Source organism: Schistocerca gregaria, chromosome 2, assembly GCF_023897955.1.
Source record: "Schistocerca gregaria isolate iqSchGreg1 chromosome 2, iqSchGreg1.2, whole genome shotgun sequence".
Taxonomy (NCBI): Eukaryota; Metazoa; Arthropoda; class Insecta; order Orthoptera; family Acrididae; genus Schistocerca; species Schistocerca gregaria.
Genome location: NC_064921.1, coordinates 181,862,833 through 181,934,921, shown reverse-complemented (window position 1 = coordinate 181,934,921; position 72,089 = coordinate 181,862,833). Strand labels below are relative to the sequence as shown.

The 72,089-nt window shown below is 42.6% G+C and overlaps 1 protein-coding gene across 1 annotated transcript; it reads left to right on the top strand.

Annotated features, from left to right (window-relative positions):
• The first annotated feature begins 64,289 nt into the window (after positions 1-64,289).
• Positions 64,290-68,131, top strand: LOC126335510 (uncharacterized). Its single transcript, XM_049998865.1, has 2 exons — positions 64,290-66,295; positions 66,952-68,131. The coding sequence occupies exon 1, from the start codon at positions 64,293-64,295 to the stop codon at positions 65,457-65,459; it is 1,167 nt and encodes a 388-aa protein (XP_049854822.1). The 5' UTR covers positions 64,290-64,292; the 3' UTR covers positions 65,460-66,295; positions 66,952-68,131.
• Positions 68,132-72,089: the final 3,958 nt, after the last annotated feature.

The window sequence follows — 72,089 nt, the reverse complement described above, 5'->3', positions numbered from 1 at the left end:
CTGCACATCTCCGCCACCCCATCTCAATCTATCCTCTATTCACCCATTTCTCTGTTCATTTCCACCTTCCGCTTTTCTCCCTCCACCACGACCTCCCCACTCTCTCACCATTTATCCCCTTCTCTTCTCTGTCTGCTCAGCTTTGACAATCTGTACCTGTGGCCCCTCCAAAGGATGCCAATACGATGAGCACAAAATGAGTCCTCTCCTTCCCAATTTGACCATCTACTCCTCTCCACCGTCAGTGTTCATCTCATGCACATTCTATTTCTTTATCTATCCAGAACCATACCTCACAGTGTTCCATTCTGTATACCCATCCTCTCCTTCACTCCTTCCCACTCTCCATCTCCTCTTCCTGCCTATGCTGTGCCACGTCCATCAGTATCCTTAGCCCGTGAAAAAGAGATAAATAAACCAGGCCAATAGCCCATGAAAAAGAGATAAATAAACCAGGCCAATATTACTCCCACAACGCACCTTCGTGCAAAGCAGTCTGCCTGTCAGAGTTTTCAGAACTCTGTGTTATGTCTGATATAAGCGTGCTCTGCAAAGCAGACCTATATGGAATGCTGCTATTGTAATGCATCATGCATGTTGTGTAAGGCATGATACAAATCAGGTCATGGAAATCAGCTTAATGCCCATTACTCCTAGGCTGGCTTGCAAAACACGTGAATAAGGCAGGTCGATGCTACCTCAATACATCTCAACTACAATGCATGGCAGCCTACAGGCTATAGGCTGAAAAGAATGTTTTCTGCCCATATCTGTGTTCCCGTTGCAGCTAGTAGGTTGCAAATCCCACAGTCACGATCCTTCTGCGAGAACCAGTAGGCATACCAAATTTATTGAAATTGATCCAGGCTTTGGGAGGATATGTCAAACATACATACATACTTACATTTACTTTGCCTTGTAAATAAAATGTAATTTAAGATTCGAGAAAACGTATGTGTCAGAGGTAATTTCATAAAGGAAAATAGTTGCAGCCAACCTTTCTACAAAATTATTTAATGAGATAAAAACCCCTTTCAGCTGTTTCCGAACTGATGATGGTTACTGAAAAATTATCTCTTATCGCATAGTTTGTGAATAATTATTCTTCGTTAGAAATCAGTATAAATCTGTACATATTAAGAAAAGTTAGACATAGTTAGATACAGTGGGAATTAGTGAATTTCGGTGGCAAAGGAACTAGACTTTTGGTCAGGTGAATACAGGGTTATAAATACAAAGTCAAATAGGGGTAATGCAAGAGTAGGTTTAATAATGAATAAAAAAATAGGAGTGCGGGTAGAGCTACTACAAACAGCATAGTGGACGCATTATTGTGGCCAAGATAGACATAAAGCCCATGCCTACTACAGTAGTACAAGTTTATATGCCAACTAGATCTGCAGATGATGAAGAAATTGATGAAATGTATGATGGGATAAAAGAAATAATTCAGGTAGTGAAGGGAGACGAAAATTTAATAGTCATGTGTGACTGGAATTCGTCAGTAGGAAAAGGGAGAGAAGGAAACATAGTAGGTGATTATGGACTGGGGCTAAGAAATGAAAGAGGAAGCCGTCTGGTAGAATTTTGCACAGAGCGTAACTTAATCACAGCTAACGCTTGGTTCAAGAATCATAAAAGAAGGTTGTATCATGGAAGAATCCTGGAGATACTAAAAGGTATCACATAGATTATATAATGGTAAGACAGAGATTTAGGAATCAGGTTTTAAATTGTAGGACATTTCCAGGGGCAGATGTCGACTCTGACCACAATCTATTGGTTATGACCTGTAGATTGAAACTGAAGAAACTGCAAAAAGGTGGGAATTTAAGGACAGGGGATCTGGATAAGCTGAAAGAACCAGAGGTTGTACAGAGTTTCAAGGGGAGCATAAGGGAACAATTGACAGGAATGGGGGAAAGAAACACAGTAGAAGAAGAATGGGTAGCTCTGAGGGATGAAGTAGTGAAGGCAGCAGAGGATAAAGTAGGTAAAAATACGAGGGCTGCTAGAAATCCTTGGGTAACAGAAGAAATATTGAATTTAATTGATGAGAGGAGAAAATATAAAAATACAGTAAATGAAGCAGGCAAAAAGGAATACAAACGTCTCAAAAATGAGATGGACAGGAAGTGAAAAATGGCTAGAGGACAAATGTAAGGATGTAGAAGTTTATCTCACTAGGGGTAAGATAGATACTGCTACAGGAAAATTAAAGAGAACCACGAGTATGAATATCAGGAGCTCAGATGGCAACCCAGTTCTAAGCAAAGAAGGGAACTAAGAAGGGTACAAGGAGTATATAGAAGGTTTATACAAGGGCGATGTACTTGAGGACATTATTATGGAAATGGAAGAGGATGTAGATGAAGACGAAATGGGAGATAAGATACTGCGTGAAGAGTTTGACAGAGCACTGAAAGACCTGAGTCGAAACAACGCCCCCGGAGTAGACAACATTCCATCAGAACTACTGACAGCCTTGGGAGAGCCAGTCATGACAAAACTCTACCAGCTGGTGAGCAAGATGTATGAGACAGGCGAAATACCCTCAGACTTCAAGAAGAATATAATAATTACAATTCCAAAGAAAGCAGGTGCTGACAGATGTGAAAATTACCGAATATTAGTTTAATAAGTCACAGCTGCAAAATACTAACGCGAATTCTTTACAGACGAATGGAAAAACTGGTAGATGCGGACCTCGGGGAGGATCAGTTTGGATTCCGTAGAAATGTTGTAACACGTGTGGAAATACTGATCTTACGACTTACCTACGTTTCTAGCATTTGTAGACTTAGAGAAAGCTTTTGACAATGTTGACTGGAATACTCTCTTTCAAATTCTGAAGGTGGCAGGGGTAAAATACAGGGAGCGAAAGGTTATTTACAATTTGTACAGAAATCAGATGGCAGTCATAAGAGTCGAGGGGCATGAAAGGGAAGCAGTGGTTGGGAAAGGAGTGAGACAGAGTTGTAGCCTCTCCCCGATGTTATTCAATCTGTATATTGAGCAAGAAGTAAAGGAAACAAAAGAAAAATTCGGAGTAAGTATTAAAATTCATGGAGAAGAAGTAAATACTTTGAGGTTCGCCGATGACATGGTAATTCTGTCAGAGACGGCAACGGACTTGGAAGAGCAGTTGAACGGAATGGACAGTGTCTTCAAAGGAGGATATAAGATGAACATCAACAAAAGCAAAACGAGGATAATGGAATGTAGTCAAATTAAATCGGGTGATGCTGAGGGAATTAGATTAGGAAATGACACACTTAAAGTAGTAAAGGAGTTTTGCTATTTAGGAAGTAAAATAACTGATGATGGTCGAAGTAGTGAGGATATAAAATGTGGGCTGGCAATGGCAAGGAAAGCGTTTCTGAAGAAGAGAAATTTGTTAACATCGAATATAGATTTATGTATCAGAAAGTCGTTTCTGAAAGTATTTGTTTGGAGTGTAGCCATGTATGGAAGTGAAACATGGACGATAACTAGTTTGGACAAGAAGAGAATAGAAGCTTTCGAAATGTGGTGCTATAGAAGAATGCTGAAGATATGGTGGATAGATCACGTAACTAATGAGGAGGTATTGAATAGGATTGGGGAGAAGAGAAGTTTGTGGCACAACTTGACTAGAAGTAGGGATCGGTTGACAGGACTTGTTTTGAGGCATCAAGGGATCACAAATGTAGCGTTGGAGGGCAGCGTGGAGGGTAAAAATCGTAGAGGGACACCAAGAGATGAATACACTAAGCAGATTGAGATGGATGTAGGTTGCAGTAGGTACTGGGAGATGAAGAAGCTTGCACAGGATAGAGTAGCATGGAGAGCTGCATCAAACCAGTCTCAGGACTGAAGACAACAACAACAACAACAACAACATTAAGAAAAGAACGATAAGTAACGCGCAGTTGGTGGGAAAAGTAAATATGCAAGGGCTTTTATAAAAGGAGGTGTATTCTTAGAGCTTTTTCTGACGCTTCTTTGCATTAATATGCACAAACAAAACATAAAATAAGGGGAAATGAAGTTTGTAATACAACATGCAGATATTTTTATTTTTGTCGTGTAAAATTTAAGTAGTAAGTTTAATCGTACATACTGAATAATTCTGGATCGAAATGTTTTCGTTAGCACAATAGTCCAGTTTCATTCATTTATAGGTTCAGAAAGCATAAGAGCAAGTGTTTGGAAATCCGAGCTGAACCCTGTGTTCCCAAATTTTGAAAGATTGAGAACTTAGAATTTGAAGAGTCGCAGACAATCAGTGTCAAGAGCACAGGAAGTACTTACTCAAAACGAAAGGAGACTGCGACATGCAGTGGAATTATTCAGAATTCTTGGAAGAGTCAACGATCCAAATTTCAGTAACAAGTTTAACCTCACATGTGTTCTGATGAAATCGAATTCTTCTGGTAAAAGTATATAATTAAACAAAATCGGTTTTAAGATCTTAACTTTGTTTCTTCGTAAGCAGCTAGTATTGTCCATATGAAGCATTCTGTATATTGTTAAGTGATGTGTTCTACAGCTAAACTTTGTAGAGTCAATTGGAAACACTGTAATTATGACCAGTGACCCCCTATCCTCCGCAAACACATAGAAAACAGCAATACACACACACACACACACACAGAGAGAGAGAGAGAGAGAGAGAGAGAGAGAGAGAGAGAGAGAGAGAGAGAGAGAGAGATGAAGTGTTGATTTACTTGGCTCTTTTTGCATAAAAGCAAAGACAAAATGATTCATGGAAAATGGTGTCTTGCACTGTAGAAAGTGCACTAGAACATGTCATTATCATGCGCTAAACTGCTTAGGTGTGTACATCATGATCTATACAGCCTTTTATTTAGAATGTCAATGGTGAAGACCCAAATGCGTACCAAGAAGGTGAGAGCAGTTTCCACCATTAATGGATGTTGAAATAAAATAAGCAATAGGACAACACAATAGCAGCTAAATATATCAAGATGCTCATTCAACATCTGAAATAAATAATCAGTTGTCATACTTAAGAAAATGAGCCACAAAATTGAAAGAAAATTCGACAACGAGTCGCTTCTTTCACTCAAAAATGTTTTGAGTAACTACTTTATGTTTCTAATCAAATGGGTAAGGTTTGAAGCTGGAAGCACCTTGCGTTATATCTGGGATACTTTTCTAAGGTGGATCCGGGTTAGTGTTCAAATGACGACCCACAATGTGTCGTGTCCAGGACAGTTTTTGACAGTGTATCAACCTGGGCTACATTCAGGGGAATGTTTGACGGTGGATCGACCAGCGACAGGTCAGAGGAAGGACCTGAGGACCACATGCGACAAACCAATACACATGCATTCAGAAAAATTGAGCACTTGCGCTAGTTGTGTACAGTTCTACTGCATTTCCAAGAAGGTGCAGATCACATGACCAGAAGTGACATCACGATCTTATATAGGGAGCTTCGAAAGAAGGTCACTCTGTAACATTTGGATTTCGGTTATGACATGTTCAACTGCTTGCCAGCACTGGCGATGATGTGGTGCAGAGGAAAAGCGAAATTCTGCATGACCCGCTGAAGTGCCTGAATATCGATGCAGCCGATGACCTCCTGAATACATGTTTTCTACTCAGCAGTGGTTTGGGTGTTATTTCTGAACACCTTGTCTTTAATATAGCCACATAGAAAGGTGTCGCATGTTTTCAGATCCGGAGAATGTAGCGGCCAACCGAGGTTCATTCCAGTGGCCTCTCTGTACCCCAGAGCCAGACGGCGGTCGCCAAAGTGCTCCTCCAGGACATCAGACACTCTCCTGCTTCAGTGAGGACGATCTCAGTCGTTGCATGAACTACACCTTGTCGAAATCGGGCTCAGTTTGAATAGTGAGGATGATATCATCTTCCAAATCCTTCACGTACCGTTCGCTAGTCTCCGTGTCATCAAGGAATATCGCACCGATTATTCTGTGAATGGGCACTGCGCGCCACATTGTCAACCGTTGAGGGTGAAGAGACTTTTTGATCGTGAAATGCAGTCTCATTCCCCAAATGCGCCATTTGTGGACAATGTGGACATCGTCTCTAAACAAAACCGTACAGCTCATATTAATAGCCATCATGCCCCGCTGCCAAGCGTGCAGTTTCAACTTCCTAAAACAAACCGTTCATACACTTTGAGGATTTTATTTCATATACACTAATGACCGTTAAAATCGCTACACCAAGAATAAATGCAGATGATAAACGGGTATTCATTGGACAAATACATTATACTAGAACTGACATGTTATTACATTGTCACGCAATTTGGGTGCATAGATCCTGAGAAATCAGAACCCAGATCAACCACCTCCGGCCGTAATAAAGTTCTTGATACGCCTAGGCATTTAGTCAAACAGAGCTTGGATGGCGTGTACAGGTACAGCTGACAATGCAGCTTCAACACGATACAACAGTTCATCACGAGTAGTGACTGGCGTATTGTAATGAGCCAGTTGCTCGGCCACCATCAGCCACACGTTTTCAATTGGTGACAGATCTGGAGAATGTGCTGACCAGGGCAGCAGTTGAGCATTTTCTGTATCCAGAAAGTCCGTGACCTGCAACATGCGGTCGTGTTTTATCCTGCTGAAATGTAGGGTTTCGCAGGGATTGAATAAATGGTAGAGCCACGGGTAATAACACATCTGAAATGTAACGTCCACTGTTCAAAGTGCCGTCAATGCGAACAAGAGGTGACCGAGACGTGTAACCAATGGCACCCCATACCATCACGTGGGGTGATACGCCAGTATGTCGATGACGAATACAAGCTTCCAATGTGCGTTCACCGCGATGTCGCCAAACACGGATGCGACCATCATGGTGCTATAAACAGAACCTAGATTCAGCCGAAAAAAGACGTTTTGCCATTCGTGCACCCAGGTTCTTCGCTGCGTACACAATCGCAGGCGCTCCTGTCTCTCGGGCAGCGTCAAGGGTAACCGAAGCCATGGTCTCCGAGCTGATAGTCTATGCTGCTACGAACGTCGTCGAACTGTTCGTGCAGATGGTTGTTGTCTTGCAAACGTCCCCATCTGTTGACTCAGGGATCGAGACGTGGCTGCACGATCCGTTACAGCCATGCGGATAAGATGCTTGTCATCTCGACTGCTAGTGAAAAGAGTCCGTTGGGATCCAGCACGGCGTAACGTATTACCCTGCTGAACCCACCGATTCCATATTCTGCTAACAGTCACTCGATCTCGACCAACTCGAGCAGCAATGTCGCGATACGATAAACCGTAATCGCGATAGTCTAAAATCCGACCTTTATCAAAGTCGGAAACGTGATGGTACGCATTTCTCCTCCTATCACGAGCCATCACAATAACGTTTCACCAGGCAACGCCGGTCAACTGTTGTTTGTGTATGAGAAATCGGTTGGAAACTTTCCTCTTGTCAGCACGTTGTAGGTGTCGCAAACCTTGTGTGAATGCTCTGAAAAGCTAATCATTTGCACATCCCAGCATCTTCTTCCTGTCGGTTAAATTTCGCCTCTGTAGCACGTCATCTTCGTGGTGTAGTAATTTTTATGGCCAGTAGTGTAGTTCAATAACTGTCTCCCTGTATGAAACCCCATATTTCCAGTACGATTAGGGGTCGAAACCCTGGCAGGAATCACGCAAGCCATATGTTGAACGTGCTGCGTTGTTTTCCAAGTGCTTGTTTATGCTTTTTCTTAAAGGAAAGTATTTTGTGGATAATATCTGTCAGTACATAAATGCAAAAGTTACTGCAAAGGATGCAGTTAATATTAAATATCCATCAAATATTTTGAAAGCAACATCTGAAAACAGTGTAACTAAGAACTTCTGGAATGTTCACCTGTGTCAAATCTGCCTCCAGGAAGAACAGAGTGACTGCAATGCAGACACATTGCTGCGTATAGTCAGTCAAACGTGGATTTCACCTTTCCTCCAGTTCTGTGTGTCAGAGACCTATCTACAGTAAGAGCATCGTCGACGAAAACAACGTGTTGTAAGAAACACTTCGTTATTGTTCATTTTTATATATCGTTACTACACTTCGCGGAAAATAAAGCATTATCATTAAAATTCATTCATTTCTTGGTTTTTCATACAGTATAACACTTAGACCTGTTCTTAATATGACAGCTATGTTTACACTGTGGCAACACCTCCTGATCTCGCTGAATTATCGTGATTTTTTAGTGTCGAAACGTAGAAATGACAGATAATACCACCGTTCTGTCAAGGTATGCAGTCTTCCACGTGGTTAAAGGATACATCATTTTGCCCCATAGCAGGGAACTATTATTTTGACCTAAGCCACACAGTTCCATATGATCCGGTAAGAAGTGCTTTATGATATTTACACACCACTAAGCGAGTAGCGACTAGAGCCTGTACTGGGGAGTACTGCAGGGAGTAAGAGAAAATATGATGACATCTCCACACAGAACTGTCCATGACATACAAATTTCAGTGTGCTGCCTACAGCCATGTGTCATATCACTTTACTAAAGGAGTATTACACAATAGATGGTATTCACAGTAGAATGTGCTTGGTTTCTTAATGTATGCGCGATATGTTGGGCAGGACAATGACGTCACATATCAGGACTTTAAATAGGGAATTCTATGCATTCTAGAGACAATGTACCATTTCCCATATTTTAGAGTAGGAAGCATATTAGGAGAAACTGGTGTGGAGGCACTGTATGACATTAAAATGGAAAAACAGTCTTGACTATTGCAATGGCCTTCTATAGATGACTATTAGCTTGTGGATTCTGATAAAACGTGAGATATTTTTAACAGAATGGATATACGCATATAACTAACGTCTGGCAGAAACGTTCACATCTTCCTCCGCTAAAAAAAAAGCATGGTTTCTAAGCTCTGATTGATAATTATGAAATGGACTGTTCGAGTTTGATCTCGCCTAAACGTATTACACGCTAGTGATTCAGAAATACATTTCACAAATCAGTGTGGGATGTGTCTGCATGTATGTGTTGCAGAAGACTCTAGCTTTAAAGAACATTTGTTAATGTGGATGGCAGTACCCTATGCAGCATCAGTATACTTAAATATCAGTGACAGACGTTTTGGAACAATGTTTCACACTTCTGATTCCATCACTCTGCCGGATGACTAAGTATTTTCTTTATAAGAAAATTACATTCCAAATTCTGTATGCCTATATATAGCATGGAAGACTGTAGTTGTAAAGAAACGTTTGTTAATGGTGAGATGGGCAGCATCACTTTACTTCAATTGCACTGACAGACATACTTTCCTTGTAAGTAAATTACATTTCTAAATCAGAAGTGAGTAAGTAATGCTACAGAAGACTGTGGAAGTGAGTGGGTGATTGACAATTTGCCTAAAGAAAATTGAGTAGCGCAGTTGCAAAAGATGCAAACTGCATGAAAGCGAAAGTGAGATAATCGCGAGAAACTCGTCCCATCCAAACTATTAAAGTTAAAGAATTAATTTATTTTTTTAAAAGTAAGTAAAGATAATTAATTGCTCAGTACTAATGGCTGAAATCAGCGATTAAGTTTTATATGTTAAAATCCTTATGTGAAATATTGACTTAGCGGTTTTTGCAGCCGATTTATGCAAGCGTATCGATCCAATTAAGAAACAAACATTCGGTTGCAAAACCCGCTGTTCGGTAATATGTTAGGAACGACAGAACGGAGGAATTTAATTATTCCGGATATAAACAGAATAAGTCTGATTTCAAAGAAAAGTCTGAGAATTCTGCAAAATTGGCATATAAAAATACGAAGGTGACATTATTTTACCAGGAAAACATGACGTATTTAACGTCAAAAACAGAACAGAAAAGAATGTCGAGCATAGGTTTTTTGAAAAGAGCCACCATCGTGTTTTCGGCATCGCAAGAGATTGTTGAAAATAAAATAAGCTCAAAATTGCATCTTAGTAAAATATCTATAAAATTTTAGAAAATTATAAAATTGGTGGAAAGTTGCATCTAAGTTAAAACAGCGACAAAAATTCTGACAAATGAAGTTGGCTGAAAACTGCTTTTAAGTGGGAATCGACCTCAATACTGTCCACAAACTCAAAATTGCTCCATCGTATTCTACGTTCTGAGGGTTGGTAGTGACAGGAGTGAATCTAGGAGTGCCTTCCTGCTCGTCTAACACCTCGGTGTAGAATTTGAGTTTGTCGTTGGTCACCTACTCCTCACCAAAGTGGAACTCCAAAAGCTGATTGGCCTTTGAAAGTTCCACTCCTGCTGCGATAGGTGCTAGGGCATTTCCTTTGCTGAAAGGGTTTCCCAATTTCAGGATGCTCTTTCCTTCTCCATCTTCAACTGTGAGGCTAGTCACGGCGGAGGTTCGAGTCCTCCCTCGGGCATGGGTGTGTGTGTTTGTCCTTAGGATAATTTAAGTTAAGTAGTGTGTAAGCTTGGGGACAGATGACCTTAGCAGTTAAGTCCCATAAGATTTCACACACATTTGAACATTTTTTTCTGCACCTTCAAATTTATAGAACGTCCCTCCATGAAGTAGACAAATCTTCTTGTTTTCGCTTTTTGAATCTGAAAATGTAAGTTAACCAGTCACTTTTACTAAGCCTTCCGCGTATGTCATAATACTTAGTGTGAACACAGTTCTCATTGCTTAACATTAATACCACCTTTCATGTACATTTCCGTTTTGGAAACGCCGCTTCTTTTTCCGGGAGGGACCGCCGCCCGCGGTCCCGTTCTAATCATTTCCAACCACTAGAACAGGTTCGATTTCTTCCAGAATTCCTACTATTTCAATTACTCTCACTTAGTTTATGCCATCTTCTGCTTCTAAACCGGCCAAAAAATCACTGATTTTCTTCATAATAACTCACGTAGCAAATACGACATCGCACATCACTCTCATCAGCTGAACTGTGCTTTCCGGCGAATTTAGTGACAATGCAACAGCAGCGATCGCTTCACTGTTGCGAACGCATTCGCTACAGCGCAGCCAACGTAACTCTAAATAAGAAAAATATTTCTTTTACTCCTAAACAATGAAATTTAGCTTTTAATGTCTACGTTGGTAAGCCTAAAGTCCGTTGGCGTGCTTTCTATCCGGACTGGGCACGGTTACCGCCATGCCTGTTGAGCTTGGCGTGTTTTGAAAACGTTGGACATTTAGCGGGCTTTGCACCTGAAGACAATGTGCAGTTAGCACCTTTTGCATTCGAACACGATTTTCTACAGCCAGCTTTAACGGTTTATAGCAGGTTTTGCACCCTGAAACATATTCCAAAGTGCAGGTGCTGAAAAAATCTATACAGCAGTGTGCTCAACTAAACATCGACAAAAATGCATTCATCGGCTTTTGCATCTGGGCTATCAAATGGCATAAAGTAGTATGCCGATGTGTACACAAATATATATATGATGTGGAAGGTTATAATTTCAATGGAACATTGGTTAATGGTGTGAGAGAGTAACACACACACACACACACACACACACACATATATATATATATATATATATATATATATATATATATATATATATATATATATATATATATATTACAGGCTGAGTCACCTAACGTTACCGCTGGATATATTTCGTAAACCACATCAAATACTGACGAACTGATTCCACAGACCGAACGTGAGGAGAGGGGCTAGTGTAATTGTTTAATACAAACCATACAAAAATGCACGGAAGTATGTTTTTTAACACAAACCAACGTATTTTAAATGGAACCACGTCAGTTTTGTTAGCACATCTGAACATATAAACAAATACGTGATCAGTGCCGTTTGTTGCTTTGTCAAATGTTAATTACATCCGGAGATATTGTAACCTAAAGTTGACGCTTCAAACCTCCGACGTTCAGTTGTAACAAACACGGGCCACGGTCGGCGAGCGGCATCTGCAGGGACATGTTTACGATGACGACCGTGTTTACGAGTGTGGCTGTAGTGCACTGTTGCGGTTTGGTCTAGCTGTCGCAGTGTACGCATGTAGCGCTTGCTGCTATTGTTATTCTGCATTCGTCTCCGCACGCAGACCAAGTGTAGTACACCGTGTTACCAGGGGTCTGTGATAGTGTAGTGTTGTAGGAACTGTGACCATGGTATATTCGAACTCTGAAAAGGCGAAGATGATGCTCATCTATGGCCAGTATCGACGAACTGCATCTGAAGCCTGCAGGGTGTATGCCGAACGGTACCCGGACAGAGAGCATCCAACGTTCCGCACATTACAAAACATCTACCGCCATTTGTATGCAACAGGTATCGTCGTAGCACGCAAACGGGTCCGTAACAGGCCCGTCACAGGAGAAGCGGGTGCAGTTGGTGTGTTAGCTGTTGTTGCCATCAACCCACCCATGAGTACACGGGACATTGCGAGAGCCGGTGGACTAAGTAGTGTCATGCGCATACTGCATCGTCACCGCTTTCACCCGTTTCATGTGTCGCTACATCAGCAATTACATGGTGATGACTTTAATCATCGAGTGCAATTCTGTCAATGGGCATTAACAGAGAATGCGTTACAGTTCTACCTGTTTACCGATGAAGCGGGTTTCACAAACCACGGGGCAGTGAATCTGCGTAACATGCATTACTGGTCCGTGGACAATCCTCGCTGGCTCAGGCAGGTGGACAGTAAATGTATGGTGAGGAATCATTGGTGACCACCTCATTGGTCCTCACTTAATTTCAGGGGCCCAAACAGCTGCAACATACATCGCGTTTCTACTGAATGATCTGCCAACGTTGCTCGAAAATGTCCCACTGAAAACGCGTCGACGTATGTGACATCAGCATGATGGTGCACCTGCACATTCCGCAATTAACACTAGGCTGACCCTTGATAGGATGTTCGACGGGCGTTTCATAGGAAGTGGAGAACGCATAAATTGGCCAGCCCGTTCTCCTGATCTTACACCTCTGGACTTCTTTCTGTGGGGTACGTTAAAGGAGAATGTGTACCGTGATGAGCCTACAACCCCAGAGGATATGAAACAACGTAATGTGGCAGCCTGCGGCGACATTACACCAGATGTACTGCGTCATGTACGACATTCATTACGCCAGAGATTGCACTGAAAACGCGTCGACGTATGTGGCATCAGCATGATGGTGCACCTGCACATTCCGCAATTAACACTAGGCTGACCCTTGATAGGATGTTCGACGGGCGTTTCATAGGAAGTGGAGGACGCATAAATTGGCCAGCCCGTTCTCCTGGTCTTACACCTCTGGACTTCTTTCTGTGGGGTACGTTAAAGGGGAATGTGTACCGTGATGAGCCTACAACCCCAGAGGATATGAAACAACGTAATGTGGCAGCCTGCGGCGACATTACACCAGATGTACTGCGTCATGTACGACATTCATTACGCCAGAGATTGCAATTGTGTGCAGCAGATGATGGCCACCACATTGAACATCTATTAGACTGACATGTCGGGACACACTCTATTCCACTCCGTAATTGAAAACGAAAACCACGTGTGTACGTGTACCTCACCCCTCATGGTAATGTACATGTGCGTCAGTGAAAAAGACCAATAAAAAGGTGTTAGCATGTGGACGTAATGTGCTGTTCCAGTCTCTTCTGCACCTAAGGTCCATCACCGTTCCCTTTGGACCCCTACGTAATTCGGTGCTCTCCGAAACACACGATCGAACAGCGGAGGAGTGGTACTCAAGCGTCAACTTTAGGTTACAATATCTCCGGATGTAATTAACATTTTACAATGCAACAAACGGCAATGATTACGTATTTGTTTATATGTTCTGATGTGCTAGCAAAACTAACGCGGTTCCATTTAAAAAAACGTAGGTTTGTGTAAAAAACATACTTCCCTGCATTTTTTATGGTTTGTTTTAACCAATTACACTAGCCCCTCTCCTCACGTTCGGTCTGTGGAATCGATTCGTCAGTATTTGGTGTGGTTTACGAAATATATCCAACTGTAATGTTAGGTGACTCACCCTGTATACCAATTTATTATTATTATTATTATTATTTCGTTTGGCATCAAGGATACATTACTTGAATTGAACAGCAATGATGTTACTGGTAACACAATATGCATGTACTACAAATAAAATAGATTACATTCATTTATTAGATTAGATCGATAAATCAATAATATTTATATGGATAAAAACACTAGGATGAGTTACATGTAAAAGAGAAAAAGTGGTTTTTATAAACAGTAATATTGACAAACAGAGCTTCTAGTTGTAATAAAAACTATAGGTTAATATCTAAAGTATCCAGCCAGGAGATTGCTTCCTCAGAGACCTCATGTATGCTGGTCAGAGTTTCAGCATATTTCCGTAGGGGACACTCTGTGACTATGTGGTGTATTGTTTGTCGTTGGTGTCCGCAGTCACACTTGGCGCTTTCAGCGATTCCCCACTTATGCTTCAAGTCCTGGCATCTTCCGTGCTTGGTGTGTATGCGATTTAGGGTGGTCCACGACCTCCTAGGTAAGTGGAATCCAGGAGGGACTCGTGTAGAATCAGGAATGAGACCTGCAGAATCGGGATTGGCTGCTAACCATTCTTCCCGCCATGCTGTTTCTGGTTGGAATCCTTCAGAAGTAAGCCTTTTTCCAAGTCTCCAGGAGGGTTTTCTGGACTTAGGACGTTGCCTTTGAGTGGCATCACAGACCTGGTGTAGCGGTAACCCTGGATTCTTGGAGAATTTCTCCCATTCCCTTTTCAACGCTGCTTGACGTCGTAACTTCGGTGGTGCAATATTAGACAGAACAGGTAGCCATACTGTGGGTGTGGATTTTATTGTCCCGGATACGCTTCTCGTGGCTACATTCAGCTGCGTGTCTACCATGGCTGTGTGAGAGCTGTTCGGCCATACTGGGCTGCAATATTCCCCGACAGAGTATACAAGTGAGAGGGCAGTTGTTTTGAGTACTGATGCCTTAGCTTCCCAGCTTGTTCCGGAGAGTTTGTGTAATATATTGTTTCTGGTTCTCATTTTTAAAGCTGTTTCAGTTAGGTGTTTTCTATATGTTAGCGAACGATCCAAGGTCACGCCGAGATATTTTGGTAATGGGTTATATAACAGCAACTGATTTCTAAAGGAAATTTGCGGTTTACAGCGAGCATGCCTATTACTCATATGGAAGGTGGAGGATTCAGTTTTATTTCTGTTTACTTTGAGTCGCAATCCATTAAAAAATTGATCTAGAATTCGTAGATCCTCAGTGATAGTCATTTCCGAAGTTGTAAAATCGTAAGCCTGCGTCACCAAGGCTATGTCATCAGCATAGATAAATGTTCTTGCTTTCGTGTCTGGCAAGTCAGCGACATATAAATTTAAAAATAGGGGGGCCAATACTGATCCTTGTGGTAGTCCGTCATTTAAATTGTATACCTTGCTTACTTGACCTTTTAGGTGAACTTGGAATTTTCTGTTGGACAGCATGTTATTGAGTAGTTGTGCAATTCTTTTACCTGGAATTATTCTTAAGAACTTAAGAAGCATGCCTTTCCGCCACACTGTATCGTATGCTGATGTTAGGTCAATAAACACGGCCATTGTTTTCTTCAGGTCTTCGAAGTCCTTCTCAATGTATGTTGCCAACGCTAGCACTTGATCGCTACAACTGCGGCCTCGTCTGAAGCCAGCTTGTTCTACAGGAATATGTTTCAGGATAGTTGGTGCAATTCTATTATAGAGTACTCTCTCCAGCAGTTTATAGCTGACACTTAAAAGTGCAATGGGTCTATAGTCTTCAGGATTGTTACCAGATTTTGACGGTTTCAGGATGGCAATTATTTTAGTTTTCTTAAAAAGATTTGGCAGTCTTCCTGTTGCGAGAATTTCATTAAACAGTGCAGTTAGCCACAGCACTGCACCTTGGCCAGCATGTTTAAGGAACTCCGGGTATATACCATCACAACCAGCCGCTTTACCAGATTTCAGAGTATTTAGGACTGAAACAACTTCGGTTGCAGATATTTTCTGTGCAAATTCGGAAATCTGTGCTTGAGACATTTTATACTTTAGCTCATGTTTTATTTCTTTGGCTTTCTGTTTGTTGTTGTTGCTTGGTGTTCTTGTCTTGGCTGCTACTTTGTTAGGATTTATTTTGTCTGATAAGATATTAACTTTTGTGGCACTGCCAAGCTTCCTTAATAAATTCCAAGCTTTCTTACTCGAGTGTTGGAAAGACATGTTTTCAATTAGTTCCATCCATTTCTTTTGCCTAGCTGAATCGAGGGCCGAAATCAATTCATCTGCTACCTTCGTGTCTCGAGTCGTTTTAAATTCGTCATACAATTCTTGACATCTAGGGCTCCACCCAGGAATGTAGTTCTCTCTGTAGCCTCTTGGAATATGTTTTCTGGCAATGGTATGAAATAGTCTAACAAAGCGGTCGTAGTGCCTAACTTTAGGTGGAATAAACTGAATAATATGATCAACCTCTTCAGAGAATTTTTCCCATTTGGCTTTTTGGAAGTTCCATCGTGACTTTGGTATAGACTTCACAACTGGGATTTTGAGTCCAATTTTTACCAGTACAGGTCGGTGTTGGCTTCTAGCGAAATCACTGAGCACCTTCCTGCTGCTCTGCAAGGGTAATCCTTTGTTGTTAGTGGTAACGAAACAGAGATCGGGAGTGTAGTCCTGAGCCCATCTAGTTGAGCGGAATGTCCCTTTGTCCTTCCCGTCAAATAGTAAGAAAAGGCGTTCCATTTCAGCCCATTCTGATACTTTCTCACCATCTTCATTAGTGGTTCTGTAGCCCCATTGTGTGTTATGGCTGTTGAAGTCTCCAATTACTCTTCCTGGATGTGGAATATTTTGAGCACCTTCATTTTCCCATGGTTGTGCTGGGGGCTTATAGATGTTCACAATCTCTGTGTTGGCGACTTTCAGCCTGATGGTATGGATGTTATTTTCCGTTTTTGTTTAGATATTTGTCAACATCATTCTTGATATATGTTGCAGATCCGTAACTTGCATGGTATGTCGCAGCAGCTAACGTGTAGCCAGGGAGCTTACACCTGGAATGAAGTTGGGTTTCGTCTGAGCAGTGGGTTTCCTGTAGTAGAACAACGTCCACCTTGTTTTCAATGAATATTTGAGTGAGATACTCACATTTGGCTCTGCTTGTTCCCTCTATGTTTAGTTGTAAGAGCCGGAGGGTATTCCCTAAGTCCTTTGTCAGGTAGTTCTTGGCAGAACTATTTTGCTTCATTGCTATGTATCCTCTAACAGCTGGGATATCCTAAGGTAATTTGCAACCACCAGAGGTCCAGCGGCCTATATCTGTAGACTATTTAGCCGTAACTTAGTTACGTTGCCCGGGGTACACCACTTGGAGGCTAGTCTACTTTGTACCCCTGTATACCAATGAGTATCATGCATACCTCCTAATTTTCGTCTTTCATAATTGAGATACTTGTGTATGATGGGTTACTCAGGAGCTGGACAGTATAGGGAGAGGATGTGTCTGCTTGTTAATGACAATATTACGTGACACCAGCAGGGACCTCAGATACGCTATATTTCAGTACGTTTAGTTTTCCACGTTATGTACCGGGTGATCAAAAAGTCAGAATAAATTTGAAATCTGAATAAATCACGGAATAATGTAGATATAGAGGTACGAATTGACACACATGCTTGGAATGACATGAGGTTTTATTAGAACCAAAAAAAAACAAAAGTTCAAAAAATGTCCGACAGATGGCGCTTCATCTTATCAGAATAGCAATAATTAGTATAACAAAGTAAGACAAAGCAAAGATGATGTTCTTTACATGAAATGCTCAATATGTCCACCATCATTCCTCAGCAATAGCTGTAGTGGAGGAATAATGTTGTGAAGAGCACTGTAAAGCATGTCCGGAGTTATGATGAGGCATTGGCGTCGGATGTTTTCTTTCAGCATCCCTAGAGATTTCGGTTGATCACGATACACTTGCGATTTCAGGTAACCCCCAAGCCAATAATCACACGGACTGAGGTATGGGGACCTGGGAGGTCAAGCATGGCGAAAGTGGCGCCTGAGCAAACGATCATCACTAAACGACGAGCGCATTGATCTTTCACGCAACTAGCAACATTTTGGATTTTTTTTTTTGATCTAATATAACCTATGTCATTCCAAGCACGTGTGTCAATTTTTACGTCTCTATCTACATTATTCCGTGGTTTATTAAGTTTTCAAATTTATACTGAATTTTTGATCAACCGGTACTTTTTCCGATTACGGAAGACTGTTCCCGACTCCGCTTTGACGTCATGACGCTCTCAGGCAATTACTGTGCCTAATTTCGGAATTTTGCGTGTAAATATATATGTTTAAAAATAGTATAAAACCAACTATAGTTTTTATAGCGTAGTGAAATAGCGTACTGTCATTTCTTTTTAAATATTTATCGAAATGACTTATGACTATTTTTATTCAAGTAATTAATTTACACGCAGAATGAGATTTTCACTCTGTAGCGGATTGTGCGCTGATATGAAGCTTCCTGGCAGATTAAAACTGTGTGCCCGACCGAAACTCGAACTCGGGACCTTTGCCTTTCGCGGGCAAGTGCTCTACCATCTGAGCCACCTAAGCATGACTCACGCCCGGTCCTCACAGCTTTACTCCCGCCAGATTCACACGCAATTCATTTGTCATATCATTGTAATTGATGTTTTAACTTGTTCAGCTGCTCTTATTTTTTCTACCCAATTATTCTTTTCCCACTTGGAATCTTTATGTATGTGAATTTAATTATTTTCATTTATCTATCACAATGTTTGAACACTTGAAAATGCCTATGTGTAGGATAAAAAACAAAAAATTAAATAAACTATTTATACTGGCTGTAAAATGGTGTCATGAACGTATTTTTCGTTGCAACGTGTACACCTTTTTAGATCGCAGTCGTCATACAAAAATTTAAAACTTAAATTCTTATTGCTCTTTGGACAAAATGATGTTGATGATGATGTGAACGAAAGCAGGGGTTATAAGTAAAATGAAATTCAAGCAAAATAAGAGAGAGAAATAATGAAAGCAGTACCATGGACGAAAATGTAGTACGACAATACGGAAGCAATTAAATCGAAGTTAATACGTAACAATAACCAAAATCGCATGAACAAGGATTCCATGTTTAAAAAGACTGATAGTAATGAAAATGGAAGCAAATTACGTATTTCATACAATGACTAACATGACATGACAAAGGAATAGCAAGAAATTACATTTCAGCCACATAACTGAATAAAAAGAATGATCACAGTCATTTTAATAAAGGATTAAAAATAATTAAAAAATTTGAAGCAGTCGTCAAAATTCGAACTCACGTCCTTTTATATGTGAGGCAATACCTTACCAATACACTACGCTACCTCTCTATGAAATGTTACCATTTTTTGCTCGCCAAGTACTCGATAACGGGGGCCCACCAGTGTCAATGGTTGCACGGTATGATACGTTGGACCTTAATCTACATCACCGTATACATTGTTTTAAAAAGTCGGTCCCGACGTTGCGGACCTTCCCTTGAGAGTTTTACGTATTTTCCACCATTTTGCGCATTGTACCACTTATAGAGTTACTTGTCAACATTGCGTCGCATCGCGCCACGTCACGACTTGAAGTTATGACGTATCACAGTGTGGCGTCGCATCGCGTCGACGTCACGATGCTCTCAGTGTGGTCCCGAATTGTGTATAATTTTTAAGCCTCAGCTCCATTACTAGTGTGTCACGTAATAGTGTTAGAAACGGAAATGTAGTCGCAGTATCAGCGTCAGTGGCAACGGAAATCATCTCGCCTGCTTTAGGGGAGATGACTCCTCCGACTTCGACGTCTGGGTGTGTAGTTGCGAACACTGATGATGATGGACACAGTGCCCAGCAACTGCCGAGAAAGTTGCAGTTAGTGTCTAGTATTGCTGCTATACACTTATGAGCCGAAACATTATGAACACCTGCTTAATAGCTTGTTTGTCCGTCTTTGGTATAAAAAACATCACTGACCCTTTTCAGCGAACCGACAGTTTGTTCGTAATTTTATGGGGATATGTGGCATTAGATGTCGACGCACAGGTCACGTAATTCGTGCCGCTGATTTGCGTACGCGATGATGGCGCCCGATGGCGAGCCAGATGAGTTCCAGGGATTTAAATGAGGCAAATTTTGTCACTACAATGCTTCGCAAACAATTGTGGCATAGTCGTGGCTCCGAGACAGCCAAATATACAGGGCGGTCCATTGATCGTGACCGGGCCAAATATCTCACGGAATAAGCGTCAAACGAAAAAACTACAAAGAACGAAATTTGTCTAGCTTGAAGAGGAAAACCAGATGACGCTATGGTTGGTCCGCTCGATGGCGCTGACACAGATCAAACGGATATCCACTGTGATCTTTTTTAAATAGGAACCCCCATTTTTTATTACATATTCGTGTAGTACTTAAAGAAGTATGAATGTTTTAGTAGGACCACTTTTTTCGCTTTGTGACAGATGGTGCTGTAATAGTCACAAACATATGGCTCACAATTTTAGACAAATAGTTGGTAACAGGTAGGTTTTAGAATTAAAATACAGAACGTAGGTACGTTTGAACATTTTATTTCAGTTGTTCCAATGTGATACATCTACCTTTGTGAACTTATCATTTCTGTTACAGCGTGACTAGCTGTAAATACCACATTAATGCACTAAATGCTCAAAATGATGTACGTCAACCTCAATGCATTTGGCAATACGTGTAATGACATTCCTCTGAACAGCGAGTAGTTGGCCTTCCATAATGTTCCGAAATGCATTGACAATGCACTGACATATGTTGTCAGGCATTGTCGGTGGAGCGCGATAGCAAATATACTTCAACTTCCCCCACAGAAAGAAATGCGGGGACGTGACATCAGTTAAACGTGCGAGGCATGGGATGGTGCTTCGACGACCAATCGACCTGTCATGAAATATGCTATTCAATACCGCTTCAACCGCACATGAGCTATGTGACGGACATCCATCATATTGGAAGTACATCGCCACTCTAGCATGCAGCGAAACATCTTGTAGTAACATCGGTAGGACATTACGTAGGAAATCAGGGTACGTTGCACCATTTAGATTGCCATCGATAAAATGGGGTCATTATCCTTCCTCCCATAATGCCACAACATACATTAACCCGCCAAGGTCGCTGATGTTCCACTTTTCGCAGCCATCGTGAATTTGCCGTTGCCCAATAGTGCATATTATGCCAGTTTACGCTACCGCTGTTGGCGAATGACGCTTCGTCGCTAAATAGGACATGTGCAACAAATCTGTCATCGTCCCGTAATTTCTCTTGTGCCCAGTGGCAGAACTGTACGCGACATTCAAAGTCGTCCCCATGCAATTCCTGGTGCACAGAAATATGGGACGGGTGCAATCGATGTTGATGTAGCATTCTCAACACCGACGTTTTCGAGATTCCCGATTCTCGCGCAATTTGTCTGGTACTGATGTGCGGATTAGCCGCTAAAGCAGCCAAAAAAAACCTACTTGGGCACCATCATATGTTGCAGGTCGTGGTTGACGTTTCACATGTGGCTGAACACTTCCTGTTTCCTTAAATAACGTAACTATCCGGCTAACGGTCCGGACAATTGGATGATGCCGCCCTGGATACCGAGCAGCATACATAGCACACGCCCGTTGGGCATTTTTATCACAATAGCCATACAGCAATACGATATCGTACTTTTCCGCAATTGGTAAACGGTCCATTTTAACACGGGTAATAAGCACTGGGGGAATGTTACCTGATACCACTTACTCATACGTTTGTGACTATTACAGCGCCATCTATCAGAAAGCGAAAAAAGTGGTATAACTAAACCATTCATACTTCTCTGATATCCGTTTGACCTATGGCAGCGGCATCTAGCGGGCCAACCATAGCGTCATCTGGTTTCCCCCTTCAAGCTTGACGAGTTTCGTTCTAAGTTGTTTTTTCGTTTGATGCTTATTTCGTGAGATATTTGGCCCGGTCACTATCAATAGACCACCCTGTGTATACATTGCTGGAAGATGACGTCGCCGTTGGGGAACACATCAAGTATGAAGGACTGAAAATGGTTCGCATGTGTCAGCGTGTCTTCGATTACTAACACGTGTCCAATGGAAACGCGGGAGAATGTTTCCCATAGCATAATACCGCTCCTACCAGGCTTGTCGGTGGCGCTCTGCACGTTTCGAGCCGCCGTGCATCTCGATGTCGGCGTTTGTGTAGACGTCCAGCGACCGACTGTAGCAAAAGTGTGATTCACCCGAAGAGCCAATACGTTTCCATTGATCTACGGTCGAACCCCGATGGTCCCGTGCCCACTGTAATTGTAATTGACGCTGTGGTTCGGTCAACGTGTGAACACGTAGCGATCGTCTGCTGCGGAGCTCCATGTTCAACAATGTATGATTAACAATTTGCCCCGAAATACTTGTCCGTGCTCCACCATTGCGCTCTTTAGGTATAGATGCCACTGATCACCATCTATTGTACTTTACAGAGCAGACAAGCCTCCGAAGACCGCGTTCGGTGAAGAGTCGTTGACGGCCAACCATTTAGTGCCAAGTGGTAGTTTGACTCAACTTCTTCCTCTTTACGTAGATGGTCACAATGTGTGAAGAGTCGTGGACGTCCAACTATTTAGCGCCTGGTGGTAGGTTCACTTCCCTTCTACCTCTTTCTGTAGATGCTCACTACAGTAGCACGTCAACATTCGACCACCACCACCATTTTCGTGACACTCGTTCACAGGGACTACGTAATAACAATCTTCCGTTTGTCGAAGTCGCTTACCTGAGTAGATTTCCCCATGTGCAGGATATATCTTCGCTAGGGTGAACCCCATCCGTGCCTACTCCGCTTACATACTTTTGTTACCGCATCAAGTGCCGGCAACGCCACCGGGTGCCACCTAACGTCGCAGTGGGCAGTGGTCACAATGTTTTGATTTACCAACGTATCAGTTGTGGCCGAGAGATCTACCGCTCGCAGTAATAACGACAAACAGATCCCAAGACGTTGGTGGAAATATCAAAGACCTGTACAGAAGTAGAGTATGATGCTCTCTTCCCCATAATTCGCCTGATAATGACTATACGGTGTGGCAGCTTTAGTACGATTGTGACCAAAAGGTCGCGAACGAGAGAGATCCATATGTCTTTCTAATACTAGGCCATCTCCCCACTCGTAGTAGAGAAACTTGTACAACGTATGTGTAATCACCTCTGAGGAGAAAGGCGAGACCGGGATTTTAATAACCATTTCTTAACCTCCTCAAAAGAAAATACTGGACGGCTCTACCAGAAAACATCTGAAGCAAAGGTCAATGTGAGTCCTCGAAATGAAACTGGTGGCCCAAGAAAGGTGTTTTGTGTTACGAAATATGTCCGAAGGAAGACATGTTGCCAACAAGTGAGACGCCTAGCGCTCGCAAAAACCGATCAAGGAAATTGCATCGCCGGCCGGAGTGGCCGAGCGGTTCTAGGCGCTTCAGTCTGGAGCCGCGCGACCGCTACGGTAGCAGGTTCGAATCCTGCCTCGGGTATGGATATGTGTGATGTCCTTAGGTTAGTTAGGTTTAAGTAGTTCTAAGTTCTAGGGGACTGATGACCTCAGATGTTAAGTCGCGTAGTGCTCAGAGCCATTTTGAAATTGGATCACGTTTTGCTCTGATCTTGTGCCCTCGGAATTTTCCTTTCTCACTTCTTGTCTAGCAACCATCAAGAAATATTTTTGAGGCTGAAAATGCAGTTTGAACTTGCATTGATGACACCTTTATCTGTGAACCAGTAGCTTTCTACAGCGGTGTAATCCAAAAATTGCCTTAGCAACATAATTTTCATTTAATGTGAGATGCTGCATTATTAATGATTTTTTCCTTGTCTTTTTGTTTTATTCAACAAACCAACGACAAACGCTCTAAAATATGGAATGTTTTAATACAGTGTTGCGCAAAACTTAAGGACGAATGTAACATTCGCTTGATGTGTCACTGCTAAGTAACGTAGGTCGATGAAATTTGGCCCATGCGTAGAAAGAAATGCTAGAATATAATACGGAAGGTAGCTGAAAGAAATACGCAATGAGGAGAACAAAAATTACACTTTTATTCACAGACAGCAATTACACTGAAGTCACCGCGATTCGTGATGGCCTCCAGAATATTAATAACGGCGGGATATGGCTGTTAATGCAGAATGTGATCATCACGGACGGCGGTGCAAATGCTGGAACGTGCTCCTATGCTGGCCACAAAGCTGTTATACAGTTAAACGGTGATATGGTGTTCCATTCCTTCATCAGGGCCGTTGACAGCTGCTGCAAGTTCGATGGTATATGTGGACGTACTGCCACCTCCACAGTGTATCCCGCCCGTTCTCGATGGTAATTACCCCAATGGAATGGGCAGGTCGTTGAATTCGTCGAATATACTCTCGTTCCAAGATCTCCTCCACCTGCACCATTCGATGCGATTGCGTATTTTCATCCATGGAAATCAAGTCAGACGCACATGGGAAAGGAGTAGTCACAGTAACGTTGACCTTTGACTGTGCCATGTTTATACATATGGTCAGTACATCCATACAGCATTATACTTACTCACACCATACTATCCGGACTAACACAACGATTATGTTAGGCAATGTTCCTGGGTGCATTACGTATTCCGACGTGTCATCAAGAGGATACGTCCGCAGTGTCGTACATGATAGTTCTTTGTGTTCCAGGCGGTGTGGTGTGGCGTATTGTGGAGAGGCATAATGTTGCACTGACGTAATAACCTCGAAATCACACCAGTCAACGTTGTTATAACGGTGCACTCCTCCCCATCGTGCAATTCATTTTTATGTATTACAATGCGCAACCGCATCGAACCGAGCAGATGGAACAAGAGCTTATTCGGTGACTGCGCTGGCCTGACCATGCTCCTGGCTTAATTACCATAGATCACGTGGGGGATGCGCTGCAGAGACGTATTGAGTCACAGTCACGTGTACTAACGGCCATGCAGCTGTTGTCAACTGCGATGGTGGAAGAATGGAGTGCCGTGCCACAACAACTCCTCACCAGTCTTGTGGTGAGCAGAGGATCATTTTGCAGAGTATAGATTGCAATCTTTGGTGGTCACACACTCTTATAATAAACACGTCTAGTACACACGACCATCCTGAACTGCAGTGACTTCACTATAGTTACAGCTTTTAGATAAAAGTGTCATTTATGTTCGTCTCATTGTAAATTTCTTTCAGTTACCTTTTGAATTACACAGTTGAAGCCTCTAGGGTGGCAGAATAAATGAAGGTCAGATTCGCACCTTACATGAGAGCTTTATACATCCCAGCAGGAAGGTGAATATGGCAACTAACTTAATGAGCAAATTTGCAATCAGTATGCAATGCAAAAATAGATGACACTCAATTGACGGTAATTAACACACCATTCCTACAATGCTTGTTTGAGCAAAAGGGAGAAACAAACAGCGAGAGGCGTTTTAGTTGGAATTCACAGGGGTGACGCAGAGGCAAGGCTGGGCTACAGGGGGTGCGACGGAAACCACTTAAACGGCTATCCCAGGCGGAAAGTTAATGACCGACCAGGTGACTCAGATGGTGAGAGAGAGTATAATGGCCCATCTGAGGGAGGACAGGAAAGAAAGCTTTTAGAAAACTGCTTTTTGGAATTCCAAAAGGATACGAAACAAGACGAGTGAGGCATTTTCGATCACGTGTTCAGCGAGTGGTATGCACATGAGAGAGTCAATGTCGAAAAAAGCTGTGATGTGAAGAATGAAAGAACCCAGGTGGAGAGACAGCTTGGCTATGAGTAAGACAAGACAGAAACTTTCGAGCACTCTTCTCTTAACTGGCATCAAGTGCAGAATGGAGCACAAAACGCTATGTACGACGCAGAGGCGTAATTTGTGTGAACACTGCGTTCACAGCGGCTGATATCCAGCTAGAAATTAGCATCATTTAGCTCCAACTGTGGAGAAACGAACCAGCCTATTAGTTGATTGTTCTTGCAAGAACTGAGAGGGCATTGTAATATGCACGCTGTTCAAACCATGCACGTGTATATCGCCACATTCTAAGACTAAGGATGAGTACATTTTCCCTCGCCTAACGAGATACATAGGGAAAGTTTCTGCTGGAAAATTCAGCAAAGGTGTAATTAGTTTTATAGGTATTTCAGCGGAAGAGAGCGGTCTAGAAGACGACAGCTCATCGCAGCTTAAAGTAAATACCGCGTGCAGAGGCGTAAACTTGTTGACTCACCAGCCTGCGTCCACTGTGAACTCGAGCGACCTTGGGTAATCTTTTGCTCACAAATAACTAACGATCCATCCTAAAAATAGTACAGAACTTTGAACCAGAATCGGACGATTTTCGTAGTACTGGCCAACATAATAAATTAAGTCTAGGATCAATTTTGCGAGGATACTTCTAATTAAACTTTAATATTTGTAAGGTGTCAGGCAAATCCAACACCTTCCATGAAAACCCTTACATAATAAGCAAATCTACTAGTATGTCACATAGCTCCAAATAAATCGTGACATTAAATTAACCAAAGTAATACGAGTAACGAGTGAGCAAATGGAATACCACAGACTAACACAAGAATGCCTAAATGCCTGTCGTACCTTCCCACCGTGAGGCAGATGCAGTTCCGAGGGGAGAAACGAGGACAGAAGCCGAGAGGAGAACCGTGTTAAGCTAGAAGGCCCTACGATAACGGACGGAGGGACGGACACCCACGCCGCCAGACTACCTGTACGATTACACAACCCGCACGTTTTAGCTTGAGGCTTTTTCGCGTCTCAGGCACGCCAAGGACCACCCCCAGCCCATGTTAAAAGCTAGAGCCCTCCAGAAAAGCAGTATAGATCTTACGATAACACAAAAGGGCCACTACCACCCGCAAGTTTTAGCGTGAGCCTTTTCGCATGTCTGTTACATTAGGATCACTCCCCAGCCCATGGTAAAAGATAGAGCCCTCCAGAAGAGCAGTATAGATCTTACGATAACGCTAAAAGGACCACACTAGCTGCAGGTTTTAGCGTGAGACTTTTTAGCGTCTCTGTTACGTTGCAAACTTTAAAAACATTGCCCCACCACGAAAAGTATAACGTTTCTCATTGGATAGACAGAATTTTTGTAGGCGGAGCGTAAGGTTAACATTGAGACCTGATGAAAACATAGCCAGATAGTTTTTTTAAACTAACTTCAGTAAATTGTAGTAAGGAGAAGTTATGAGAGAGTTGATTCCGAGACGGCGAGCTGGATGGCTGCTGCGCCGGACGCTGCCGCCCTGACGCTGCTTAAACACCGACAAGGTAATGAACGCACGCGATGCCGCATTTTTGAGCGCATAAGGCTTCACTCAGAACTGCAGAAGTCTCATCTGTTACACCCCCTTTTTGCGTAATGCTAGTGTCGATCGTTAATTAAAACTCATGGTGTTCACATTTGCCACTTGAAGTAAAAATCTAAAACGCGATAATTTTTCTCTTATATAGTTATTGAGAAGCCACATCAGCCACTGTAATTTACGACAAGTTAAATAAGTAATTAAAGATAATTGAGGGTCACTGTAGACCATTTTGATAGTTTTCTCTCTTGTGAAACTTAATTTAAACCTAGATTATAGATGTGTTATGGCATAGGTCATCCTTCGGTCGATTGTAGAACTTGGAAACCCATTCAGGGAATATTCGTTCACATTTTTGTTGAACGCAGTTGGTTTTTACCATCCTTTATTAAAACATTTCCTTTTATCAATAGTGCAATTTATAAACGATGTTTTGTGATTAGAATAAATTTCCAATGGTAAACTTAACTGCTTTTTCGACGTTATTTTACCAGCTAACTAAAAATAGGAAAGCCTTGAACCCTTTCCACTAAATTTAGTTAGTATTAAGATTCTTTTACAGGGGGTGCAGTGGAGCTGACGCTGAGATCATTTAGTATTTGGTTATATCATCGCTAGTCTCACTGAACTCTTCTGAATTCTACATGTCATGTGTGGTCTGGCGTCTCCTTACCAGCAACAGGTTCCAGGTTCAAACTAGTTCCCTAAAAAACACGCTCAGAGCGTCGTTGCGCGAAAGTGGTAGGGAGACACGATATAGTACAATCAGACACCACCATGAATGTTTAGATATTGTCATGTTTAAGATAACTTAACTATCTGAGAGTTAATACTTAATATTGTTGTGTTTAGGATTATTTCACTTTTGATGCTGAAGAGATCCGTTATACTGACAACTGTTTTTTTTTCTTTTGTCACATTGAAACCTGTGTAAGAGCGTGTATTTTTGTGCTAATGTTGCTACATTAAACATGGCTTCAATCCTCGAATAAGTAAACAACAAAAATATTGCACCTTAGAGGCTATTTTTACATGTGGGCCAAATTTTATCGAACTAAGTTACTTGAAGATGCCGCATCATATGGAAGTTACTTTCGTCATTAATTTTTGCACGCAAGTGTATAATATAATTACAACTTAAAGTGACGAACTTATGACCAAAGCCTAATTTAATAACACAAGTAGTGTCCACAAAACACGACTGTCCAAAATTCACGCATCAGTAATAAATTATGCACTTTTAACCATGATATGATCTGTGGTAACGTGAAATCCTACCCAAGAAGCATTTAGGGGCTACCTCCAAAATATGTAAAACTGGCAGTCAGAGTAGACCCACAAAGAAATGCAATTAACAAATTATTCATTGCTACACATTAGAAAAAAGCAAACACGATTCATTCTTAAGATCTTCAGCCCTTTTTGACTGGATGATATCTCCCTGCGAGTTGGTACGAGGAGCGATCTAAGATGGTGGGGCATGTGATTAGCATGTCGCCAATCTCTCCAGCTGTTGTTGACAGTGGACGAATCCTGATGTTGCCGCTGCCTTTCTATTCAAGCAGCTCCTTATTTGGCCACACAAGAGCTGGTTCGACCTCCTACTAGACCTCACCAGCTCAGAAAAAGTTTGAGGGGTTCCAGAATCTGAGCCCCAGCCCTTGTGCACCCAAAGCTGTAACGCGAACTATTATCCTGTGGAAGCACCCCAGCACAAATCATCCAAGCTGTTTATTGACAAATGGCTGAAATGGCTCTGAGCACTATCGGACTTAACATCTGAAGTCATCTATCCCCTAGAACTTAGAACTACTTAAACCTAACTAACCTAAGGACATCACATACATCCATGCCCGAGGCAGGATTGGAACCTGCGACCGTAGCGGTCGCGCGGTTCCAGACTGAAACGCCTAGAACCACTCGGCTGTGTATTGACAGAAAACTAAATATTATGACGATAAAAGAACAAAAATATAAGTCTTAATGAAGGGTACAATGTCGCTATTTGCTAAACTTTTCACCTTTAGATCTAGGGGAACTAAATCAAGGTCCCAAGAAGAAATGAAATGGGTGAATTAAGATATACTTACCGATTATAGTTCTGAAAGCATGTAGCTCGGTGACATGAGAAGTAAAAATATGACAAACTGACTTTGTCTCCAATGAGACCGGAACAACCAGCTCTTGGATCTCTCCCTTCACAAACCGGCCAGGTAACCACTTAGCTAGTGACCCAATACTGTACGCAGTAAGCACTCATTGCTATAACGATTGACAATGCAGATAATTGGCAACATAACGTGTGCGATTAGCTGTAGATTCTGTGTAGGACCATCTTCTTGGAATCAGATCATAAATTTGATAACCCAGTGTGACACATTAAGGTATGTTCAATTAGCTCATTTCTTATGGCAAGAAATTATCAAGTTCTGTACCACTCCAGGAAATAAATCTATTGACACGTACATGTCGAACGTGTTCCACAATGTTGCCAAGTCTCCACTGAACATGCGACTTGGATACGTTTGCATGACAGATCTGTTTCTTTGGGAATTTTGTGAGCCAAACTAAGTAAAGTCGATGTCAATCAGGTTTATTTGCGTTCTTGTAACTATGATTTACGACTAAAACGTAGTTACAATTAATATCTAGATGTGTCGACTGCATCTCTAACACAACACATCAAGAGCAGCGTGAATTACACTCCTGGAAATTGAAATAAGAACACCGTGAATTCATTGTCCAAAGAAGGGGAAACTTTATTGACACATTCCTGGGGTCAGATACATCACATGATCACACTGACAGAACCACAGGCACATAGACAACAGAGCATGCACAATGTCGGCACTAGTACAGTGTATATCCACCTTTCGCAGCAATGCAGGCTGCTATTCTCCCATGGAGACGATCGTAGAGATGCTGGATGTAGTCCTGTGAAACGGCTTGCCATTCAATTTCCACCTGGCGCCTCAGTTAGACCAGCGTTCGTGCTGGAAGTGCAGACCGCGTGAGACGACGCTTCATCCAGTCCCAAACATGCTCAATGGGGGACAGATCCGGAGATCTTGCTGGCCAGGGTAGTTGACTTACACCTTCTAGAGCACGTTGGGTGGCACGGGATACATGCGGACGTGCATTGTCCTGTTGGAACAGCAAGTTCCCTTGCCGGTCTAGGAATGGTAGAACGATGGGTTCGATGACGGTTTGGATGTACCGTGCACTATTCAGTGTCCCCTCGACGATCACCAGAGGTGTACGGCCAGTCTAGGAGATCGCTCCCCACACCATGATGCCGGGTGTTGGCCCTGTGTGCCTTGGTCGTATGCAGTCCTGATTGTGGCTCTCACCTGCACGGCGCCAAACACGCATACGACCATCATTGGCACCAAGGCAGAAGCGACTCTCATCGCTGAAGACGACACGTCTCCATTCGTCCCTCCATTCACGCCTGTCGCGACACCACTGGAGGCGGGCTGCACGATGTTGGGGCGTGAGCGGAAGACGGTCTAACGGTGTGCGGGACCGTAGCCCAGCTTCATGGAGACGGTTGCGAATGGTCCTCGCCGATACCCCAGGAGCTACAGTGTCCCTAATTTGCTGGGAAGTGACGGTGCGGTCCCCTACGGCACTGCGTAGGATCCTACGGTCTTGGCGTACATCCGTGCGTCGCTGCGGTCCGGTCCCAGGTCGACGGGCACGTGCACCTTCCGCCGACCACTGGCGACAACATCGATGTACTGTGGAGACCTCACGCCCCACGTGTTGAGCAATTCGGCGGTACGTCCACCCGGCCTCCCGCATGCCCACTATACGCCCTTGCTCAAAGTCCGTCAACTGCACATACGGTTCACGTTCACGCTATCGCGGCATGCTACCAGTGTTAAAGACTGCGATGGAGCTCCGTATGCCACGGCAAACTGGCTGACACTGACGGCGGCGGTGCACAAATGCTGCGCAGCTAGCGCCATTCGACGGCCAACACCGCGGTTCCTGGTGTGTCCACTGTGCCGTGTGTGTGATCATTGCTTGTACAGCCCTCTCGCAGTGTCCGGAGCAAGTATGGTGGGTCTGACACACCGGTGTCAATGTGTTCTTTTTTCCATTTCCAGGAGTGTATTTGGTCAGGAGCCATCCCATGAGACTCGATAGCTCGCGGTATGCTCTTTGCTTCCAAAGACGCTCGGTCGGCGAGCCTCCACTGGCAGGAGGCGTGCAGGCACTAGGCGGGGCCTCTTAGCGGCCGGCCACACGGAGCAGACCACCTGCTGATAGCATCGAGTGGGGAAAGCGAGTGGCTGCGGGTGTGACAAGTCGCCCTGCTGCTCTGAGGTCTGAGGTTCGCCGCCGATAGGGGGCAAGCAGCATGGTTGGATATGTCGAAAGGATGTGACCGATTCGGGCAACATGAGGCCGACCGAAGAGGTTCTACCGCCTTCGCGAGCAGCCCTTACGTGAAGTCGTCGTCTCGACTGGAGACACACAGCCTGAGCGAGCTCCACAGTGTGGTCACCTCTTTGTGTAACAAAGGCATTCATTCATATGCTTCTGCCCTGTCACGTATCTACCGGAGGTCGTGTGGGCAGCAGATTGCAGAGGAAAAGGCCGTTTGCCATTGGACAATACCTGATACAATCACTCAACTACCACCGGTAGATCTCAGTGTGTGAACGTCCTTCAGATTGACAAAATTGTGATTGTGGATGCTAGTGTACTGTCACAAAATATCCACTGTGCCTCGTTTATCGTCGTGCAGTATGGTTCTCGACGAAAAATCCGTACCCAAAGACTCTGAAGTTGCACAGGTCACACCAGTGTCCAAGAAAGGCAATAGGAGTAATCCAATAAATTACGAGCCTATATCATTGACGACGATATACAGCAGGATTCTGGAACATATATTGTGTACGAACATTACGAATTACCATGAAAAGAACTGTCTATTGACAGACAGTCAACACGGATTCAGGGAACATCGTTCTTGTTAGACATAACTAGTTTTTTTCCTCACACGAAATTTTGAGTGCTGTGACAAGAGGTTTCAAATTGATTCCGTATTTCTAGATTTCCAGAAGGCTTTTGATACCGTACCACACAAGCGTCTTGTAATCAAATTGCGTGCGGAATATCGTCTCAGTTATGTGACTGGGTTCGTGGTGTCCTGTCAGAGAGGCCACACTTCGTAGTAACTGAAGGAAAGTCATCGTGTAAAACAGAAGTGATTTCTGGCTTTCCCAAAGGTAGTGTTATAGGCCCTCTGCTGTTCCTTATCTTTACAAACGATTTAGGAAACAATTTGAGCAGCCGTCTTAGATTGTTTACAGATGATGCTCTGCTTTATCGCCTAATAACGTCATCACGAGATCAAAACAAATTGCAAAACAATTTGGAAAAGATATTTGTATGGTTAAAAAATTGGAAGTTGCCTGAAGTATGTGAGGCTATTCACATGAGTGCTAAAAATAATCCGTTAAACTTCGGTTAAACTGATAAACCAGTCAAATCTAAAGGCCGTAAATTCCAATATTATCTAGTAATTACAGTTACGGAAGATAAACTGGAATGAAAACATAGAATCTATTGTGGAGAAGGCGAACCAAGTACTTCGTTTTATTGCCAGAACACATAGAATATGCAACAGTTCTACAAAAGAGACTGCCTAGACTACTCTTGTACTTCCACTTTTGAAATCCTGCTGTGCAGTGTGAGATGCTTACCTGATAGGAGTAACGGAGTAAGTCGAGAAAGTTCAAAGAAGGGTGGCAAATTTTGTGTTTTCGAGAAACAGGAGATAGACTGTCACAGACATGATATAGGATCTGGATTGGAAACCAGTAAAACACTTCTCGTTCCAACCGGATCTTCCCGCGAAATTTCAGTACCAACTTTCTCCTCCTAATGTGAAACTATTTTGTTGACGCCGATCAACGCACAAGGTAAGTAACAGGAAGTAAGATTAGAACACTCTAAACTCCAAGTAATGTTCCTTGGCAAACACTGAGCTCTCTAAACTCACCTCTTTAGAATAACATTCCACAGTAAGAATTATGAGAGATAACGACCCCTGCAGACTTTATGCGAGGCCGCAGTCTCAGAGGTGACGATAGCTCGATCACTTTATACCTACTGTCATATAACTGAACTTTTTGTTTTGTTATTAATGCCTCACCGGAGAACAACAAAATTGTTTTGTCGTAGTGCTTGATAGTAAGTTTCCCTGGACCAGTCATACCCTCCACAAGTAACCACCACAGCTTGGCTCTGTTTCAGGCAGCTCTTCCCTCCCGTAGCAGCCATTGTAGTTCTCGTTTCTCTGTCTGACGCATACTGCAAACAGAAAAGCTCATCCACCAGAAGCCATTGTCTTTTCTAGCATCACCAGACACTTTTGACATTATGAGTAAATTACACTTTTATATTATATACTTAAAAACAGTTTTCCTTAAAATTGTTTCCATTAGCACCAGCTCTAACACATAATAACACAAAGGAGAAGAAATCATAGTACTGATTACAAAAAGTCAACCTTCAGGAACAAATTTTGTAAGCCGTGGAAAATATAAAGTTTCGAATCAGAAAATAAAAATTCGAGAGGAAATCTTGCACAGTTACAGAGAAATAGGACTGAAAAAGATGTAAAGAGTATGAAACAAGCGAATAAGTTCAGTGCAATTTTGGTTATAGCTTCTGATAATACGAAGGGTAAAGCCGTTGTGATGCGAATGCGGGACGATGAAAGCTAAACGCAATCAGTAATGTCTGTCATTCAATAAACAAAAGCCAAAGAAACGAAAAGACTCAACTGTTAATAACGATTTAATTGTAACTTCTGGTGATGCCATGCCAATAAAAGCGAAGAGCGCCTGATGATCGAGCTTTTCAATTTGCGGTCAGTTTATGACAGTGACGAACCAACGTAGCAGACAAAAATTCACCAATATGTGCACATAATAAGATCAGTATGCAGCTTCTCGCAGGTGGTTCATTTTGGTTGTAGTTACTCCCTGTCGTTTCACATCAACGACGCCTCTAAACTATCAGTACATTAGTACGAGAATTATAGAAGCTTCTTTAAAGATAAGCCCTTTACACATTACTTGTCCCGTATCACTATGGCTGTTGTTTAACTAAAACCAGGGATTACACAAATAGGATAAAATAACAAGGGCTGATAAAAATAGTTCAAATGGCTCTGAGCACTATGGAACTTAACATCTATCGTCATCAGCCCCCTAGAACTTAGAACTACTCAAACCTAACTAACCTAATGACATCACACAACACCCAGTCACCAGAGAGAGAAAATCCCTGACCCCGCAGGGAATCGAACCCGGGAACCCGGGTGCGGAAAGGTCTGATACATATGGTGACTAGACACCGTGAAATCACTCTGGAATAGCCTGAAAAAGTCGAAAATTTTGGGTGGCTGCTTATTTAGACAATGCGAGTTGAGGAAATAAATGAAACGTCTACCAAAAATAATCGCTTGCCTCTGTAAGCATTCACGTTTGTAAATCACACCTGCACAGTGATCAAGCGCCAAATAGGAGTCATTTAAGATGTTCTCGTTTTGGACTCTTACCTTGGTAACTGGAGGTCGCGGTGCGGAGTTTCCACCATATCAACAAGAGGCACGGCAGTCCCTGTGCGGTGTTGCACATTACGGTCGCATGTCCACTGCTTAAGACCGTCTACTCGCGACTATCTGGCTGGATGCACACCTACTGCTTACTGTTGTTATTAGAAGCTGCCACTGTAGCTACTGCACTGGTGTCGCACTAGGAATAAAATCAGTCGTGGAACTTTACGGATGGATAGTGTACTGTACGTAACGGGTCACCAAGAAACACTCTAATTTCTCTGTTAAAAGTGAATGATGATTAATGCTTTGAGAGCAATATTCCTAGAATATTACGACAAAATAAAGATTCCAAAATGTTGACCTGCGAGGTCCGGCAGTTCTACCAAAAGTATTTCTCCAGAAATCACATCTGAGTCGTTAACTGCACGAACACCACTTCTCCGCTTTTTGACAGTGAATGAGGTATTAATGTTTTTGTGGTCGTATAGGCAATACCTATAGTTTTACATAGAAATAACACTTTTAAAGTATATGCATCGTCTACAGACAACACGTAAAATTTCAGTTTAGGCATAAACGACACTTGTACTGAAGAGGTGGTGTTTGTGCTCTAAACATGTGCGTGATATACCATAAAAGGAATCGTTTTACTGCAGGCAGGTCACCATTAATGTATTTAATATTCACATCAGGAAGGGAAATAATGTGAAATTTTATGTATAGCATGAGTGGGAGGCTGAGAAAAGTTCAGATGAAGTTTGCCTACATTCACAGTGGGTTATCAAGTTCTGCTATATTCTACATTTTTCCTGTTGGATGTCCAGGACAGAACAAAAATAGCACTGTTGTTAGATTTCTTCAAACGCTCATTGCTAATAAAAGATCACAAAATTTAAACCGTTATGTTCCCGTGTGTGACCATCTTTAATGTTATGTGATCGTGATTTCGTTGATATGTATAGAAAGTTTCGTACATCACACAGGATCTACTCACTGTGTGAATGTGCAGAATTAATAGCAGCTTCAAGCAATAACAACCATTTTAGTGTTAAAATGGTACAGACAGCAGATAGTTCTGATTTTCATAACTGTAGACCACATACTTCAAGAAAGCTGTACCTTAAGTGGAGTATATGGAAAGAAGGGTGAAAAAAGACGAAAACGGAACATTCCATGTAAGTGATTTTTTTTTTATTTTCAGTATTAAATGGATCTTGTAGGAAAAAATTTCACTGAAAGACTTGTTCTTCATAATTTTCAACTCGTCCTTTCTCCAATCAACCGTCCATTGTTATCACGTTCTCCTGTTTATCCATAGGGCTACATGGAAGTAAATAAGAAGAAACTACCTGACACAAAACAAATTGCACCATACATACCAAAGAATGTCGTGACTTTTATACGTTACTACGAGCTACACCCTCCAGGAGGCTGGTGACAATTTATGTTGATAAAGTGCCATACATTGATATAAGATGTTACTTTTTATGTTCTCATTCTTTACTGAATTTCAAACAGTGCAGCTTTATGATGTAACATAAATGTAGTAAAATTATAATTTTTGTTACTTAAACAACATGTTCCTTATGGAAAGTCGTGAGTCATAAAAAATATCAATCTTTTTTTGTTACGATGAGCTCCTGGCGCAACATAGGAACAATGGTTCCTGTAATCTCTAAATAGTTCAAAACCTAGGCTATTAAAACTGATTTAATATTGTTTGTTTGCTAAGTTATTAACATTTATGTCAGAAACAGCGCTTCTCTATTACTTTCAATAAATTCTGAAGGCCATTGTGTTGGTCTCATGCTATCGAACGAACTGAAAATTATATTTGCAGTCACTAGCAGCTAAACAAAAAAAGCATCAATTTTCTCACTAGATTTTCTTTTACAGAATGTTTTTTTTTTTTACTTCCTGGAAAATGTGACTGAGTGAAAAAGTGATGCTTCAGAAATAAACGATTCATTTATGTTCCTCTCCTACTTTCAGCAGAGAAAACGTTGTACTGGGTGAATGCACATAATACATGAATACATACAGTACACAGTGTTGCAAGACACATCAGTGACTGGAGGTGAGCAGTAAGTGCGTTTACAGAAGACTGACGTTGAAGGAGTGTTAGCTTATATTTTCAAGCGTAGTATGCATAGTAGGCTTTATTTCGTTTGGCTTCCAATACTTTAGCTAATATCTTGATTGATGGCAACCTTATACACTTCTGCCAGTACAAATCAGTGGTTATTGCAGGTGAGTAGTGAATTACTGAGATCGCTGTGTAGTTTCCTCACCAACATACCTGCACTTATTCAAAAGTTGCGTTTTATAGCTAAAATGTTCTTTATTTATAGTTAATTGACATTCTGTAAGTGGAAATATGTGATGTAGTCATTGATCATTGAGTATTGTGTGGAGTATTCATAAATTCAGTTGAGTTTAATATAACATATTTCAGTCAAAATTTAAATTGTAGAATTTACATCAGTAAATGATTAACATTACCATGGACATGTTATTCCAACGTGAAGGTAGCTAAGACTCTGGGAGAAGCGGTAATTATCCATACCATTGGAATAGTGACATCACAATTACGTGTACTGACTAATGAGATTTTTGGTAGATGATAATTTTTTCTCAGTTCAAAGCGTCTATCATTAAGACGCCATACAATACAATGACGTCCTATTAAACGTTTGACTTGCTTGGTATTGACGAAAACTGCCTGACATGCACGAAAATGGAAATATCTCTTCTTGGTTATTCCTATTACTACACCATGGACAAACTTTTAAATCAAAGTTATGAGGATGAAATATTAACCGGCGTAAATGCTGTTGCAGAAGTAGCATGTTTTTCTTTTTATCATTACATGTATGCATCTGTCACGGACGGTAGAGTGATTGGGCATTGACAGTTTGTTAACTGTCATAATTGTTCTACTTGTAAAAGGCTCTCATTATGCCTAGTCACGTAACGTGTTATGAGAGAACTAGGATGAATTAACGACGTTTCGTAACTTGTACAAACCTTCAGTTCAATATTCATATATTTATTTAACTTGTGAGATTAGGACTATCAGGACCTCTCCTACATCTAACCATGTTTTCTACATATTTAGCACCCACACATTATAACAATAATATAATTAGTTACACTTAATATACAACATTAAACAACAGAAAAAAGGAAAACAGAGATTATATCACTATATGAGAAATACAACAACAAAGACAAATTACAGGAAGGTAGATCTAAACTATGTGAAAAGGAGTCGAAGGGGGAGTAAAAGAGCACTGTGAAAAACTAAGTTAACACAGACAGGGGAAAGAAAGTGAGATGACTGATTGAGAAATGAAAAGAGAAAGAAGCAGCAGAGGAATATTGGCCGTATATGTTAATTTTTGCGGAAACTTTGTGATGAAGATAGAAGGAAAGGAAATTCCATCAGCTGTATGTAGGACACGAATCTCATGTAAATCAATTTTATGAAATATGTCCATGTACAGATAGCTGGTAACCACTGGTGTACTGTCACTACACTTCGCTATATCGACAAAAATCACTTAAAGCAATGTGATTACTTTTTCTTAGTTTTTGCAGCATGATAAAGCAAACTAACTATGGAGTGTGAACTGCAGCCAAAAGTGATTTAATGCCAACGCCATAAAACACTCCACTGAAGCAGTTCATGGCAGCCCAATTCTGCATCCAACTCAGGACACAGCTCTGTACTGCACCACTAAAGGTCCCTCCTCACTGCTGCCCCAGGACAACTAGGTAGGTGACGACCACGGCTAGTGCAGACACCAACAGGCGCCTATCCACAACGACCAGTCCGCCGGCGGTGAAGCGCAGTCGCGGTCCTCGCAGGGTGAGCTGCATGAAGGCATCCAGCTCTGGATCGCGCCAGTCGCAGACAGCATACGCCCTGAGCAGCAGTGACCCAGTGTCAGCTGCCGTGTCTGCAACTGCCGCGCACGCCAGCGACAGCGCCACCAGCCTGAAAAAGTGGTGGACCATCCACAGCGCAGACATGCCCGCCCACTGGTAGCTCGACAGCCGCTTTCCCGCGGGGCTGAACATCCCATGGGCGTAGAACGTGGCGCCACCCACGCAGCAGGCGATGTTCAGGGCCAGTGGGAGGCCGAAGTGCCGCTGCAGGGTCTCTGCTGCGTGGATCAGCACCACGTATGCTTCCCTCAGCTGGCGCAGCCTCCCAGGGGCAGCCCTTGGTGACACACCCCACAAACCCTCCCCAAACACAGCGCGAAGCTCGGGCGTGCTGAGAGGTGGCAGCAACTTACGTAGACTGGCGTTAACACTATGGAACCTCTCTCGTAGCTCCAGAACGAGAAAGGCGAACTGCAGTGTAACTATTGACTTGAATAAAACTACGACAACGAGTATCAACCTCGAATAAATTTCGCGATACCGTTTTTGTGCTAACAGACTTATGCTGCTCGTCACTACACAGTAGATTACGACGACAGCGTTACCCAACGCTTTCTTCCAATATCGTCCATCTTTTTCACTTAGACAGTGGTCTGCGAATCTCAAAGCCCTAATGAAAGATCGGAGATGTCTTAGCCCAGTTGTGGCGCTTATCCCGTATGTAAGCAACAGACTTGCTCTTCCCATCCACTTCTGAAATGTATGAGCCACCAAGGCAAGATCCCATTCGTGGAAGTTCCAATTATCGTGAATGTAGCTCAGCATTGCTATCAAAAGGGCAGTAATTAAGAGCCATATGGTCGAACGTAATACAGACATTCTCTCTTGACACCACCGCTTTTTAGCCCAGCAGGAATCTTGTCTTATTTCTCTTTCCATTGGTGCCAATCCAGTAACAATCCAGGCTGAGTATAACTGTGGAGAAATGATGTGAAAATTTAACATCTGACTTGCGTAGCACATCCCCATATTGACTAAGAATAAACTGTTTGTCTTGCTCCTTTCAAGTCAACTCCGTTGTGACTAATATCACTTGTTTGACAGCAGAAGCGGTTTGTGCATTGTTTTATAACTCTACTGCATTAGTTTGTACGATTTGTTACAGGTCTTCGATCTATTGTAAAGAGGATTACTTCTTGCATATGAAATGAACCTTTTCAATTACGAGGCCAGTGGCCAGCATAGCCTGAGGACAATGATATGAATGACAGGTAACGTTACAACAGCAATATGCTAGTTAGGTCTTCTTGCTATCACGTTTTAAGTAAATATTACCACTTACTGTTGTCTCCGTGCAACGTCCTGTATACAGATTAACTCTGCATAATTTTTTAGAGTTTTCCAAGCTGAAAATTGACCTCTACTTCCCTGGAGAGAACGGCGTTACCAGACGTTCTCTTTTACCCAGACGTCCTCTGTTTTGGACCCTAGAAATGGTCCAGATTTATTTTTAGGAATAGGTGGCAAAATCCTCTTTTTTTAGTTATATAACTCCTTCAACTTGAAAGTTGAAACATACGATTTTCTCAACTTCCACAGTTGAAAACTATTCAGAATTTAACCTTTTTTCCAACAATGTAATATTTTTTCTAGACTTTCCTGTTTTTTGTGTCGACGTCGAACCAAACGCAAGTTACGATTTTAGACTAATTGAACTAGCTGGCGAGGCAGTCATCGCAAAATACGAGCTGCGCAAGGGGCAGTTAAAAGCATTATACACACATCAAAAAAAGTTTTCTATCATCTCGCTTCCGAGAGTTCCGGAACGTGTACAGATAATTATAATAGAGATCAACATAAACATCATTTCCGCCCTTTTTATTGCTCATGAAAACCACGCACGCATTGCATATTGTAGCACCACACAGCGAGACCTTCAAAGGTGGTGGTCCAGACTGCTGTATACACCAGTACCTCTAATACCCAGTTACACAGTTGATACATGCATTTATTAGTCGTGGCATACTATCCAGAAGTTTATCAAGGCAATGTTGGTCCAGATTGTCCACTCCTCAACGACGATTCGGTGTAGATCCATCAGAGTGGTTCGTGGATCACGTCATCCATAAACATCCCTTTTCAATCTATCCCAGCATGTTCGATAGGGGTCGTATCTGGAGACCATACTGGCCACTGCAGTCAAGCGATGTCGTTATCCTGAAGGAAGTCATTCACAAGATGTGCACAATGAAGGTGCGAATTATCATCCATACAGACGAACGCCTCACCAATACGCTGCCAGTATGGTTGCACTATCGATCGGAGGGTGGCATTCACGTATCGTACAGCCTTCACTGACCACCGGCGGCCTTCGTCGGCCTCACATAATGCCACCCCAAAAGAACAGTGAACCTCCACCTTGCTCCACTCGCTGGACGGTGTGTCTAAGGCATTCAGTCTGACCAAGTTGCCTCCAAACACGTCTCCGACGATTGCCTGGTTGAAGGCATATGCGACACTCATTGGTAAGGAGAAACTGATGTCAGTCCTGAGCGGTCCATTCGGCATGTTGTGCCCATCTGTACCGCGCTGCACAGTGTCGTGGTTGCAAAGACGGACCTCGCCATGAATGTCGGGAGTGAAGTTGCGCATCATGCAACCTACTACACACAGTTTGAGTCGTAACACGACGTTCTGTGGCTGCACGAAAACCATTACTGGACATGGTGGCTTCGCTGTCAAGCTTCCTCCGAGCCATAATTCATAGGTAGCGGTCATCCACTGCAGTAGTAGTTCCTGGGTGGCTTGAATGAGGCATGTTATTGACAGTTCCTGCCTCTCGGAATCTCCTCCATGCCCGACAAACATCGCTTTGGTCCACTCCGAGACGCCTTAACACTTCCCATGTTGAGAGCCGTTCCTGGCACCGAGTAACAATGCGGACGCGATCGAACCTCGGAATTGTCCGTCTAGGCGTGGTTGAACTACAGACAACACGATCCGTGTACATCCTTCCTGGGGGAATGACTGGAACTGATCGGATGTTAGACCCCCTCTCCCTCCCCCCCCCCCCCACCCCAGTATAATAGGCACTGCTCATACATGGTTGTTAACATCTTTGGGCGGGTTAGTGACATCGCTGGACAGTCAAAGGGACCATGTCTGTGGTGAAATATCCACAGTCAATGTCTATCTTCAAGATTTCTGAGAACTGGATCTGTGACGAAATTAGTTCTTATCGGATTAAACCACTTAAACATTTAACTCAAAACCATAATGAAAAAAGATTTAATCACTTCAAATCTGGAAAACTTATTTTAGTAGCACAGTTACTGCGATGGTCGCGTTTGTAATTGACAAACGAAAGCCAAGTAAAATAAATTACGAATATCCCGTGAATACTTTTGTGAAATAAGTCATACAAATTATAGTACTGTCCGAAGACAATTGCGAAGGTAAGGAAGCTCTATCAAATCTTTGAGAATCTAGTAATATGAAGGACTCCTGAACATAAACGTTATTAACTGTCATCAGATTTAAAATTACCACTTTATAGAGACCTTCCAACAACGAGATATAACCTACTTTATTTCGATTGCTTGTAGCCAGAAACATAACTGTGTAGTGCAGAGTTCACGCACATTTCACGTATAATGACATAAAAAATAAAACAATTCTCTAACAACTCTGCCAAACGTATATACACACATGGCACAAATCACAAAAACATATAAATACACATACGATGGCAAACAAAAGCTACAAGTGGCTACATAGTAATGGTAAGCCAATGATATGGCTAAAAATGAGAAAATAATTGCTGCAATTTAATTATTATAGAACTACATTAACTGAAAACCACATAAATGATTAATATGATTAGGTCAATATAAATGAGCCCGCATCTCGTGGTCGTGCGGTAGTGTTCACGCCCGGGTTCCCGGGTTCGATTCCCGGCGGGGTCAGGGATTTTCTCTGCCTCGTGATGGCTGGGTGTTGTGTGATGTCCTTAGGTTAGTTAGGTTTAAGTAGTTCTAAGTTCTAGAGGACTGATGACCTAAGATGTTAAGTCCCATAGTGCTCAGAGCCATTTGGACTATTTTTGTTTCAATATAAATGAAATTACATCAGAAATTATTTGATCTGTTAGCATTGGCAGAGCTTTATACAAGTGCAAAACTACAATGTCACTTATCTGTGCGTGTTGGATGATATCAGTGATCTTCTGCTATCGCTGTTCATTGACGCTCGTATATGCATCACAATATCGTGTCTGCCACGTTATACACGATGTTCGGAAATTCCCGTTACAAACTGCTAGGATAGTAGAGAGGAGTGAGCAACAAACATTTTTAATAGGAATCCATTTCCGAAAACGTACCATTTCCGTGCTATAGCCGTTCATGTTTTCTAGGTAGGTATGCAGCATGGTATTCATGCTGAGGGCGTTGATTATGTCGAATCGACTGATGTCATTTGACGTCTGATCTATCTCTCTGACCTGGTACATGCCTCCTTCACCTATCTGTGAATGTTAGAGTACTTGTTGAGTACACATTTGCAGAGTACATAGACCCGATCCTTTTGAATGGCGAAGCTCACGATAAAGGAAGAACAGCTCGTCGTCTTTATCAAGATCGTTCTCCGCGGCGGCCGACTCTATCGCGTACCCTTTTCGCCACAACTACTCAACGGCTTCGTGAAAGGGTTTCTTCACGGTCAGCAGGCGTGACTGAGGAGCTCCAGGGAGTCGCCGCACATCCGAACTGGAGTAGGCCATAGTGCATCACGTTGAAGAGAAACCGTAAACGAATACACGAGCGATTTCTTTTGATATTCATGAGTGAAACTGTATAAAAGGCAATGTACTGTGTCACACTTAATCAGCTGCTTGTAAAAATGGTCGCGTTACCACTATGCTCTCAAATGGCTGTAGCGGTTCAAAATATTACCTACTCCCTCCCCTCTGTAAGTCTTAAGTGGTGTATATCGGGAATTACCGAACACCCTGTATAATTGTTACACTGATATTTATAGCTTTTAGTGACCAAAATCACGTCGGCTCGCGTAATATGAAAATGCGAGGACCACCCTGGCGTGTCCTCCTCTGGTTGGCGTGGGGAATCAGAGGAAGCAGGGGACAGGAGGAGAATATGCCGAGGGGGGGGGGGGGGGAGGAGAAAAACGAGTGGGAAGGCAGGCGAGGGCGAAGCTGATTGGCATGTCGAAGAACCTCCCGGTCGGGAAGTTGAACCCGGAAGACTTTCCTGCCCCTGCCCCGGATGACGGTGGCCAGAATCCAGGCTGGTTGTCGACCGAATCCCTTTGCCCACACCAGAGTACCTGGGCGGAAACGAGAAGCAGGCAGCGACGGAGCCAACCGAGGTTCGGCAGAAGCAGATTCAAGAGGGTCCATGTTACAACTGCGAATTCAGTCTGGCGGTTGGTACCCATACTCATTCAATCCAGCCAAGCAACAATCACAGCTTACCCACATATTGGTTGTCAGTATTGCCTCAAGTGTTTCACGAGGCTCACGCAATTTAAATCAGTCTGATACTATCTTCGCACAATGTTAGAAAGTTAATTCCACTCAGTATTTCAAAACGGAGTTTTGAAAAACAAAGATATTATATTCCAGTTAATTCCATACAGTGTTCAAAACCGAAGTGTTCGGAAATATTTGACAAACATTTTATTCCGACAACACACTGCTAAGTTGCTGTCTCTGCCTTCGCACTCATTATTAGACTCTCTGACTATCGATATACTGGGTGCTCTCATCCTCTCGTACACTCGTACAGAGGTTTCTAATAATCATTACTTTTAGTGAAGTTATTTCAAAGAATTACATGAAATGGAAATTCTGAGCACACAGAAATAAACTTGTTAATAAGCAGTAACAGTGCAACACCACAAAATTTATAGATTTTAGTATGAGACAAATATGTTCATAAATGTCATAATAATGACTTATAGTAGTAATATAAAAAAAGAAAGTAAGAGACAGAAAATAGGATTACTCGGTATGAGCAATGTATTCACATCTTCTACGCATAAACGACTAAACAAGCCTACAGAACTGTACGAAATCGACGCATCAGTGTTGCCGCATTCGCAGTAGGTAAAGACAATACGGGGCCATCTTTACAATCAGCACTGCTGCAGCTGTCAGAGTGTGTTCTCACTGCTGTCGTCTAACTCCCCTTCCACGGTTGATGCCTCCTCTTTGATTCTGGTGGCTTCTGATGTCGTCCGTATGGCATCTTATGGATAAAATTAAGTTTAGTTTACTTTTAGGTTATACTAATGGTCAGTTATACAGATAGTTTAGTGCATCCGAATGACATTCAGAGTGTCTCACAAATTTCCAGTTCTGCCCCGTAGCCAAACAGCGTATGTAATTTATTGTTTGAAATGGTCACGAAGGAGCAATTGGGCTACACCATAGAAAAAATCAGTAGGAACATTTCACAATATAAAGTTGACATAATATTATTATTGAAATGGGTACGAAGGGGCAGGAACGGGTAAACCATAGAAAAGCAAAAATCAGCAGAAACATTTCAAACCAAAAGTCAGACATAACATTATTGTTACATATATACTGAAATAGGCACGAAGGGGCCTGAAGGCGATTTTATCTGTTGGGAGAGATAAAATAATATGTATAGCATTCACATTCACTGTAGGCGGCCAGAGTGGCCGAACGCTACAGTCTAGAACCGCGAGACCGCTACGGTCGCAGCTTCGAATCCTGCCTCGGGCATGGATATGTGTGATGTCCTTAAGTTAGTTAGGTCTAAGTAATTCTACGTTCTAGGGGACTGATGACCTCAGCTGTTAAGTCCCATAGTGCTCAGAGCCATTTTGAACCACATTAAGTGTAACTTCCAACAGTTTATTATTCCGTAACCTCGCAATACTAACGTGACTAACCTCTCAATAAATCTGTGGCCCACTTACAACCTTTCAATAATTGACTGTGAATTTAAACTGGTAAATTTTGGACGTCAGCAGTGCTGCGTCACGGCCTTGAAAGATCATCCTGAATAAATTGAAAATTCTTACCTCCTCAATGAAGGCGCCGGATAACGCGTATAATCTGCTCCTATAAGAAATTTTTGTGGCACAGCCCAGTGCAGTGCTGACCGCTAGATTTGTCATGTATAAAAGGAAACGACTGATTTTTCTTTACGATAATCGGGATGACTATGGATTGCAGAAATTAATAAATCCTTTAAATTCAGATGAATGATTGTCAAAAAGCTGATTTTATAAAAAGTATTATTATTAAAAGATTTTTTTGAAACATTTACATGGGACTTGATATAACAATAGTACAAATTTTCTTGTAACAAACTACATATGCGCGCGGCTGCTTTTACCTTATATTACATCGCTCAGGCACCGCCATCGCTCTCCACAACCGGCCGAGCAACTCCATGCACACGACTGCTAGCTACTACCACTACTACTGACACTGTTCTTACTGCAGCCAACACTGCTCTCTGGTCTGAGATTCTCTTATAGTGCGTGAGCAATCCATCGGAATTACATCTGCTCGACTGCGTTAGCAATAAATTCCCTAAGCATGGACCTCTTACAATTCATTATATTCCAACACAATATGTGTGCTAAAATCCTGTTGCAAATCGACGTTAACGATATGGGCATGCAATTTAGTAGATTACTCCTACTACCTTTGTTGAATATTGGTGTGACCTGTGCAACTTTCCAGTCTTTGGGTACGGATCTTTCGTCGAAAGAACGGTTGTATATAATTGCTAAGTATGGAGCTAATGCATCAGCATACTCCGAAAGGAACCTAATTAGAATAAAGTCTGGACCAGAAGACTTGCTTTTATTAAGTGATTTAAGTTGCTTCACTACTCCGAGGATATTTACTTCTACGTTACTCATGTTGACAGCTGTATTCGTTTGGAATTCTGTGATATATTTACTTCGGCTTCTTTTGTGAAGCAATTTCGGAAGGTTGTCTTCGATAATATCTCCATTGCTATCGTGCAGAGAAGGCATTGACTGTTTCTTGCCGCTAACATACTTCACATACGACCAGAATCTCTTTGGATTTTCTGTCAGGTTTCGAGACAAAGTTTCGTTGTGGAAACTGTTATAGCCATCTCGCATTGAAGTCCGCGCTAAATTTCGAGGTTCTGTAAAAGATAGCCAATCTTGAGGATTTTTCGTCTGTTTAAATTTGGCACGTTTGTTTCGTTGTTTCTGCAACAGTGTTCTAACCGTTTTGTGTACCAAGGAGGATCAGCTCCGTCGTTTGTTAATTTATTTGGTATAAATCTCTCAATTGCTGCAGATACCATTTCTTTGAATTTAAGCCACATCTGGTCTACATTATATTATTAATTTGGAATGAGTGGAGATTGTCTCTCAGGAAGGCGTCAAGTGAATTTTTATCTGCTTGTTTAAATAGGTATATTTTTCATTTATTTTTCGAGGATTTGGGGATTAAAATATTCAGTCTTGCTACGACAACCCTGTGTACACTAGTCTCTGAAACGGTTTTGATGCTCGTTATTAACTCAGGATTATTTGTTGCTAAGAGGTCAAGTGTGTTTTCACAACCTTTTAGTATTCGCGTGGGCTCATGAACTAACTGCTCGAAATAATTTTCAGAGAATACGTTTAGCACAATTCGGATGATATTTTATGCGTACCTCCGTAATTAAACACGTATTTCGCCAACATATCGAGGGTAAATTAAAATCACGACCAATTATTATCGTATGAGTAGGGTACGTGTTTGAAATCAAACTCAAGTTTTATTTGAACCTTTCAGCAACTGTATCATCTGAATTGGGAGGTCGGTAAAAGGATCCAATTATCATTTTATTCCGGTTTCCAACAATGACATTTGCCCATAGTAACTGACAGAAAGTACAGGGTGTTTCAAAAATGACCGGTATATTTGAAACGGCAATAAAAACTAAACGAGCAGCGATAGAAATACTCCGTTTGTTGCAATATGCTTGGGACAACAGTAAATTTTCAGGCGGACAAACTTTCAAAATTATAGTAGTTACAATTTTCAGCAACAGATGGCGCTGCAAGTGATGTGAAAGATATAGAAGACCACGCAGTCTGTGGGTGCGCCGTTCTGTACGTCGTCTTTCTGCTGTAAGCGTGTGCTGTTCACAACGTGCAAGTATGCTGTGGACAACATGGTTTATTCCTTAGAACAGAGGATTTTTCTGGTGTTGGAATTCCACCGCCTAGAACACAGTGTTGTTGCAACAAGATGAAGTTTTCAACGGAGCTTTAATGTAACTAAAGGACCGAAAAGCGACACAATAAAGGATCTGTTTGAAAAATTTCAACAGACTGGGAACGTGACGGATGAACATGCTGGAAAGGTAGGGCGACCGCGTACGGCAACCACAGAAGGCAACGCGCAGCTAGTGCAGCAGGTGATCCAACAGCGGTACATCGCACGGCCGACATCTTTAATTTCTTGAATGAATATTTCGATGATCGTGTGATTGCTTTGGGCTATCCTAAACATACAGGAGGCGGCGTGTATTGGCCTCCCTATTCGCCAGGCATGAACCCCTGTGACTTCTTTCTGCGGGGACACTTGAAAGACCAGGTATACCGCCAGAATCCAGAAACAATTGAACAGCTGAAGCAGTACATCTCATCTGCATGTGAAGCCATTCCGGCAGACACGTTGTCAAAGGTTCCGGGTAATTTCATTCAGAGACTACGCCATATTATTGCTACGCATTGTGGATATGTGGAAAATATCGTACTAGAGTTTCCCAGACCGCAGCGCCATCTGTTGTTGAAAATTGTAACTACTGTAATTTCGAAAGTTTGTCCGCCTGAAAATGTACTGTTGTCCCAAGCATATTGCAACAAACGGTGTATTTCTATCGCTGCTCGTTTAGTTTTTATTGCCGTTTCAAATATACCGGTCATTTTTGAAACACCCTGTATCTACTCCAATTTCGCGACACGTACTACTGACAGCAACAAACAACTCCACCGCCGACAGTGTTTAGCCTATCCTTTCGGAACACCGTTAGATTCTTCGCAATAATTTCGGCTGAGCCTATATCTGGCTTTAGCCAGCTTTAAGCGCCTATAACGATTTCAGCATCAGTGCTTTCCATTAGCTCTTGGAGCTCGATAGTTTCCCAACACACCTACGACAATTTACAACTGTTATATTGGATTCCTGCCATCGGCCATCCCAACGTCTCTCCTTTTTTTGTGTCTGTGCTGACTCCCACGGTAGCTGACACAACTTACATAAACTTTGACTGAAGTCAAACGTCAAGGATAGGCACTGCACACAAGAGAAGAGTAGGAGCTTTTGAAACGCGATGCTACTAGAGTCGGCTGATTGTATGGGTAGATGTAATGGCTCTGAGTACTATGGGACTATCCTTCCGAAGTCATCAGTCCCCTAGAACTTAGAACTACTTAAGCCTAACTAACCTAAGGACATCACACACATCCTTCCCCTAGGCAGGATTCGAACCTGCGACCGTAGCGGTCACGCGGTTCCAGACTGACGCGCCTAGAACCGCACGGCCACACCGGCCGGCCGGGTAGATGTAGTATCTAATGAGAAAGTACTGCTACAAATTTGGTAGAAAGGAACGTTACAGCACAACTTAACCAATAGAAGCCTTCAGTTGATAAGATACATCCTGAGCAACAGTTAATTGGGTATTGCAAGGAAAAACTGCACAGGCTCGCCAAGGCTTGAGTACAGTAAACGGGTTCAAGCGGATGAATGTTTCAATAGTTACACATAGATCAATAGACTTCTGCGGAAAATACTAGTGTGCAGAGTTGCATGAGGCCAGCATTCGGACTGAAGACCTCAGCAACACAATTGCTACATTTTTAGCAGGTGTGAATGAACCTGCAACCTGTTAATGTATTAACAGCTAACGAATTACAAATTAAATCCCGCATACTGTTATTCTCCACTCATTTTAATGTGATCACCTGTCAAAAGCCTGAATAACCCACTTTTGCAGCGCGGAAGTGCAGGAAGAGAGTTAGTGAGCCGGCCGCGTGGCCGAGCGGTTCTGGGCGCTTCAGTCCGGAACCGCGCTGTTGCTGCGATAGCAGGTTCGAATCCTGCCTCGGGCATGGATGTGTGTGATGTCCTTAGGTCAGTTAGGTTTAAGTAGTTCTAAGTCTAGGGGACTGATGACCTCAGTTGTTAAGTCCCACAGTGCTTGGAGACATTTGAATTTAGAGTCAACGATTCAGTGATGTAGTGGAAGATAGCAAAAGGAATGTGGGACCATGCTGATTCCAGAGCCAGGGGCGGCTGTACTAGGTCTCTCAGTTGAGGATCCATAGCAAGAACAGCCGTTACCACAGCTTCTCGAGTGTGTTTACATCCGCAGAGTTTTTGGCCGGGGAGGGGGGGGGGGGGGGGGGGAGTACAGTAGACGAATACTGGTGCTCTTCGAAGCACGCAAGTAGACCATAGCTGTGTGACACGTTTCATTGCTCTGCTGGTAGGTGCCATCGCGGCAAGGAAAAAACAAAATGCATGTAGGGGTAGACATGGTCCCCAAGGATAGATGCATACTTGTATTGATCTACTGTGCCCTGCAGAATTACGAAATCATCCAAAGAATGCCGCCAAATCTTTCCCCAGGCCATAACGCTCGTTCTTCCAGCTTGGATCTTTCCAACGATCGTTGCAAGGCCGTAGACGACAACAGTCATATCTCTATTTGAGTACAAAAAGTGATTCACCTGAAAACGCCACCTGTAGCCACTCAGTGGTCATCCGGTAGCGGTATTATCGTGTAAGTTGCAACCCTTGTCGGCGGTGAACAGCAGTCGTCATGGATGCATGAAGCCGGTGCGTGCTGTACATGCTCATATGCAGGAATGTTTGCTGAACGGTCATTAAGGAGACATAGCGTCATTCTGGTTCATCTCGGCGGTCAGTTCCTCAAAACATACACATCTATTCGTCCATACACATCCCTGCAGCCTTCACTAACTCCTGTCATATATGGCTCAGGGTGCACCACCAGTGGTTATCTGCGTCCCCCCTCCCCTTCCCTCCCCCCCCCCCACCGACATTCTTTACATATGTTCACTGCTAGTGGTGTCACCTGCCTTTGTAGGTGGTATTATGCATTGACATCCAACTTAGGCATTGGTCACATTAATGCGAATGGACTGTGCAGATAGGCTGACTCGAAAACCACAGGTACACCACCTTATTTTTGAAGCAGTGGCAACTTAAGATGAATATTTCAAATTCAAATGCCTCTAAGCACTATGGGACTTAACATCTGAGGTCATCCGTCCCCTAGACGTAGAACTACCTAAACCTAACTAACTCAAGGACATCACACACATCCATGCCCGAGGCAGGATTCGAACCTGCGACCACAGCAGGCGCGCGGTTCCGTACTGAAGCGCCTAGAACCGTTCAGCCACTTAGGTCGGGCGATGAATGTTTAATAAAGCGGGGAATGTCGTAACAAAATTGGGTAACTGCAGATATAACGGGCACATGCTGATGTTGCATTGACTTGTATGTACAATACGAACTTAGTGAAGGCGAAATGCAATGGATGTCAAATTAGCATCTTCGAATATGCAAGTTATTAGGATTTCAGTGAGTAACGCCATCTACGTTCTGTATGGAAGGAAAGAATACACGGTTTGTTTCTCATTCATAAGTCATGTGTGAACGTTAGTTGGCTGTGCATGTTATGTTTTGAGTAAAAATAACCAAGAAAGGGTCGGAGTTCGCTGTGTATCGAACTACCGTTTATCGTTGCGCGATATTGCTGGTCTCACAGATCGACAATCCAAAACAGTCAAGTGAAAATCGACTCATTGGCTTCACGTGCACTCATCTCCAAATCATGCAGTGATGTTAAGGCGTCACGTGACTAGCGCCTGAGAGAACATTCAGAATAAAACAGCCACATCATGTACCTGCGGTTCCACTGATTTCCTTGGTGAAGAGGGGAAATCTGGTTCTGCGAATCACCTCACATTTCAGTGCATAGGTGCTACCAGTGTTAGGAGACGGGTGAAGCACTTCAAAGATGGGCCTCGTAGCAATCGGCCACAAACTGCCTCCACAGAACGCAACATGGATAGAGTTGGTGAGCTCGTTAGGGGAGATAGGTGTGTTACAGCGAATGAAGCCGCTGCTAGGCTTGTAGGAGGACACAGTGCAGACCAAGAAAAGACCTACAGCTTAGGTTATCGAGAAGGTAGCACCCTTGTGCCGAACTTCCACTAGACCACATAATTCAGAGAAGAACAATCAGCCAAAATCTTTTCTCCCGTAATATCGAAATGAAGGTGACGATATTTCGACGGGTATTGTGGCAGGCGATGTAAGCTGGTTGCATCACTGGGAACCTATAACAAAACGCCAGAGTATGAAATAGCACTATTTTGATTCAGTGTCTTCATGCAGCTGGAATGTTGTTCTTTCGTAAGGATATTTTCAAATTTGTAAAACGTTAAAAAAATATGTACTAATAAGTGGAGACTACGTTTAGAAGCGACGGAAAAGGCTGTAGATTAAGACGATGTATTTGGTTTATCTATAAAACTAAACACTAAGAGATTTAAAAATTGTTGTTCACGGCTTTCAGTATGACCCTACTGAACTACATTCTTACCACTAGCAGGCTAAGTAGACTTTACTACGATTATAATACAAAATTTTTGTGTGGTGTATGGAGCATGTTGATGCAGATTCCGAAACAGTACTATTGATTTTGAATAAAGTCTCAGCAAGATTTTTGTGGGGTATATGGAGCATGTTGATGCAGATTCCGAAACAGTACTATTGATTTTGAATAAAGTTTCAGCACAAGTTGCACCTTTCTTTTTATACGAATGTGTAGCACATCACAATTTATTCATTTGTACAAATGTGCAGTACCTCACAGAATGACCAGAAAGTTTTCGGAATTATTAAACATTAAATAATCAGATGTTCTATCTCTGAGCGTTTTTAGACTTTTGGTGTGCAGTTAGACAGCCCATGTTCGGAAGCTATTTGATGTTAATCGGTATTATTAATAACGAAAGAATTGAACTTGATCATCGCATTTTCAGTTTTAATGTACTAAAGGATTAGTTGCTCTAGCTGCAGAGATGTACACAAAATACATCGTATCCACTTTATTTACAGATAATTTATCCGTTTTGGATTATACTTGACTGATTGGAGTTACTGTACAAAAAACGTATCTTTGCACAGTTCATGCCTTTCCATTACAGACTAGCATTAAGAGAAAAAAATACACGATCCAGTCACTAATGTGACTTCTACTTATGTTAAACGTCAGCGGGCAATGACCACTTACAATACGGCATATTTCAGCACTAGAAGTGGAGAGTATATACACTCATGGGAGGGGGGGGGGGGGAGGAGGCGAAGAACTGTACTGTTGTGTACATAGTCCCGCGTAGTCAGCGCGTACACAACTTTCCCACTAGAGCGCGCCCCGCTTAGCACAACAGCGCTCATCCGTCTCCGCTCTGCGAGATGGGGCTGCCATGAAGACGGACCAAATTCTGCTTCCGCCGATCCGCGTATTAATATGTCTCGCAGCCAATGAGATTGCTGCTAACGTAGAACCTTTTCTCCTCGCGGATCACACTCGCACAGTGATACCTGAACGCGCGAGGTATTATAACGTGTGTACAGACCTCCGATTAGTCAGTCTGCATTGGTCTGCATTAGTCTTTAGTCAAGTTTCAGTCTGCGCCTAATAAGATTATCATATTCGTGTACATACCCATGAAGAGAAATGTATAGACACTTTGTCAAGTAACAGAGATATGTGAAAATAAGATTAACGTACCAAAAGCAAAGGAAATTCAGATTGTCAATTGTGAACAGCATCCAGAATCAAGTTACGTAATGTCTATGATTTTTGTTATTTTAATAAATGTGTGTGAAAATTAATCAAGTTCTGTTTAAAGTTGGTCACCGTCAATCTGCTACTCTAAGCGTGCAAGTGGCATTTCTATCGTCTGACCTAACGGCAGAAGATAAACACGCCACGAAAAGACCACGAGACATATTGCTGACACTCGCCTACTTCGTTAGAAGGTGTAAGGTGTCAGGCAAATCCAACACCTTACATGAAAACCCTGACATTATAAGCAAATCAAGTAGTATGTCACATAGCTCCGAATAAATCGTGAATTAAATTAACCAAAGTAATACAAGTAACGAGTGAGCAAATGGAATGCCACAGACTAACACAAGAATGCCTAAATGCATGTCGTACCTTCCCACCGTGAGGCAGACGCAGTTCGGAGGGGAGAAACGAGGACAGAAGCCGAGAGCAGAACCATGTTAAAAGCTAGAGCCCTCCAGAAAAGCAGTATAGATCTTACGATAACACAAAAAGGGCCACTACCACCCGCAAGTTTTAGCTTGAGACTTTTTTGCGTCTCAGGTATGTCAAGGACCACCCCCCAGCCCATGTTAAAAGATAGAGCCCTCCAGAAGGGCAGTATAGATCTCACGATAACGCTAAAAGGACCACACCAGCTGCAGGTTTTAGCGTGAGACTTTTTAGCGTCTCTGTTACGTTGCAAACTTTAAAAACATTGCCCCACCACGAAAAGTATAACGTTTCTCATTGGATAGACAGAATTTTTGTAGGCGGAGCTTAAGGTCAACATTGAGACCCTAATTGGTCAGATGAAAACATAGCGAGATAGTTTTTTTTAAACTAACTTCGGTAAATTGTAGTAAGGAAGTTAAGAGAAGAGTTGGTTCCGAGACGGCGAGCTGAATGGCTGCTGCGCCGGCCGCTGCCGCCCTGACGCTGCTTAAACACCGACAAGGTAATGAACGCACGCGATGCCGCATTTTTGAGCGCATAAGGCTTCACTCATAATTGCAGAAGTCTCATCTATTACACCCCTTTTTTGCGGAATACTAATGGTGATCGTTAATTAAAACTCATGGTGTTCACATTTGCCACTTGAAGTAAAAATCTGAAACGCGACGATTTTTCCTTTTATACAGTTATTGAGAAGCCACATCAGCCACTGTAATTTACAACAGGCTAGATAAGTAATTAAAGATAATTGAGGGTCACTGTAGACCATTTTGATAATTTTCTCTCTTGTGAAACTTAATTTAAACCTAGATTATAGATGTGATATGGCATAGGTCATCCTTCGAGCGATTGTAGAACTTGGAAACCCATTCAGGGAATATTCGTTCACATTTTTGTTGAACGCAGTTGGTTTTTTACCATCCTGTATTAAAACATTTCCTTTTATCAATAGTGCAATTTATAAACGATGTTTTGTGAGTAGAATAAAATTTCCAATGGTAAACTTAACTGCTTTTTCGACGTTATTTTACCAGCTACCTAGAAATAGGAAAGCCTTGAACCCTTTCCACTAAATTTAGTTAGTATTAAGATTCTTTTACAGGGAGTGCAGTGGAGCTGACGCTGAGATCATTTAGTATTTGGTTATATCATCGCTAGTCTCACTGAACTCTTCTGAATTCTACATGTCATGTGTGGTCTGGCGTCTCCTTACCAGCAGCAGGTCCGAGGTTCAAAGTAGTTAATTCCCTTAAAAAAAAAAAAAAAAAAAAAAAAAAAAAAAAAAAAAACCCACGCTCAGAGCGTCGTTGCGCGAAAGCGGTAGGGAGACGATATGGAACAAACAGACACCACCATGAATGTTTAGAAAGGACAAGTCAAATAATCTGATGGTGTGAGTACCGAAGGGCTTACAGTACGCAGACTACATGTACAACCGTTGTCGTAGTGCGGAAACGAAGCGACTCTTGAACTGTTCGCAGGCCGCCAAAGTTAAAGCACATCATGCATGGAAAAATGGCGCCATCCAAGGTCGGCACTGAGGCAACTGTGTTGCACCAAGGACCACAGATGACTAGGTGAACGACGGTTCTGAAGGTGTGTATGGGGAAACAGACGTGCACCTGTTGAGCAATCGAGCATCGTATTGAACCAAGGGTCTGCCAACAGTGTTAGTCAACGACTGATCAGTTCCTGTGAATGGACATTTGCAGCGGGTGCCTAGTTCATGCACGCATGGTGACTGCTGTTCGTCAACGACGAAGGCTGGAAATTGCACGCCAATAACACAACTGGACGACCACTGGATGGTGGCAGACGGCCTTTCCAGATGAATCACGGGTTATTCTCCATTGGCGTGAATCGTCTGTGAGAAAACACCCTGCGGCAGTCGTTGGAAGAAACCAGGGTGGAGCGTTAACATCTGGCGCATTCCCTGGCTGATTTCGTCATTTGGAAGGGACAGTGAATCGACACAAGTAAGCATCTCTACTTGGGAACCTTTCCATATATTTTGTTTTTCCTCGGCAGGAAGGCAACTGCCATCAGGGCAATATACCGTTTCACACAGCTCGCGGGGTTTGCAAATGGTCCGAACGGCACCAAGTTGAGTTCACTGTTCTCTCATGGGCACCAGATTCCCTAGATTTAAATCCAATCGACAATCTGTGCGACCACCTGCATCGGGCTGTTCGCGCTATAGATCCTCAACCGCGAAACCTACCGCAGCTAGCCACGACACTGGAGCCTGCATGGCTCCACGTCCCCGTCTGTACCTCCCAGAGCCTCACTCAATCTCTTCCCGAAGGTCTCCGTCATATTAAATATGACTGGACAATGCATTTAATGTTTGCTAAGGCTGTAGGTTTTCTCATCGTGCTTAGCAATGCAAATGTGCTGAGTCTCAGACAATGCTTGATAAAAATTCGAGAGATTTATGTAATGAATAACAAGCCCCCCCCCCTCCCTCTCCTCGCTCCCTCTTGCGGGCACTTACATGTAGCTTATATTCCAGTGTGCTGAGGTAATTGTTGCTGCATCTCAGGAGCTGTAAATCTTTATGTCCCAAAGGACTGTCAGTGAAACTCGCAGTCATGTATTACTAATCCGTATTATTTATTGAAAAGCTACCGATGTGGCATCATGCGTTGGAGTAGAATAACTATTAACACATTAACATTTAAGAATAGCTGTGTTTATGAAGGGTGTCAATCGTTCTGCGATTATGTACCAATGTCGATAGTAATACAAAGGGAAAGAGAAGCGTTTGGTGTACATAGGGCTGGTCCTGTTGATGCATCTGTTCAGTCTCAGCTGAAATGCAAAGAAATGTCTACCCATTTGTACGAATGTGTTTAAGGAAGAAGCCAAGTGTCCTATAGATGTGTCCAATGCATAGGCGACAAAAAATTACTTCCTAAAATTTTCGGAAACAAGGCGAACATATCACAATATTTTAAAAGTCATATATCACATTCGTCTCATAGTCAGTGAAAAATGGGGGCAAATCTGTTGGTAAATTAACTGCTGCCCTCTTGTATGAACATGAAAAATCAACTAAAATGTGGCGCGTGAAGAGCTGTACGCAACAATGGAGTGTCCTCTTGGTTGAAGAAGAAGACAAGCATCCTACAGATGTGTCCAATGCGTAGGCAACGTAGAAGAATCTGTATGGCTGCAAGGAGATACGCTTTGACCGAGTAGTTGACCTCACCATACGCAGCTTATTTTACATAACCGACAGCCACTCTTCTTCCCGTATACTCAAGACTGTACCTAAACAGCGAGGTTATAGCATGGTGTTCGATGGCACGCCGAACTATGTAATGACACCTTCTTGGTCGCTATATCTGCTATTCCGTTTGTGTTAAAACCCAAGTACACTGCCACCTTCCACAGGCTTTGTAGTCACAGATATACTGGACTACTTTATCTGCTGAGTACATGTGTTGAGAGTGAAGGGCACTCACGGAGCCGGAACAGACGAGGAACTCCATTTCTAGTGCCCTGAAGATCGCGTATAATTTTGCACTGAACACAGTGAAATCTTAAGGTGATACATCTTGTGAACACGATCAGGGAGAACTATAGAGCAGCCCAGACAGTCCTCCTGTTTAGAAGAATCTGAGAATAAAGCGATATAGTTGCGGGTGTTCATTTAAAATGTGAAATATTGTATTAAAAACATACACAGCAGTGCAGCCTCTTCCTTTCTTTCTTTCGTTTGTGCCTTTTCCCGCAGTTGGGCGTGGTCGGCATGGTTAATCAGATTTGGCAATGTCAGTCGAAGGGGTGGCCGGATGCCCTCCGTGCCGGCTGCTGAAGTCCTTTATTGGAAGGTCACGACCAGTTTCGCATTCTTCAAACGCGTTATCAGGTGATCTGTACATTGGAGGATTAATATATTTAGTCTTCGTATTTCGCAATTTGTAAAAAAAAATTTACTTTAAAAAAAGTTGTTCATAACTAGTGTGCTTACATTATATTTTATATCATTGTAGTATACAGGTGAAACAGTTATAGCCAAGTCCCACTGTTCATCTCAAACTAATTAGTATATGTAACTGGCTGTAAAGCGGTGGTCTAAATTAAAATGATTGTGTCCGAAAAGCTACCTTTAAAATAAGGGCATATCTCAATTACTACGAAAAACGGAAGAAATCGGAAAAACCGTAGGTGCCGTAAGAGGGAGATAGCAAGGCAACCAACTTGGCTAAACTGGCAGAACGCGCGGGAAATGGCGCACGCAACCAAAATTACACAGGGGCTGAGTCGTCTGTACCGACGAGAAGGATGGAGTGTGGCTGTATTGTGTTACCAAACTAATCCCTTACAAACTATCCTTTGGAAGATCGGTAACATAACCCACAGAGGAATTTGTGAGTGATGGAGAGCAGAAAGAGAAGTCAAATGGTTCAAATGGCTCTGAGCACTATGGGAACTAACATCTTAGGTCACCAGTCCCCTAGAACTTAGAACTACTTAAATCTAACGAACCTAAGGATATCACACAACATCCAGCCATCACGAGGCAGAGAAAATCGCTGACCCCGCCGGGAATCGAACCCGGGAACCAGGGCGTGGGAAGCGAGAACGCTACCGCACGAGCACGAGATGCGGGCAAAGAGAAGTCAACGGGTAAGGATGAGCGATTATCAATGTTGAAATAAGTGGAAGTGCCCTCTCTGACGATGCACAGCTTGTGAGACATTGTGAGGCTCCCCGAAACTCGATACATGGGCAAGTGGAGTTCGAGTCCCGTAATACATTATAGGCGCTGAAGCGTCGCAGCAGGATCAATGGTCAGTGGAGTCGTTCTTCAAGGTTGTGAGATTACAGTCACATATCGCTATGTGATATTGTTTCATTATCCGCTACAAACTCACGGTTATTACATGATGAATAATGAGCCTGTGTGCTTGAGAGAGAAGGTTTGCTTTTTTGTGCTGGGACAGTGTACTACTGGTGTGTTCTCAGGGACCTTATGTTGGCAGAAGATAGTCAGAGAATCTTATTAGGGAAAGTATCCCTCCCCAGAAAATGGGCAGTTTTTGTGGATGTGAGGTTGTAAGTAGGCTGTTTATGATTATACAGTGGAGCTCTTAATTTATGATATTTACTAAAATGCCTAATGAAATGATGAGAAACATTTTACATATATTGCCTTTCTAGTTGAGAGAATTTTTTTGCCTTTGGAGACGCCATTTGCCTAGTGGATGACGTTTCATATGTTGCTTTATATATATATTTGCTCATTTTGTTTAATATGTAGTTTCTTGCTGCACTGCAGCATTGGTTAAAATAAAATTTAATGCATGTACTAATATAACTATTTTCTGTCTACAGACCCAGTAAAGAATAATTTTCTGATGTACTTTCGTAAAAAAGGAGGAACACAAATAGACATTTCCCCTCACAGGGATTGCATAAATAATTTTTTTAACGACTTGGCAACTTTCTTGCGGAGTAAGTTTTTGTGATGCATCACTCTAGTGTTAAGATGTATTATAGGTATTAAACATGGCCATTTCTACTGTAATATTTTTTCTGTTTGAGCTTTGTCATGTTTAGATATAAGTTATTGCATTTGCTGTTGCTTGCTTTGACAATTTTCATTTTTGTCATTGCTGTTTGTGTTAATTGTTTTGTGCTGCTGCATTACCTCGTCCCTTAGTTTAGCATCTGAGCTCAGTAGATTTAAGTAAGCTTGAGAGGGGTAGACTATATTGTGATGAATTGGAAGAAATGCATTGAGAAGTTATACGAAAAATGTACAGAAGGCAGGTATAGGTAGGATGTTCTTGGAAATAAATGATGAGGTAAGATACTGGACCCCCACCCCATGAACCATGGACCTTGTCATTGGTGGGGAGGCTTGCGTGCCTCAGCGATACAGATAGCCGTACCGTTTTCCCGAGGGCATGCAGCTTTACTGTAGGATTAAATGATGATGGCGTCCTCTTGGGTAAAATATTCCGGAGGTAAAATAGTTCGCCATTCGGATCTCTGGGCGGGGACTACTCAAGAGGAAGCCGTTATCAGGAGAAAGAAAATTGGCGTTCTACGGATCAGAGCGTGGAATGTCAGATCCCTTAATCGGGCAGGTAGGTTAGAAAATGTAAAAAGGGAAATGGATAGGTTTAAGTTAGATATAGTGGGAATTAGTGAAATTCGGTGGCAGGAGGAACAAGACTTCTGGTCAGGTGACTACAGGGTTATAAATACAAAATCAAATAGGTGTAATGCAGGAGTCGGTTTAATAATGAATAGGAAAATAGGTATGCGGGTAAGCTACTACAAACAGCATAGTGAACGCATTATTGTGGCCAAGATAGATACGAAGCCCACACCTACTGCAGTAGTACAAGTTTATATGCCAACTAGCTCTGCAGATGACGAAGAAATTGAAGAAATATATGATGAAATAAAAGAAATTATTCAGATAGTGAAGGGAGACGAAAATTTTATAGTCATGGGTGATTGGAATTCGAGTGTAGGAAAAGGGAAAGAAGGAAACGTAGTAGGTAAATATGGATTGGGGCTAAGAAACGAAAGAGGAAGTCGCCTGGTAGAATTTTGCACAGAGCACAACTTAATCATAGCTAACAGTTGGTTTCAGAATCATGAAAGGAAGTTGTATACATGGAAGAACCCTGGAGATACTAAAAGGTATCAGATAGATTATATAATGGTAAGACAGAGATTTAGGAACCAGGTATTAAATTGTAAGACATTTCCAGGGGCAGATGTGGACTCTGGCCACAATCTATTGGCTATGAACTGTAGATTGAAACTGAAGAAACTGCAAAAAAGGTGGCAATTTAAGGACATGGGACCTGGATAAACTGAAAGAACCAAAGGTTGTACAGAGTTTCAGGGAGAGCATAAGGGAACAATTGACAGAAATGGGGGAAAGAAATACAGTAGAAGAAGAATGGGTAGCTTTGAGGGATGAAGTAGTGAAGGCAGCAGAGGGTAAAGTAGGTAAAAAGACGAGGGCTGCTAGAAATCCTTGGGTAACAGAAGAAATATTGAATTTAATTGATGAAAGGAGAAAATATAAAAATGCAGTAAATTAAGCAGACAAAAAGAAATACAAACGTCTCAAAAATGAGATCGACAGGAAGTGCAAAATGGCTAAGCAGAGATGGCTAGAGGACAAATGTAAGCATGTAGAGACTTATCTCACTAGGGGTAAGATAGATACTGTCTACAGGAAAATTAAAGAGACCTTTGGAGAAAAGAGGACCACTTGTATGAATATCAAGAGCTCAGATGGGAACCCAGTTCTAAGCAAAGGAGGGAAAGCAGAAAGGTGGAATGAGTATATAGAGGGTCTATGCAAGCGCGATGTACTTCAGGACAATATTATGGAAATGGAAGAGGATGTAGATGAAGATGAAATGGGAGATACGATACTGCGTGAAGAGTTTGACAGAGCACTGAAAGACCTGAGTCCAAACAGGGCCCCCGGAGTAGATAATATTCCATTTGAACTACTGACGGCCTTGGGAGAGCCAGTCCTGACAAAACTGTACCATCTGGTGAGCAAGATGTATGAAACAAGCGAAATACCCTCAGACTTCAAGAAGAATATAATAATTCCAATCCCAAAGAAAGCAGGTGTTGACAGATGTGAAAATTACCGAACAATGTTTCATAAGCCACAGCTGCAAAATACTAACTCGAATTCTTTACAGACGAATGGAAAAACTGGTAGATGCAGACCTCGGGGAGGATCAGTTTGGATTCCGTCGAAATGTTGGAACACGTGAGGCAATACTGACCTTACGACTTATCTTAGAAGAAAGATTGAGGAATTGCCAACCTACGTTTCTAGCATTTGTAGACTTAGAGAAAGCTTTTGACGATGTTGACTGGAATACTCTCTTTCAAATTCTAAAGGTGGCAGGGGTAAAATACAGGGAGTGAAAGGGTATTTACAATTTCTACAGAAACCAGATGGCAGTCATAAGAGTCGAGGGACATGAAAGGGAAGCAGTGGTTGGGAAGGGAGTAAGACAGGGTTGCAGCCTGTCCCCGATGTTATTCAATCTGTATATTGAGCAAGCAGTAAAGGAAACAAAAGAAAAATTCGGAGTAGGTATTAATATCCAGGTTGAAGAAATAAGAACTTTGTGGTTCGCCGATGACATTGTAATTCTGTCATAGACAGCAAAGGACTTGGAAGAGCAGTTGAACGGAATGGACAGTGTCTTGAAAGGAGGATATAAAATGAACAACAACAAAAGCAAAACGAGAATAATGGAATGTAGTCGAATTAAGTCGGGTGATGCTGAGGGAATTAGATTAGGAAATGAGACACTTAAAGTAGTAAAGGAGTTTTGCTATTTGGGGAGCAAAATAACAAATGATGGTCGAAGCAGAGAGGATATAAAATGTAGACTGCCAATGGCAAGGAAAGCGTTTCTGAAGAAGAGAAATTTGTTAACATTGAGTATAGATTTAAGTGTCAGGAAGTCATTTCTGAAAGTATTTGTATAGAGTGTAGCCATGTATGGCAGTGAAACATGGACGATAAATAGTTTGGGCAAGAAGAGAATAGAAGCTTTCGAAATGTGGTGCTACAGAAGAATGCTGAAGATTAGATGGGTAGATCACATAACTAATGAGGAAGTATTGAATAGGACTGGGGAGAAGAGAAGTTTGTGGCACAACTTGACCAGAAGAAGGGATCGGTTGGTAGGACATGTTCTGAGGCATCAAGGGATCACCAATTTAGTATTGGAGGGCAGCGTGGAGGGTAAAAATCGTAGAGAGAGACCAAGAGATGAATACACTAAGCAGATTCAGAAGGATGTAGGTTGCAGTAGGTACTGGGAGATGAAGAAGCTTGCACAGGATAGAGTAGCATGGAGAGCTGCATCAAACCAGTCTCAGGACTGAAGACCACAACAACAACAACTGTAAGTAATTCGACGTAACTAACTCTGAACTGTCATAGGCAAATTTCCATTACGGTATTTACGTATAAACGACCGCAAGGTAATAAATCTACGAATATACCAGGGGGACAGTAAGACATTCTGCCCTTTGGCACGATTTCCATCTACCGTTAACAATGCTTCACTTCACAACAATTAACAAGAAACTGAGAGTAGCGCCGTATAAAATAATCATTCTACTCTGAAGTTTAAGAAGTCGAGATATTGCATTGCTGGATACGTAAACATAAAATATTACGTATGCAGCAATGCAATATCTCGGCTCACAGATCGTATTTCACAAAAACGGTCACGCCAGTTATTTCAGTTGTTCTGAAACCGTAACATGATCTCTGCTTGGCGTTGATGTAGAAAAGAGCAAAGCATAGAATAAATATTACATAGTTGGAAGGAAGGTAAAATTCTTTTAGTCTGCCATTGTGAGAGTTCAGAGTTGTATTTCCACAATTTCTAGCTGAAGCATTTGTAGAAAGCAAAAAAGAGGACTTTCTCCTATTTTCATAAGAACCAGCCCAGACTACTTTAGGATCCAAAAAAGAAGAAATAGCTGAGTAAAAGAGAACGTCTGGTAACACTACTCTCTCCAGAGAAGTAGCAACAAAGGGAATGTTGATCGTAGAGACTGATTATCAGCTCGAAAAACTCTAAAAAATTATGCACAGACAAATGAGAGTGGTAACTAATTTTTTTATAACACTTTAGGATGTTGCTTCAGTTGAATCTACAGAAGTCCCCATCACACATTTCTTAATTTTACATTACTTGGAAACAAGAGAAAGTGGTAATACTTACTGAAAACATTAAAGAAGAACATTTGACTAGCTTATTGCCTTTGTGACGGTATCTGTCAATTTCATTACTGAGCCCAACGTCTAGAACTCTGTGCTGATTCGCTGCCTCGTAATTGGAAAGGTGCGTTTCATATGCAAGAACTAATCCTCTTTAAAACAGATCGAAGATTAGGAAAAGCAGTGAAATATGCCGTTCAAATGAATGAACTGAAGTTATAAAGCAAAGCACAAACCGCCTCTGCTATCATATAAATGATGTAGTTGACTTGAAGGAAGCAAGGAGAAAAGTTTGTTCACAGTCAGCATGGGGACGTGCTACACGAGCGAGATTCCACGTTTTCGCATTATTTCTCCAGTGTTATATGCAGCTTGGATTGCTATTGGATTAGCACCAATGGAAAGAGAAATAAGATACGACACCTTCAGAGTTAGACTAATGTTGTGCCAAGGGAGGAAGTCTGTATTACGTTCGACCATATGGCTCTTAATTACTGCACTTCTGATAGCAATGTTGAGCTACATTAACGATAATTGGAACTTCCGTGAATGGGATCTCGCGTTGGTGGCTTATATGTTTCAGAAGTGGATGGGAAGAACAAGTCTGTTGCTTACATACTGGATTTGCGCTACAACTGGACTTCGACATCTCCGGTCTTTCATAAGGGCTTTGAGATTCGCAGATCACTGTCTAAGTGAAAACGATGTACAATATTGGAAGAAGGCGCTGGGCAATATCGTCCTCGTGATCTACTGTGTAATAATGAGCAGCATTCTTGTTTCAGCACAAAAACGTTATCGTGAAATTTATTCAAGGTTGATTCTCATTGTCGTGGTTTTCTTCAAGACACTGGTAACCCTGCAGTTCGTCTTTCTGGTTCTGGAACTGCGGGAGAGATTCCGCAGTGTTAACGCCAGTCTACGGGAGTTGCTGCCACCTCTCAGCGTTCCCGAGCTTCGCGCAGTGTTTGGAGAGGATTTTTGGGGTGTGTCACCACGGGCAGCCTCTGGGAGGCTGCGCCAGCTGAGGGAGGCGTACGTCGTGCTGACCCACGCAGCAGAGACCCTGCAGCAGCACTGTGGCCCACCGCTAGCCCTGAACATCGCCTGCTGTGTGGGTGCTGCCACTTTCTACGCCTACGGAATGCTCAGCTCGGCGGGAAGGCAGCTGTCACCCTACCAGTGGGCTGGCACGACTGCGCTGTGGCTGGCCAACCACTCTTTCCGGCTGGTGGCGATGTCGCTGGCGTGTGCGGCGGCTGCGGACGCAGCAGCCGACACTGGGCCACTGCTGCTCAGGGCGTCCGCTGTCTGCGACTGGCGCGATCCAGAGCTGGACGCCTTCATGCAGCTCACCCTGAGAGGACCACCACTGTGCTTCACGGCCGCTGGACTGGTCGTCGTAGACAGGCGCCTTTTGGTGTCTGCACTCGCTGTGGTCGTTTCCTACCTGGTCGTCCTGGGGCAGCAGTGAATAGGGTCCGGTGGGGAAATGGTACTGAACGGTGTCCCTATTTGCAAGCAGCATTGGGAAGCCCTGAGTGCCTTATATACCTCTGTTGCATCATCGGAGTGTGTTATAGGGTTAGCAATAAAAGTATGTGAAACTTCCTGGCAGATAAAATTTTTATTCTGGACCGAGACTTTCGTGGGCAAATGTTCTAACGACTTCCTTTTTTTTGGGAAAGGGTGGGGGATGGAGCGTGGTGGCAGAAAGGGGAGGGGTTACCACCCAACGCTCGGCCGATGTGTCATCCTGATCACAGGTCTGAAACTGGGGAAGACACAAATGGTTCTTGTTGTGTTTTTTTATTATTATTATTTACGAAGACCATACTCACTAGGTAAAGAAAACCATACAGTAAGCGTATTGTCCAGATCGTCTTCTCATATGATGAGGAACTCTGTCGCCTATATACACGAGATGACATCTACCTAAATCGAGAATTGTCATCGTCCATCTCTTCTCGCATCTGGAACACCCCAGATAGCTGGAGGGTTCACGAACAATGAATCCAGATACTTGGGAACCCAGGACCAGTACTTTGTCCAGGACTGTAAGTCTGAGTGTTTGTACAGCAGGAAGGATCAGTAATCTACCGCATCTTTGGCACCATCGCTGAAGAAAGAGTGCAGCAACATTCGTGTAATCTAATTGATTGCGTTTGTCCTGAAGATTGGGAAGTAGAACGTATGTGGGTGGAAGAGTGCGTCAGAATCAGTGGACGTAGGAGGCCATCAGAAGAGTAGGGCTTAAAATTCTTTTTGTCAACAGCAAACCTGCAGTCGCCATACCACATATCAACCAACGTATGTCATAATCAATTACTTTGCAATATGGACACAAAGGTGCGTCGACCAGTTGGGTGGCGAGCAATCGTTCGCCGTTATGAAATTTATCATTCACTTTCACGTACCATTAAGACCACACTTCTGTAGGGAGAAACTGTCGATGGATCGCACGCCGTACTCTCTTCCATAGTACGACAGGGTAACTTCGTTCAGTCAAGTTGGCGTGGTGGTGTCTCTGTAACTGGCGATAATAGTCCTTCCCTGTGGGCCATCGTCTAGTAGGCAGGTCATCCAGCAATGACTATAGTCAATGAGGTAAGTCCTAATGGAACTAAAGTGGCGAAATATGACCGTCAGGAACTGCAGGGCGCAGTGATTGTGGCGTCACATCGATAATCACAATGTCTCGCACGCTCACCTTCTCAGAGTGCCATAGACAGCGCGCATTGTTCTAAAAAAGAGTGCAATGTTCCTGACATTGGTCAACCTATGCCACCTTCATATGAGGGAAACGTCAAAGTTACATAAGAGATTTTTAAAACAATTTCAGCATTCACAGACTATTGAAATGCAGCTTATAGCCTCGTAGCAATCTAATGGGCAAAATGGTTTAATTTTGGAGATAAGCAGACTTTAACGTACTGTGTCTGCCGAAACATGTCAATCGTGCTTAGCTTGTGGAGTCGCACTAGTTCACGTTTCTGCACACCGACTGAACTACCCAAGCACGACTCATGACCCATCCTCACAGCTTTTCTCCCGCCTGTACCTCATTCTGGAAACATCTCTCAATCTCCGTAATACCCGTTCTTCCAGGAGTGCTTGTCTTGCAGGTTTTGCAAGAGAGGTTCTTTGAAAATGGGATGATGATGTAAATTTGTGTAGGATGGTTGTGTGTCGTGCTTGGATAGCTGAGTCGGTTGAGCACTTGCCTACAATCGAGTTCGAGTCTCGGCCCGGTACACAGTTTATCTGCCAGGAACTTTCAAACCAGTGCACAATCTTCTGCAGAGAGAAAATTTCATTCGTAAATAAAAGTAAGTGGTAAATTATTCTTGGCTATGATTCACACTCCACCGTTTGTCTTTAACTATTTTAAATATTTTATGTGATTTTGCCTATGCAGCAAGTGGTGTGGCAGTACCAGTGCCTATCGGCTCTCTATAGATGGACATATTTCATTAAATACATAAAGCTGTGACTGGTGTCCCACATACAGCCGCTGATGGAATTTCCCTTCCTTCTTCATCCTCACCAATATTTCCTAAAAATTATCGTAATGGTTAATTTCCCTCTGACAAGCAGTGAAGGAAATGCTCTTGTCTTCTCCCAATTACGCTTCTTTCTCTTTCCATTTCTCAGTCAGTCACTTCACTTCCTTTCCCCTGTTTGCATTTTATCACACTGCTCTATTCCTCCAGCTTGTACGCTTTCTCTCATAGTTTGAATTACTTTCCTTAAATTTGTTTCTATTGTGTTTCTCAAAAGAAATTAAACGATTTTTTCCTTTGTTTCTGGACTAAAGTAATTTGTAACTGTGTAAGTAGGCTGTTTAGGTTTTTTTATTGGTAACGCCACATAGCGCTCTGTATGAAAAATCACTGGCTGTGCTGTGTGCAGTCAGTGGCTGGTTGGCATTGTTGTAATACTCGCCATTGTAGTGTTGGGCGGCTGGATGTTAACAGCGCGTAGCGTTGGCACTTGGAGGTGAGCCGCCAGCAGTGATGGACGTGGGAAGAGAGATGGCGGAGTATTGAAATTTGTAGGAATGGATGTCATGAACTGATATATACAGTATAATTTGACTATTAAGGTAAATACATTGTTAGTTCTCTATTAAAATCTTTCATTTGCTAACTGTGCCTATCAGTAGTTAGTGACTTCCGTAGTTTGAATCTTTTATTTAGCTGGCAGTAGTGACGCTCGCTGTATTGCAGTAGTTCGAGTAACGAAGATTTTTGGTGAGGTAAGTGATTTGTGAAAGGGATAGGTTAATGTTAGTCAGGGCCATTCTTTTGTAGGGATTATTGAAAGTCAGATTGCTTTGCGCTAAAAATATTGTGTGTCAGTTTAAGCACACTCTTGTATAATTATTCTAAGGGGACGTTTCATAACTGTTGCTCAGTGTTGTATATTAGGGGTAAGTTATAACATTTTTATCGAGATACTCGGAATCCGAAATATATAGAAAACCTGCTTAGATGTAAGGGAGGACACGATGGCTCTTATCTTGCCAGATTAAATAAAACGATAAATACTAGCTGTAGGCTTCTGTATGAAACATCGTTCCTTCATCGTAGCTCTCTCATAACACGTTACAGCACTCAGGATAACGAGATCCTATTACAATTGGAACAATTGCGTGCAACAGTTTAGTTAACGAATTATGAATACTAGTTACTGCGCCATCAATGACAGATGAGTGCACTCAGCTATAAAAAAAAGGCCATGCTAGTTCTGCAACAGCATTTACATACATTAACCTTCCACCCTGTTTATACGATAACTTTCGATTTAAAAGTTTGCCTATGGTTTTGTTGTACGAATAACCAAAAAGAAATGTTTTCATTTTGGTGTTTCTCAGGCAGTTTACGTCATTACCAAGCAGGCCAAACATTCGGCCAAGACTCATTTTATCGTAAGGTGTCGTAATGACAGGCGCTCTGTAATGTGAAATAATTATAGAGTACAATTAATTTCATTAGTTAACATGTGTGCTTGTGATGTCACTACCCCTTAACACACAGATATCTATTGGTATAGATAATCATCACTTTTGCCAAACACTTAGCTGTCTTGACGTTGGAATAACGTGTTCATGATATGATAATTTCCATTTTGATTGGAGCAATAATCGACATCCCATACAGTACTCAGTGATCAGTGACAACATCACATATTTCCACTTAAAGGATCACAAACAACTATAGAAGGAACGTTTTAGCTATAATAAGCAACTTTTGTTTGAGTACATAGCGCTGAGTGAAAATTTTGATAGGAAACTATCTAGAGGATAGCGAAATTCAGTGCAGAGCTGCAATAATCCAATAATCACTGGCAGATACTGACACAAGGGCATAAAGATTGCACCAGTCAACATGTTAGCTAAGGTACAGGAATCGAAATAAAATAAATGTTTCTGTTGTACACATTGTGCTGGAAAATTAAGACCTGCGCTTCATCAACACCAGTCCTCTGTAAATATATTTATTCGTTACCTGCAGTCACCGACGTTTTCCAGAGAACGAGCTGTATACTTATTTAATATTCACCCACTACAACTCCAACGTTTTCTCTTCTTAAAGTGTGTGGGTAATGTAATTGTGGTACTTGAAGAAATAATTTTGGAGATATTACTGAGCCTCAAAAATCAACATTTTGGACTGTTTATTTTTCCGAGATATTCAAGGATTATTGCTCTCCAAGTACACTCCTGGAAATTGAAATAAGGACACCGTGAATTCATTGTCCCAGGAAGGGACGGCACAGCGGACACACCAGGAACCGCGGTGTTGGCCGTCGAATGGCGCTAGCTGCGCAGCATTTGTGCACCGCCGCCGTCAGTGTCAGCCAGTTTGCCGTGGCATACGGAACTCCATCGCAGTCTTTAACACTGGTAGCATGCCGCGACAGCGTGGACGTGAACCGTATGTGCAGTTGACGGACTTTGAGCGAGGGCGTATAGTGGGCATGTGGGAGGCCGGGTGGACGTACCGCCGAATTGCTCAACACGTGGGGCGTACATCGATGTTGTCGCCAGTGGTCGGCGGAAGGTGCACGTGCCCGTCGACCTGGGACCGGACCGCAGCGACGCACGGATGCACGCCAAGACCGTAGGATCCTACACAGTGTCGTAGGGGACCGCACCGCCACTTCCCAGCAAATTAGGGACACTGTTGCTCCTGGGCTATCGGCGAGGACCATTCGCAACCGTCTCCATGAAGCTGGGCTACGGTCCTGCACACCGTTAGGCCGTCTTCCGCTCACGCCCCAACATCGTGCAGCCCGCCTCCAGTGGTGTCGCGACAGGCGTGAATGGAGGGACGAATGGAGACGTGTCGTCTTCAGCGATGAGAGTCGCTTCTGCCTTGGTGCCAATGATGGCCGTATGCGTGTTTGGCGCCGTGCAGGTGAGCGCCACAATCAGGACTGCATACGACCGAGGCACACAGGGCCAACACCCGGCATCATGGTGTGGGGAGCCATCTCCTACACTGGACGTACACCTCTGGTGATCTTCGAGGGGACACTGAATAGTGCACGGTACATTCAAACCGTCATCGAACCCATCGTTCTACCATTCCTAGACCGGCAAGGGAACTTGCTGTTCCAACAGGACAATGCACGTCCGCATGTATCCCGTGCCACCCAACGTGCTCTAGAAGGTGTAAGTCAACTACCCTGGCCAGCAAGATCTCCGGATGTGTCCCCCATTGAGCATGTTTGGGACTGGATGAAGCGTCGTCTCACGCGGTCTGCACGTCCAGCACGAACGCTGGTCCAACTGAGGCGCCAGGTGGAAATGGCATGGCAAGCCGTTCCACAGGATTACATCCAGCATCTCTACGATCGTCTCCATGGGAGAATAGCAGCCTGCATTGCTGCGAAAGGTGGATATACACTGTACTAGTGCCGACATTGTGCATGCTCTGTTGCCTTTGTCTATGTGCCTGTGGTTCTGTCAGTGTGATCATGTGATGTATGTGACCCCAGGAATATGTCAATAAAGTTTCCCCTTCCTGGGACAATGAATTCACGGTGTTCTTATTTCAATTTCCAGGAGTGTATTTTGCGACCACTGTGCACGATTTCCTAACATAACTTGAATTGCTAATTAGAAACTTTGTGTTTTCCGCAGCTTGTGAAATTTCTTTGGGGAAGTTTGCGTTTTGTAATCAGTGTTATGCGGTCTTTTCATTTGTGAAATTACGTGCCAATGGAAGAAATTTTAAACAAAACTGTTTTTAAGTGCGTAGTATCCAAAATCAGGTTATTTATTCATAATGGTAGTAGCATCCAGTGATACCAAGAATGCGAATTGCTTCTGGTGGATGAGATTTTTAGAGCGCAGTTAGCTTAAGATAGAAAAAGTAAACCTGATGCGGCAGCTGCAGAAGAGAACTGCCCAAATAATTCCCCCTGCACTTCATTTATGAAGTTCGAGTTGCAGTTGGTGCATCTGAATATTATTTGTACGTTGTAGTCCCAAATAATAGTTGCAGGAAGACAAATGAAAATCATTGGCCTATAAATATTTCGACTACTGTTCAAACTTCCCAAATACTAGCCAACTCAAGAAACACATCAGTTATGGAAACTTATCTTCATGTCATATATTCAATGAAGATTTGGCAATAATATAGAACATATTTGGCAACTGTGTGGCCACCGATGTACTTCCTGGAGTGGTGCAGAATTACCCTTTTATATCAATTAAGTTGATATATTCTTTCCACTTCTCATCTATCAGATTTATGATCTCGAAAAGGTGGTCCTACACAGAATCTATAACTGATGTCATATATCACTTTGTGATTCATTTGCATTATTAATCGCTATAGCAGCCAATGTCTCCTGTATGCGGTACGACTCACTAGCTAAGTGACAATGCGGGCACTGTGTGAAGGGGTAGATGCAGCAGCTCTTGGTTCCAGTCTCGCTAAAGAGTAAGACAGTTTGTCCTATTTTTAATTCTTGTCTTAACAGACTAAAAGTTTCCAGACCTATCGCCCTATATAAGGATGTCTTAATTTATCCATTTTATGTCCTCCTGCGGCTTTGAATTAGTGCCTTTTGGATCTAAGGATGAAAC

Coding starts and splice junctions, on each gene's coding strand:
- LOC126335510 (XM_049998865.1), top strand. CDS start 64,293: ATGGGGACGTGCTACACGAGCGAGATTCCACGTTTTCGCATTATTTCT.